Genomic DNA, 72,089 nt, shown 5'->3' on the forward strand with positions numbered 1-72,089 from the left:
GCCCATGGACTTAAAGGGCTTAATATTATTAAAATGGTGTTACTTCCCAGATTAATGCACAGAATCATTGAAATCCCCATAAAATTCCTAGCTGGTATGTTTTTAGAAATTCATAAGGCATCCTGAAATGTATATGGAAATATAAGAGAACCAGAATATTCAAAGCAATCCAGGCATGGTGGTGTAGACCTGTAATCCCAGTACTTGGGAGACTGAGACAGGAGTATGCAGGTTCTAGGCCAGCCCCAGAAACTTACTGAGACCTTGTTTCAAAATTTAAAAATAGAGGCTGAAGGTATAGCGCAGAGGTAGAATATCCTTAGATTCAAACTCCAGCAGGAAAAAACAAAAACATTAGCAAAAGCAATCTTGATAGAGTGGAACAAATTTCAAGACTCATACTTCCCTATTTCAAGTCTCTTGTGATCAAGATTGTAGTACTGGCAAATGAGTAGATGTATAGATCGAGGGAAACAAATTGAGAATCTAGAAATAAATGAATACCCTTATGGTCAATTGATTTTGTCTATCTTATTTTTATATTTAAAGTTTTATTGATGCAATATGATTTATTTGCATTGTAGTGAAATTCAAAGTGATGCATTCATATATGTGTACAGTATCTCTTGGTTTGGTTTCCTCCTAAGATAATTTAGCGAGGTATCGTTTCTTATTCTATAGTATAGATGATGCTGGGTCAATTGCCATTTAATGCAAAAGGTACCTGTCTCATACTATATAGAAAATTAACCTGAAATGTGTCAAAAACCTATAAGTCAGAGCTGAATTTATAAAACTCTTAGACAAAAACTTAGGGGCACCTAAGTGTGACCTTGTGTTTAGAAATGAATTCTTAGATAGGATATCAAAGACACGTGGATAAACTAGATTTCAGCAATATTAAACTTTTTTGTGTTTCACAAGATACAGAGAAAGCGAAAAGATAACCCACAGAGTGGAATAAAATATTTGAAACAATATATCTGATAAATATCCAGTATCCAGGACATGTGAATGTCTACCTATGAACAATAAAAAGTAAATATTTTAAAAATGGGTAAAATTTTGAGAGACTTCCTGCAAAAGTTATACAAATGGTCCATAGCACATTAAAAGATGTTTGTCATTAGTCAGTAGAGAAGTACAAATCAAAACCACTCTAATTAACATAGGTTCCCTTATTTGTCATCTGTGCTTTCTTCTTCCTCGTCTAGAGTTCCTCCTATGACTCTTTTTCTCCCTAGCTTCTTCGTATTAGGGAGAGCATCACTTAGCATAATGTTCTCCACTTCCATCCATTTCCCTGCATATGACATAATTTTGTTCTTTATGGCTGAGGTGACCTAACTGAGGGAGATAGGAGGGGAGAAGAGGAAAATTCCCTAGTGTGCATGAGTACATTCACAAACATCAAAGTTAATCACTAAGCGAAACATGAGAAGGAGGGAGGGGGAGGAAATGAGGTGAGAATTGGGTCAGGGAAAATTGGGTGACATGTGCATGTATGCCTCCGCCATCTTGCACTCCATTAAGATGTATGACTACCATGCACCGATAAAAAATATCTTGTAAAGAAATTAAAGAAATAAAAAGTGTAAAAAATAAAAAATAAAAAAACAGGGGCTGGGAATGTAGCTCAGAGGTAGAAAGCCCCTGGGTTCAATCCACAAAAAGATTAACATCTTCAAAAATGAGACAAATTGTCATTTTGGACCCTCTGAAATGTTGCACTGAGTAGGGCATATTATCCTATTGTGATTCTTCTTGCCCACAACATACATCACATCAATGTAATCAAGAGAAAACCTCAGAAAAATTAAAATTGATGGCTATTTTATAAATAACTGAGCAATACTTGTCAAAAGTATCAATGTCATGAAAGGCAAGTTAAGATTAAGGATCTTTCACAGATTGAAGCAGGTTAAGGACACATGAGAACTAAATGCAGCCATGCATCTTGGATTGGCTACTGTAAAACAGAAAAGAGACAATCAGTGGAAACTGGTGACATTTATTTTTTATTGAACATAAATAGTATACATTTAAACTATATTTGGTGCCCTCTCCCCCCGCCCCCGTTTTCCCTTCCCCCCTCCCACCAGTGGTTGTCCAGGGTAACCACCTCATATTCATACTTTTGCACATATTCAGATGTAGACCCTCATTAATCAAGGTCAGCCTTCCTCCTCTCCTATCTTTCCATTCAAACTTTGCTGATATTTCCCCTCCATTATCTTGAGTCCCACTGGTATCCTCTGTGTTTCCTAGTTTGGGTATATTAGAGGAAACATGTACCTTCTCCTTCTGTGCTTGGCTGATCTGGCTTAACATAATGTTCTCCAGGGCTTTCCATCTTCTTGCAAATGATATAATTTTGTTTATCTTTATGGCTGAATAGAATTCCATTGTGTGTATTTCCCAAAGTTTTGCTATCCATTCATCTGTTGATGGTGATCTGGGTTGGTTCCATATTTAGGCTATTACAAATTGTGCTGCTATGAACATGGGTATGCATATATTGCTGTATTTCTCTGAATTCAACCCCTTTGGAAAGATACCCAGGAGTGGTATAGCTGGATCATATAGTGGATCTATTCCCACCTTTCTTAGGAATCTCCACACAGATCTCCATAGTGGCTGAACTAGTTTGCATTCCCCAAACTGGTGACATTTAAATGAAGTCCTTAGATGAAATTAATGCACTAAAGTTTTCAGTTTTGATAATGATACAATGGTTATGTAAGAGGTACTATTCTTGCAACTTTTGTGTAAGTCTAAAATTCCAGAATACATTACAAACCATGTGACACAGTATGATGTAATTAAACTATGACTTTGTACTTTTTTGAGGTAAGAGCCGTGTAAAAAAATTCACCATTTTAAGCAGTTTATACTGTAAATTTCAGTGGATTTTAGTATACTTACATTGCTGTAAGACCATTGCTAGTTTTAGAACATTTTCATCACCCAAAAAGGAATTCTGTACCCATTGAGCAGTCACTGTCTGTTCCCCACTCCCTCTAGCCATTGCAAACCACTAATCTGTTCTATTGATTGACCTGCTCTCTTAATTTCATATGAATGAAGTCATACATTATGCAGCCTTTTGTGTCTGGTGGCTTTCCCTTAACTCTTAGTTATACACTCAAGAGAATTAAAAATAGATGTTCAAACAAAAAAAGATTGTGCACGAATTGTCCGTTAGCAGCTTTGTTTACACTACTCAAAAATTGGAATCTGGGCTCATGCTTGTAATCCCAGCATTTGGGAGGCTGAGACAGGAGGATCACGGTTCAAAGACAGCCTCGGCTACTTAGCGAGGCCCTTCACAACTGGGTTCCATCCCCAGTACCGTAAAATAAATAAATAAATAAATAAATAAATAAATAAATAAATAAATAAAATCCAGATGTTAATCAACTGATGAATTGAGTAAAAAATGTGCAATAATCATAAAATGGGATACCAGTAAGTCATGATAATGTGTAAAGTACATGCTATAATGTAAAAGAACCCTGAAACATTATGCCAAGTTGACCTGTGTTTTTAAAAGTATTATAGCAGGGCACAAGGTACAGCCCTGTAATCCCAGTACTTGGGAGGCTGAAAACAGGAGGATCATAGATTCCACTCAGTAATTTAGGAAGCCTCTCAGCAATATAGGGAGACACTGTTTCAAAATTAAAAAAAAAAAAACAAAATAGTGCTGGAGGTGTAGCTAAGAGGCAGAACACCCCTAAATTCAATCCCCAGTACCACAACAAATAAATAATCCAAGGATTATACATGCACATTCCCCAAGGCTTTGTGTAGTGTGAAAAATTAAGTGAAAATCTGAATGGGAACTTAATTTATTCCTGCAGTTGGCTGGATTTTTGTAGATGGGAGAAATGAAATAAAAATAAAAATAATGTAGTGTGTGTATGTATATTTGTGTATCTTGAAGAAGCACTAATATAATAGTGTGAGTAGAAGGTATATATAAAATATAAGACAGGCATGGTGGCACATGCTTGCAATCTCAGTACTTGGGAGGCTGAGACAGGAGGAACACAGGTTTGCAGCTAGCCTCAGCAACTTGTGAGGCCCCGGTAACTTATTGAGACCCTGTTTCAAAATAAGAAATAAAAATAAGACTGGGACATTTGGGAGGCTGATACAGGAGGATTGCGGTTTGAGGACAGCCTCAGCTACTACTTACTGAGGCCCTTTGAAACTCAGTGAGACCCTGTTTCAAAAAATAAAAAATAAAAAATAGGGCTGGGGGTGTAGCTTGGAGGTAGAATGCCCCTGGGTTCCATCCCCAATACTGAAAAAAAAAAAGGACTGGGAGTGTAGCTCGGAGGTAGAATGTCCCTGGGTTCTATCCCTGGTACCACAAAAAATAAACAAATAAAAATAGGGCTGAGGGTGTAGTTCAGAGGTAGACTACCACCGTGTTCAATCTTAGTACCAAAAAAGTACATCTAAAACATAACCTCTAATGCTTTAAAACTTAAGGTTTTAAATTCAATGCCACTACCAGGAGAATTCTCTACTATATGAGAATTAACACAAGCAGAGAAAGACATGATACTATACAAAACATTACACTATTTACTTAATTTTATATCTGTTTTTGCATATGCATTTTTATGTTTATTCTTTTAAAATACAAAAGATTACACATATGTTCATATACACACAGAAAATATCCAAAAAAGCTATACACATATGTTAACACTACCTCTGGGTATTCAGAAAAGAGGTAGGGGTGGAGAGGGGAATTTTTATTTTATTTCTCTTTGTACTGTCTTTCTTTTTTATTATCATGCGAATTATTTATTTTCGCTTCTTTTCTTTCACCTTGCCACGGGTATCACTTGACTCCGTTTGGTTCAAAGGGCAAGGTCAGCTACTCTGAGTTTGTGTGACTCCTTTAATTTTACAGATTAGGAAATGGGTCAGGAAAGTGCAATAACTCGCTTAGGCAGAGCCATAGCAGAAGCCATGTGGGGAAGTAAATCTTCAAGATTCATGCAGTCCTTTTTTCCATTCCCCACACCTGTTCAGTTACATTGCCCATTCCTATGAAATATAATCACAAAACCATCAGTCATTCCAAATGTTCCAAGGATGTTTCCGGAGTACATGATTCAGAACAGCAATGGAAAGATTCTCACAGTACAATATTTGTCTGTTGCCATAATCCTAAAAAAGGCAATCACATTTCCAAGAATGAAAACAGATGCAAATGTATAAGCAGTTGGAACTGAAACATAAGCATGTGTTCAGAGGCCATGAATAGCTTCTTTTTTCCTCCCTAGACATAGTTTAACGATGTGATCTTTTCAGCTTTCAGAAGAGCAACGGCTGAGATTCCAGCTTAATCCTTAGGTAACAACTCCCATTGAGGCCAGTTGGGACTGTGCCTAGAATCGTCTGGAGGAAATTCTGTATTATGGAGTGGCTGTGTGGAGGGGAAGGGGCTTCAAATTAGCCTGCAGATCTAGAAACTACCTGAATGGGATTCCTGCCTGCTTGGGATTTGTGCTAAAATGTGATTCAATCCTTACCATACCAATTGGGGTGGGGGTACTGGGAATTGAACCCAGGGGCATTCTACCTCTGAACTGCACCCCCAGCCTTATTTTACTTTTTTATTTTGAAACAGGTCTCACTAAGTTGCTTAGGCTGGTCTCAACCTGTAAGCATCCTGTCTCAGCTGGTTTTTAAAGAATCTTAAACTTTCCATGCCCCAAGTTTCATCAGGGTTCATGCAGTTCAAACACTTTCTTTTACAGAGAGGGAAACTGAGGTACAGAAGGGGAAGAAAAAGATTAACCTAACGATATAGGTTGTTTGCTTTTGTGTGTTTCATATTTTAGAAGGTGAATATTGTCTTTCCAGATATGGGATAACAACCAAAATGGAAGTCCACCTGAGTTTTCACTGATACATTTTCTCAGAAGTGTTTTTTTTGTGTGTGTGTGTGTGTGTGACACTGGGCATTGAAACCAGGGATATTCTATCTCTGAGCTACACTCTTTGCCCTATTTTATTTTTTATTTGGAAACAGGATCTGGCTAAGTTGTTGAGGGCTTTGCTAAATTGCTGAGGTTGGCATTTGAACTTGTGATACTCTTGTCTCAGCCTTCAAATATTGGGACTATATGTGTGTGCCACAATGCCTGGCTCAGAGTTCTTAAAATATGATTCTCTGGACCATCAGCATTACTTGGAGCATATTAGAAGTGTAAATTATGAATCAGAAGCATGGGGTTGGGGAATCAAATAGGTATTTTAAGAAGACATTCAGAAAGAAACCAGCCAAGTCTGGGAATTTTCCCTATTTCTTATAACTAAATAATAACTCATTATTTATCTTCTGTAGGCCAAACCCTGTTCTAGATTTTTCAGTGTATATTATCTCATTTAATGCTCCTAGCTATGTGTGTGTTTGTGTGTGTGTGTGTGTGTGTGTGTGCGCACGTGTGCACGTTTTACCATTTTTTTGAAATGTACTTAGGGCCAAATAGCTTGTCTCGAAACTATGATGCAAGTAACCCCAGATTATTTTTCTACAGTCTTCTTCTAGCTGATCAACCCACTTCCTGTTACTGTTGCTTTCATAGTACTTCCAGTTTCCAAGTACTACATGAAATACCTGAATTCTAATCCTACCTCTTACTCTATTACTCTTAGGGTAACTCCCTTTCCTCTCTTTAGCCTTCAGTCTCTATAGGTAAAATAAGAGGACTGAACTTTGATATCCGCATCAGCAGATCCCCACATGTACACTTGGAAAGGTCCTAATACTGTTCATTTGTCCTTAATGTAAATTTGGTTACTCTTTTCTACGCCCAAGGCATCTGTGTCCTAAGACTGATCTCCCATGTCTAAGTAAAGACTTTCACAGTAGGGAAAATCATCAAGGACTTAACCCCATCTGGGAAAGGTGTTTTTATTGGACAAAAGCTTATGATGAGACCCTGGATCCTATTTCTGACAATAGTAAATAGCATGGAGATGAGGTTGACAGAAGAAAGAATACGACTCCTAAGTGTGTTGACTATTTGGTCAGATTCTCAGTGGGGGAAAAGTTGGGAGACTGCAATCCCCAGTGTGACCATATCTCTAAGGGGAGCAGTGTTTGCCTGGTTTTCTTTGGACCCGTGAATTGATATTTCAATATGATTTGATTTTTAACTCATCATGATATCAGAAAGGCCATGCAGTAATATGTGCCATAAGCAGTAGGAAGAACATTAACTTTGAAGTAGGGAGTTTTGATTTAAATTCCCAGCCCTGTCATTTACTAGCCACATGCTCCTGAGAATGACACTTACCTTCTTTGTGCCTTGGTGTGCCATTTGTTAAAGAGTTAAAAACATTTGCCTTGGTTATTTTCCAGAAAAGACAGGTGTCAAGAAAAAGGGAGAGAGCTCAATACCTGTCCAACCTGGAGTGTGGCCACAGTCGATCAAGTTAAGTTACTGATTTTTAGTATTGGAAACCCAGCCAAAATTTAGTTAGCTTCAGGAGAGGAACTAGTTGGAATTCTGACCCAAAATTAAAACATAACAACAACAACACCACCTGGTAGTGGTGTTTGGAATATATTACTACAAAGAACAAAATATTCTGGGTGATGGGACACAGAGAAACAGGCTGCTTAAAAGGTGTAGATAAACCAGGTGTGGTAGTGCACTCCTGTAATCTCAGTGCTTAGAGGCTGAGACAGGAGGATCACAGGTTTAAGGCCACCCTCAGCACCTTAACAAGACAACAACTCAGTGAGACCCTCGTTCAAAATAAAGACATTAAGTAGGGCTGGGGGTGTAGCTGGAAGGTAAAATGTCCCTGGGTTTAACCTTCAGTACCAAAAATAAATAAATAAATAAATAAATAAATAAATAAATGTAAAAATGTGGATGGGGAGGTTAGAGCGAATCTACAAGACACTGTTCCCTTGGTCACAGTGGCACTCTACCAAGATCAGGCTTCATTCTAGTCCCTTTGGGTTAGAGATAAATTAGGTCTATGGTTAAATCCAAAGTGGAACATCACTAATGAGTACTGTAAAGAGTCCAAAACCCTTTTGGAATGACCCCAATGTAAGCAAAATTAAAATTAAAAAACTCCAGCTAGGTCTAATTTGTCCTTGCCTTATCTTCTCCCCCACCCCAATTCCCATTTCCAGAAAAATGGCTTGGTCAAGGCTTAGAAAAGAAGCTTCAGCCTATACACCCAAGGATGTACTACAAATTGCCATCTGGATATATTTCTGCCTCTGAAATCGGTTCCTATCCTGAATGCTCAGTCCCTGGACTGCTTTTGGGAGGTTGGCTTTCAGAAGCTCCAGGAGAAAGAAGGAGCAGAGCACTGAGTTTTCTTTCCACTCCCATCTTCCTTTCTATCAAAAGTCAGGTAAACTAGACTGTGTTGGTGCTTTATGGCTCATCTTTACTTCCATAGCCAATGGGTAGAGGTGGCACGTCTTATACTCAAATGCCTCTCTGGATTCCACTGTGCACCCTGTCCTAGATAACAGCACCTCAAAGATAGCCTGTAGGGACTATGATTTCATGAAAGCCCTAACCTAGACAATAGAATTTCTTATGTATTTTCTTCTATGGGACAAACTCCGTGCTAAGTAGTTCGATACATATAATCTCTCTCTCTCTGTGTGTGTGTGTGTGGGGGGGGGGGGTCTGGGGATTGAAACTAGAGCATTCTACCTCCTAGCTATACCTCCAGTCCTATTTTTCATTCTTTATTTTGAAACAGGGTCTCACTATGTTGTTGAGGGCCTCATTAAGTAGCTGAGGCTGGCCGTGAACCTGCGATCTTCCTGTCTCAGCCTCCCAAGGACTGGAATTATAAGTGTGCACCACCATGCATGGCTCACATATAATCTTATTTAACCCTTATTTAATATGTGGTATCATGTTGCATTTTTTGGATATGAGAATTGGAGAAGGGCCAAATGAGTGATATGTGCATGTATGCCTCTACCATCCTGTACTCTATTAAGATGTATGACTGCAACGCACCAATAAAAAATCTTAAAAAAGAAGAATAAGAATAAACCTACCATATGACCCAGCTACACCACTCCTGGATATCTACCCCCCCCAAAAGAACTGAAACCAGACTACCAGAATAATGTATGCATATCTATGCTTATAGTTGCTTAATTCACAATAGCCAAAATATGGAACCAGCCAAGATGGCCATCGACAGATGAATGGATTACAACTCTATGAGTTATGTACCCAGTGGAATTTTACTCAGCCATAAAGAAGAATAAAATTATGTCATCTGCAGGGAAATGGATGGAACTGGAGAACATTACGCTGAGTGAGATTAGTCAGTCACAAAAAGTGAAAGGTCAGATGTTCTCCCTCATACAGAAGCTGGGGAGAAATTGGGATCCAGGGGGAATGCTAGACAAAGGAGAAGGAAACTTACTGGAGTGAAGGAGGGGACTTAACTGAGGGAGACAGGAGGGAGGAAGAGGAAAACACCTCAGAGGTCACGATGTACACAAACTTATCAAAGCCAATCACTATGCTTAGTGTACAAAGGAGGGAGGAGGAGAGAATAGGGAAGGACATGAGGGAGGGCTCAGTGAGTGCTGTGTGTGCTATTATCTTCCTGAACTTCAACAAGACGTGTGATTACAATGCACCAATAAAAAAAGAAGAAATAGGACACAAAGAAAGTAGCCCAGTATGGTGGCGCATGCTTGTAATCCCAGTACTTGGGAGGCTGAGACAGGAGGATTAAAGGTTCATGGCCAGCCTCAGTTACATAGTGAGGCCCTCTGCAATTCAGCGAGACCCTGTTTCAAAATGAAGAATAAAACATAGGGCTGGGAATATAGCTCGGAGGTAGAATGCCCCTGGTTTTGGTCTCCAGTCCTAAAAATTTTTTAAAAAGGGAAACATTTCTGGAAAATTTGATCTGCATAACAAAGAATGCTACCATGTATAACGAGGGACACTTAATAATGATAAAAGGCCAAACTCACCATGAAGAAATAACCTTAAGTGGGTCTACATTTAATAAAAGAGCTTCAAAGTGCAGGAAGTCAGAAAGGAGCAAGGATACATTACAAATTTTATTTGGAGATTTAAATAGCATTCTGTCAATAACTGAAAGAACAAGTAGATAGAAAAATCAATAGGACTGTGGAACACTTGAAGAATACTATCAAGCAAACTTATCTAATTTATATTTATGGAACATGCCACTAAACAACAGCACAATAAAATTGTTTTAAGTGCACACAAAATAGATAAATATACACCATAAAAGTCTCTATAAAGTTCAAAAGGACTAAAATCATATGGAGAGTGTACTCTTATGAAAAAGAAAGTGGAAGTCAATAACAGAGAAAATTGACAAATATTTGGGAATTAAATAGGACACTTTTACCTATGAGTCAAAGACATCATAAGGGACATTAAAATATTTTGGAATAAATGAAAATAAAATCACAATTTATCAAATTGTTAGATGTGGCTAAAGTAGTGCTTCGAGGGGAATATATGGCATTGAAATACTTATACTAAAAAAGGAAGAAAAGTCTCAAGTCGATGATGCATGAAAATCTACATTTGATCCCAACATAACCTATTTATTAGAGATTAATTGATAGAAAATGAAATTATTCCCAAAATTGAATGTGATTTATCAGTATTCTAACTCTTTATGATAAAAAGTGTTTCTATACTATGCTGAGATTCCATCTAACCCCAATCAGAGTGGCAAGCATAAAGAAATCAAATAACAACAAATGCTGGCGAGGATGTGGGGAAAGAGGAACTCTTTTACGCTGTTGGTGGGAGCGCAAAGTAGTTCAGCCACTATGGAGATCAGTGTAGAGATTCTTTAGAAAACTGGGAATAGATCCACCATATGATCCAGCTTTACCACTCATGGGTATCTTTCCAAAGGGGTTGAAATCAGAGAACTACAGCAACATATGCATACCTATGTTCATAGCAGCACAATTTATAATAGCCAAAATATGGAACCAACCAAGGTGTCCATCAACAGATGAATGGATTGCAAAATTATGGGAAGTACACACAAAAGAATTCTACTCAGCTATAAAGAAGAAAAAAATCATGTCATTCCCAAAAAAGATGGAAATACCTGGAGAACATTATGTTAAGTGAGATCAGCCAAGCACAGAAAGAGAAGGGACATATGTTTTCTCTAATATGCCCAAACTAGGGAGCACTGGGGATACCAGAGGGACTCCAGGTAATGGAAAGGAAACCTCAGCAAAGCTAGAAAGGAAGGGTAGGAGGGGAAGAAGGCTGAGGTTGATTAATGGAGGAGCTACATCCAAATATGTGTAAAAGTACAAATGTAGCGTGGTCAACTCATTGTTGGGAGGGTGAAAGGAGAAGTGCGGGGAAGAGGGCACCAAGCACAATCTGAATGTATGCCATTTTCAATATGATCCACATAAAAATTATAAAAAATAAAGTCCAAGGAAAAATAAAAAATAAACAAGAAATGGTAATAGAGAAATTTAAAAAATTGTATATACCTTAGCTGGGCATGGTGGTACATGTTTGCAATCCTAGTACTTGGGAGACTGAGACAGGAGGATCACAGGTTTGAAACCAGCCTCAGCAACTTACCAAGACTCTGAGCAACCTAGTGAGACCCTGTTTCAAAAAAATTTTTTTAAATACCTGGGGGTGTAGTTCAGAGGTAACAATGTCCCTAAGTTTAATCCTCAGTAAGAACATCAAAAACTATGGATCTCTCTTTAAAAAAAAAAAAAAAGATCTGTTGCATCAGTTTTCTGCATATTCCAGAGAAGTCATTATTTGGTTAGTTAATAGCTCCCTTGAAAAACAAGACATGTTTGGATAATATATATTTTCCCAGTTTGAACAGGGCAGATAAAACAGATGTAAGGCAGCTGTGCAAAGAAAACATCGCCCAGCTTCAGAATGAGAACATTATAGAAAAGTAGCACCTCAAACTCAATGTTTAGAACATGTCTCTACTATATTTTTTTAAACATGACTTAGTTGTACAGTCATCTTTCAATGATTTCTGTTGAGAGAGGTGAGCAAGGCGTTATCAATATATGTTTAATTTACTTTTGCAATTAAGTCAGAGACATCCTGCCTCAAACACATGGGCCATACACAAAAGGCTTGTGTACATGCACAGGCGCTTGAGCTGATTGTCAGAGACTCCTGGTGGTTTCAGTGTTAACTGACTTTTCGGACATGTCTGGTTAAATGTTGACAATTCAGTCATTGATCTAACGTGCGACTCTGGGCATCTCTGGTGGTGGATTTTCTCTGGTCTGTTTGTTATTTACTATCCCTTTGGATAAATATATCTTGATTCAATTATTAATTTCATAAATATGCATTAAATTTCTACTTTGTAGCCTGGCGTGGTGGTGGATGCCTGTAATCTCAGCATTTGTGTGGCTGAGACAGGAAGATCGCGGGTTCCGGGACAGTCTCATTTGGGGGGATGAGACAGGAGGATTGCAGTTCGAAGATAGCCTGAGCTACTTAGTGATGCCCTTTGCAACTCAGTGAGAACCTGTTTCAAAATAAAGAATAAAAAACAGGGCTGCAGGTATAGCTTGGATGTAGAATGCCCAGGGTTTCCCCAGTACCACACACAAAAAATCTATTATCTATCTATCAATCAATCAATCAATCAATCATGTACCTACACTTTTTATTACCCAGTGGATTTGGCCTTAAGAAAGCAAAGTGTAATAGGATATGTTAACATTCAAATAAACACTTAAATATATGGTGTAACAGGCAGATATGTGGTATATGTTTGTAATTTCAGCACTCGGGGAGGCTGAGACAGGAGAATCAGAGGTATGAAGACAGCCTCAGCAAGTAGTGAGACTCTCATCAACCTAGGGAGACTCTGTTTGAAAATAAAAATAAATAAATAAAATAGAGATGCAGGTGTAGCTCGGAGGTAGAATGCCCTGAGTTCCATCCCCTGTACTGCAAAAAAAATTATATATATATATATATATATATATATATATATACTTTGTATTACCCAGTGGATTTGGCCTTCAGAAAGAAAACTGTAATAGGATATGTTAACATGCAAATAAAAACTTAAAGTATGGTGTGATAGCTGGGTGTAGTGGTGCACTTGGAGAGGCTGACGTAGGAGAATCACAGGTGTGAGAACAGCCTCAGCAAGTGTGAGAGTCTCATCAACCTAGGGAGACTTTGTTTCAAAATAAAAAATAAAATAGGGCTCAGAGGTAGAATGCCCTTGGGTTCCATCCCCAGTACCACAAAACAACAAAACAAAAACAAAAACAAAAAAACTAAAGCAAAAAACCAGTACTATGCACTACTATTATCTCAGTTAGAAAGAAGTCAGAAATGAGAATTTGGAAAGTTGAGCAACTTTCTCCAAATAACGTAGTTGGTTTATGTACAGGGTGGACTGTATTTTGTTAAGGTTGATTTGCTAACCTTAGGTTTGCTAACTTAAGTTGTTTGGGCTTCCTCTTAAATGGACTGAACATTCATAGAGACTTTCTATCATTTAATTTTTTTTCCCACATCCAGTTTTTTATTTTTATCCAAAACTAAACATTGCTGACAGACTCTGGGATGTCCTCCCAGGCAATTTTAAGATAGACAGATAGACGGATAAGATATAATATAAAAATAGATATCTTTACATATAATATGTATTTAAATTACACAATATTCTGTGTACATTGTTCTTTTTTATTTTATTTTATTTTTTTTTTATTTCCTTCTTTTTTTTTATTGGTGCAATGTATTCATACATCATAGTAGGATACATACTTTTGTAGACATACATGCACACTTTTCCCAGTCAGCCCCCACCCGATCCCCACCCCATTCTCTCCCCATCCCTCCCTCCCATGCTTGGCTTAGTAGTTGACATCTAGTATTATGGCAATTTATCTAAAATTAAAAATGATAATCTCACATAACAGTTTCATTTGTCTGATACCAAGCTTTTGATGACTTAAAGATAACATTTCAATATTTCTTTTTGCTTTCTTTCTTACCAGAGAATATTTTTTTTCTATTTTTTAGGTGAAACTATCATATATTTATATATATATTTTTCAGAAAAAAATCTATCCTAATATGGGATATGGAGTCTAGGTACCCAAAACGATCTTGAAAAAGAACAAAGCTAGAAGATATATATTTTCTGATTTCAAACCATATAAAGCTACAATAATTGAAACAGTGTAGTACTATTCTAAAGGCAGATATATAAACCTTTGGAGTTAAATAAAAGCCTAGAGCTAAATTCTTCCCTATATTGTCAAGTTATTTTTGACAAGGTTTCCACGAACATTTGGTGGTGAAAATGATAATCTTTTAACTAAATATTGTTAAAAAATAATAATTACATGGAAAAGAATAAAATTGGACCCTTACCTAATCCCATATACAAATATTAACTCAAAATAGATAATAGACCTAAATATAAATCTTAAGACTATAAACTTTTAGGAGAAAATCTGGGTCATTAAACCTCACAACATTGAAATTGGCAGTGATTTCTTGGTTATGATTTCAATGGCACAGGGAACAGAGGAGTATACAAACTCCCTAAAAAATAAAAAAAAAATATTGTATATCCAAAGACAATGTAAACAGAGTTAACAGTTACTAATAGAATGGGATAAAATATTTCCAATTGCTATATCTGAAGGTATATTAATATTCCAACTAGAAATCCTAAAAATTAACAACAATAAAGGCAAACAATACCATTTAGAGATAGGTAAAAGACTAACATAAATAATGAATCTCCACAGATAACCAATCTTAGTTGTCTGTTGGATGGAAACTCTTGTTTCTCTGGTTCTGGTGTGTGTTACCTATTTCTTCTTTGTAGTTAATCTCTTTGAGTATTTTCTCTAGTGCTGGTTTTGAAGACATAAATTCCTTCAGTTTCTATCTGTCATGGAAGCTTCTTATTTTTCCATCTAATTTGATAGAAAGTTATGCTGGGTAGGAAATTTTTGGCTGGAAGTTGTTTTCTTTCAGAGTTTAGAATATGTTACTCCAAGCCCTTCTGGCTCTCATGACTTGGTTTGGGAAGTCTGGAGTGATTCTAATTGGTTTGCCTCTGAATGTCACTTGGCCCTTTGTTTTTGTTGCCTTTAAGATTCTCTGCTTGGCTTCCACATTGGTCATTTTGACAATTATGTGGCATGGAGATCCTCTTCTCCGATCCTGTCTAAAGGGAGTTCTATAAGTTTCCTGGACCTTTGTATCAACCTCTTGCTCTATGTTTGGAAAATTTTCTGCTATTACTTCTTTGAAGAGATTGTTGATCCCTTTGGTTTCACTTTCTTTTCCCTCCTCTATTCCAATTATTCTTAGGTTAGCTCTCTTAAAATGGGCCCATATTTCTTCAATATCAGATTCCTGCTGTCGGATATTTTTTTCTAGATTAGAAACTATGAGTTCATTTTTGGAATGATCATCTTCTAAGAGCGAGATTCTGTTCTCCATGTGGTCTAATCGGTTGTTTGTGCTTTGAATTGAGGCCTTTACTTCATTAATTGCATCCTTTATCTCTTTTTGGCTCTCTCTGAGTTCTTTTCGAAGCACCTCTATTATTTCTACAGTTATTTTCCTGATTTGATCTTCTAGAAATCTCTGATTTTCTGTTTTATCGGGTTCTGATGTTGTGGGGTTGTGGGCATTAATTGCTCCAGTATTATTCCTCTTTCCCATGATTTCCGATGTTTGTGCCTTCTCTGGGTTCTTCCCTTGGGTCACTATGACTTCACTTAAGGTGTTCTGGATCTCGAGTCAGTAGTATCTCGGACCCCACTACTCCTTTACTGGGTTTTATCACAGAGTCTCCGACCCAGAGAGTCGATAGAGGCTGCTTTAGACTGTGGGGGGTGCCAGGTTGCACGTTCTCCTATGGTGTGATATCTCTGCCACCGCCCCTCCCCCACTGGGTCAAGTCCCAGGGAGTACAGTACTGGGATTTCTCCTTTGTGGCCCGCAATTTGACTCACTGTTCTTGAGTACGCAGATGTAGCTGTACTGGCCTCGCTGAATTCGCTTCCGCTGCTGCAGGTGGCAATATGGCGCCGCTGCTGCTACGCCCTCGGCTATGGGGCTGGCGTTTTTCTTCTTGATTTTGATTTCTACTCTGAATCCCTGCAGCGTGTGCTGAGCTCGGCCACTGGGAGCTTTAGATGCTCTCTGCGCGGAGAAATCCCGCCTAGCTGTTCCACAGTGGCTCACCTCGGCTTGCTGTAGCCGTCCGGTGAATTCGCCGGTGCCTCCGGCAGTATGGCGCTGCTGCCGCGTCTGCAGCGTCCTCGGGCGCGAGGTTGGTGTATCTCCTCTGTGGCTCTGTTCTCAGTCCGCTTTCTCTCTGGAGCCTGGTGATTTTTTGTTTCACTGGTGATGGTGTTTTCTGGCTATGAAAGGCGCTGATTTTGTGGTAATGGAGATTTGTTGTTAGCGGGGCTCTTAAGCCCCGCTTTTCTCGGTCGCCATCTTCCCGGAAGTCACTTTCTATTATTTAAAATTCCTTTCCCTGAGAAATGAAATGGAGAAACCAAGCTAGAAGAGTTATCTTCAGAAGTTTGGATGAAGCTGCTGGGAGTAGTAGCACACACCTATATTTTAGGTACTTGGGAGGCTGAGACAGGAGGATTGCAAGTTTGAGGATTGTCACAGCAACTTGGCGAGGCCCTCAGCAACTAAGTGAGACCTCATTTCCAGATGAAAAAAAAAATAGGGCTGGGGGTATAGCTCAGAGGCAGAATGTCGCAGAATGTCCCTGGTTCAATCCTCAGTACTACACACACAGAGGGAAGAGGAGAAGGAGGAGGAAGAGGATTAGTTCTGGATAGAAACTGAGGAAGACATATGAAATCAAATCCAAAAGAAAAGGAGGGATTCTAGACATGAAGCTCAACAAAGGCTGAGGGGGAGTTGCTGATAGTAGGTTGAAACAGAGAACTAAATCAAACGAGAGATTTGGGAAGAGAGAGGAGGGGGAAAGAACTCCCTCTGAAATGGCTTCAGGAACTAGCCATTCATGGAGATGAGCTTATGAATATGAGAAATACAGGTGGAGAAAGAAGGTTTCATTTGGGGTTTGGTGAGTTTGTGGTATGCTTGGAATCAGTAGATCTGGATCCAAGCCCTGAGTTGATCAATTACTATTTACATGACTTTGGGAAAATCTCTTAATCTTGTGACTTGAACATATATTCTCATTATTAAGTGGAAAGACTCTCACCTTTAGGTAAAATTAAACTTTTCTGAATTTCAAGTGAGATAATGCACGTACCGTGCTTTGTGTCCTGCGAAGGATACACAATAGAGGTTATAATGAATATGGGTTGTGTAGATTCAGGTGAATAGCCAGATTTTCAGTAGCTAGAGACTTACATTACAACTTTCATCATAATTTTTTTTGTTATTTTGTTTTTGTTACTGGGGATGGAAGCTAGGGGTTGTTCATACCACGGAGCTATATCTCAGGCCTTCTTATTTTATTTTGAAACAGGGTTCACTAAGTCACTGCACACTGGCCTTGAACCTACAATCCACTCGTCTTAGCTTCCCAAGTACTAGTATCACAGTCATAAGCCACCATGCCCAGCCTGCAAACAGTGAAATTTTTATTTTCTCTTTGCAAATTTTCCTGATTGTTTTCTTTTTCTCTTGCCTGACTTGCTCTGGCTAAGACTTCCAGAAATTTGTTGAAAAAAATGATAAAAGTGAGCATCCTTGTCTTATTCTAGATCTTACAGAAAAAGTTTTCAGCCTGTCTTCTTTTAGTATAATATTAGGTGTTGGCTTTTTGTATATGGCATTTTATTGTGTTAAGCCTCATTTTTTCTGTACCTAATTTGTTCAGCATTTTTTTCATGAAGCTATGTGGAATTTTATCAAATGCCTTTTCTACATCTATTGAGATAATCATATGGTCTTGGTTATTCATTCTGTTGATGTGGTATGTCATATTTATTGATTTGTGTATGTTGAACCATCTTTTCATCCCTGGAATGAATCCAATCCACTTGCTCATGATAAATAATGCTTTTAATATGTTTTTTATTCAGTTTTCTAGTAGTTTGTTACGATTTTTTTGCATGTATGTTCATCAAGATAGTGGCGTGTAGTTTCCTCTTTGTCCTTCTCTGGTTTGGCATTTAAGAAGTGCTGGCCTTGTAGAGTGTATTTAGAAGATTTTTCCTCCTTTTTTTGGAATAACTTAAGGAGAATTAGAATTAGTTCTTTGAAAGATTGGTAGAACTCAGCAGAAGAACCATCTGCTCCTGGACTTTGCTATAGGGATTTAAAACAAATCATTGATTCAATTTCATTACAGATTTTCTATTTTTATGATTTAATCTTGGTAAGGTATATATGTCCAGGAATTTTTTTTAATGTCATCTAGCGGGTCAGATTTGTTGGCCTGCTGTTGTCCATTATAATCTCTAGTGACCCCTTTGTATTCTTAAACATTTTTATGCTTTTACAGGTACGTTTTAATTATACATCACATTGATGTTCGGAGTGATATAAGCACATATGCACACAGCACTTGGTGCGCTTGATGTGGTTCTCTTCACCTCCCACCGTGCTTCCCCTCTTCGCTCCAAATACATGTTAGAGGAATTGGTAGTGACACCTTCCTATGTGGATGTAGCATTATTCTTATGCTGTCACTTGTAATGTATCCTTGTCATTGTGTTTTAATTTCAGGTTTCCAATGTTCATTGTTAGTGCGTTGCAACATAATAGATCTTTGTGCATTGAACTTATATCCTATGACCTCGCTGAACTCACTTATTGGTGCTGGATGGTTTTTAAAAATAGATTCCCAGGAATTATTTGTATAGACAATTATGTCTGTAAATAGAGCGCTTCATTTCTTCCCTTCAAATTTGTATGGTTTTTATTTGTTTTCTTTGCCTTGTTACGGTGGCTAGAACTTCCGATATTATTCTGAATAAGATGGGTGTGAGTGGATATCCCCTTGTCTCTGATCTTAAAAGGAAAATCATATACCCTTCTACCACTAAGTTTAATGTGAACCTAAGTTTTTTTTGTGTGTGTGTGGTTGTTCTTTATCATGGTGAGGAAGTTCCTCTCCATTTCTGATCTTCTGAGAGTTTTTCTTCATGAATAGGTGTCACCTATATAATTTTAAATGAAATAAAGTGCAGTAATCTTAATATATTTTATTTAATCTCACATGTCAGAGTGTCATTCTTTTTTCACGTGATCAGTATAAAGCTATTAGTGAGATATTATACATCCTTTTGTAGCATGTCTTGGAAATCTGGTATGTATTTTACACTCATAGCACATCTCAATTCATAATAGTTCTTAGCAAGAACCTGTTTCAAAATAAAAATAAGCAATAAAAAGGATTAAAAGTGTAGCTCAGAGGAGGAACACCCCTGGGTTCAATCACTAGTACCACACAAAGCAAAGCAAAGCAGAACAAAAAAAAAAGAAAAAAACAAAAACAAATTATAATACCAAATAGTTTATATTACTTAGGATAAATCAATCCCTTTATCTCCTTCAGTCTCAGTTTACCCATCTGAATAATGAGGCATCTAAGCTCTCTTCCAGTACCTGAAATGAAATAAAGTCCTTTGATTCATGTTTTCTATGAACAATTATTTGTGAGGGTTTTATTTATGTGTCGGGCATGATTTTAGCACTTGTAGACAGCAAATTGTATTTTTTACTCTTAGCTTTTTTACAGCTTGCAGTTTCTAGACAGAGTTAGAATTAACAAATACTTTAAAAATATGTCATCGTGTTGAGAACTCTGCAGAGGATAAATTCAAGATTATCCAGACTACTTGGGTGTAGTGAGTAGGTCAGGGAAGGCTTCTCTGACTGACATTTCAGCAAAGCATGTCTGTCAATAGCGTTTTGTCCAATTGTTAAATTCACTTGTTCTAAAAGCTAAAACGTCAGCCTAAATTTAAACATATTTAGTGGCTATATTCTAAACACTCATAAGATAATCACAGGATTCTAAGAAGAATTTTCACCTTATAGACAGAAAGTATAATATTAATAACGATAGTAATTATTCTGAGAAAAGCAACAAGGTCTTTGAAAATACCACATATAACATAACAGTAAAAGGGGCTGCATTTGTTTAATTTGGAAGTGGTTTGTGTTGGGGTAGGGGATAAGGTAGCTTTATTCAGACTGTTGGAAGGTTGTCACAGGGCAGAAGTAACTTTGGGTTTGTGTGGTTCCAGGAGAAATCTGCATAACGAAAAATAGTAAAATCTCAGCTGGGGGTATAGCTCAGTGATGGAGTGCTTGCCTAGCATGCACACAGCCCCGGGGTTCAATCCCCAAACATACACAATAAACAAACACCAAAAACTAAACAAAATGCAGAAAAGAGATAATTTAATCTATAAAAGGACTTCTTAATAAAAGTCCACCATCTGAGTCAGGGTTTTGGGGGCTGGAGGGGAGATTAAAATTCTAGCAAGTGAGCTAGACTTGTTGAATGTCATACTTCCTTTCCATTTTGAAATTCCAGAAAATTCAACCTCTTTTTAGGGAGATGAAAAGCCCAAGAAATCCATTAGGTTGTTTTTCTAATTTTGAAAATGGAACATTGACAAAATGCAGACATTGGGTAGGAAAAAAAAACCTGGGAGGTAGAATTTAAAAAGTCAATAACTCAGAGAAAGCCTGGAAACTATCTAAAAACCCAGGGTACGTGTGGCTGGAGATCAAAAATACCAGGGACTTGGAAAAAACCGAACAACCACAGCATAACTACCTGGCAAAATCAAAGAAGCATTTGCAGGGAGAAAAGGCATCTTTCAAAGACTTGAAAGACAGTCCAAATACAGAGAACAGGGAAGCACACAACTTCTAGGGCTTGGGAGGGGGGTAGGAATTTCTAAGAACCCAGTTATAGGATTAGCAGTGGAAATGGAGAAACTTCCTGATAATGCCCAGCATTTAAGGGTATGAGGATGTATTTTAGGGTGGGAAAGATAAATGCTTGTTTCTACCCTTTGTTTTTATCATTCTAATTGTTTAGGATTTCATCACCTCTTGTGATAGTTTGGATTGTCAACTTGACTAGATTATGAAACACACAAAATTATGTGACTTTGCCTATTGCTGTGATGATTGGTTTATGTGATGGCAGATTATATGGGAAATCTTTCCCTGAATGTAGGCAACATGGTTCTAATAGGCATAAGACCTGGATAAAAAGAAGGAAAAAGCCATGTGAAGGAATGTGTGATTCTTTCTGAGAAAAGGGTGTCTGCTCTCATCTCAGATAATGGCCTTCAGCTCTTCAAATTGGACTTTTATCATTGTTTCTCTAGAAAGTTTCCAGGTCTTTCAACCATGAACTGGGTGCTATCTGACCTGCCAAGGAATAAAGTTTGACATGTGCAGCAGCAATCCATTATCAGATGGAAATGGTACATACATAATAGGCTCTGAGTGGGTCCTGAAGGCACAAGTAAGTTACATGAAGAAGTGGCCCAAATGCCTATGGGTCCTATTCTTAATAGAGTGCCTTCTGTCCCTCAGTGTGAACCTATGGCCTCATGGAGTGTACCATATGATAAGCTGACAGGGGAAGAGAAAACTTGGGCCTTATTTACAGATGGTTCTGCACAAATGCAGGTACCACCTGCAAATGGACAACTGCAGTGCTAGAGCCGCTCTCTGGGACATCCCTGAAGGATGATGGTGAGGGAAAATCTCAGTGGGCAGAACTTCATGCAGTGCATCTGGTTGTGCATTTTGCTTGGAAGGAAAAATGGCTGGCTGTATGATTATACACTCATGCATGAGCTGTAGCCAATGGTTTGTTGGGATTTTTAGGGACTTGGAAAGAACATGATTGGAAGATTGGTGACAGAGACATTTGGGGGAGAGGTATGTGGATAGATATCTCCGAATGGGCAAAGAATGTGAAGATAATGTCTCATGTTAATCACCAAAAGGTGACCTGAGGCTGAGCGTTGTGTTAGTGCATGCTTGTAATCCCAGTATTTGGGAGGCTGAGATAGGAGGCTCACAGGTTTGTGACTAGCCTCAGGTACTTAGTGAGGGCCTCTGTAACTAAGTGAGACCCTGTTTCAAAAAAATAAGGCTGGGGGGTGTAGCTTGGAGGTAGAATGCCCCTGAGTTCAATCCTCAGTACTGCAAAAAAAAAAAGTGACCTCAGCAGAGGAGGACATTGACAATCAAGGGGATAGAATGGCTCAGTCTGTGGATAGGACGCAACCCTTTCCCATTCTTCCCTGTTATTGGTCAATGGGCTCATTAACAAAGTGGCCATGGTGGCAGGGATGGAGGTTATGTCTGGCTCCAAAACATGGACGTCCACTCACCAAAGCTGATCTAGCTACAGCCACTGCTTAATGCTCAATCTGCCAGCAGTAGAGACCAGAGACCAAGCTGAGCCTCTGATATGGCAGCACTCATGGTGATCAGCTAGTTAACCTGGTGGCAGGTTAATCACACGAATAGGCACTTACTTTGGGTATGGATTTGCTTTCCTTGCACGTAAACCCTCTGCCCAAACTATCATCTGTGGACTTACAGCATGCCTTATCCACCACGATGGTATTCCACACAGCATTGCTCCTGACCAAGGAACTCACTTCACATCCAAAGAAGTGCAGCAATGGGTTCGTGCTCATGGGACTCACTGCTCTTACCGTGATCCCCACCATCCCGAAGCAGCTGGTTTGATAGAATGGTGAGATGGCCTTTTGAAGACAGTGCCAGCTAGGTGGCAGTACCTTGCAGGACTGGGGCAAGGTTCTCCAGAAGGCTGTGAATTCTCTAAATCAGTATCCACTATATGGTGCTGCTTCGCCTATAGTCAGAATTCATGCATCCAGGAATCAAGGGTTGGAAATGGGAATGACACCACTCACCATTAGCCCTAGTGACCCACTAGCAACCTTATGCTCTGCTGGCCTCCAGATCTTAGTTCCAGAGGGAGAAATGCTTCTACCAGGAGGCACAACAGTGATTCCACTGAACGAGAAGTTAAGACTCTCCCCTGGCCACTTTGAGATCCTCGTGCCTCTGAGTCAACAGGCTAAGAATGGAGTCTTGGTGTTGGCAGGGGTGACTGATGCAGATTACTAAGGGGGAAATTGGACTACTACTTTGCAATGGAGGTAATGGTAAGTATGCCTGGGAATCAGGAGATCCTTAAGGGCATCTCCTAGTATTGCCATGTCCTTTTATTAAAGCCAATGAATGCTACAACTTTATCCAGGCAGGATGACAAATGCCTCAGGCCCTCTAGGAATGAAGGTGTGAGGAATCCCTCTGGATAAAAAAAACAAGACCTGCTGAAGTGCTGGCTAAAGGTAGAGGGAATACAGAACAGGTAGTAGAAGAAGGTACTTATAAGTACCAACTATGGCCAGGAGACCAGTTACAGAAATAAGAAGTGTAATTGCCATAAATATTTATTTCCTGTCTTGTTAAGAATATATTTGTGTGTATATTTACATGTGTTAAGCAGATATCTCTGTTTTATCTCTTTATTTTTCTATCATGTAATAATGTGATGGACTTAATACCAGTATTTAAGTGTTGTTAAATCTACACTATAGTATCTAAGTATTGGGAGTAAGCATCACTCAGAAAACTTTGCTTCCTATTTAAGGAAAGTAACTGGTAGGGTTTTGGTTGTATATGGGATAGTTATATCATGTTAGGTGAGATTTTTAATATGTTATTTTATGTATTTGAAGATTAGTACAATTTAAAGAGACAGAGTTGACAAGAAGTGGAATTGTGATGGTTAGTCTGGATGGTCAACTCGACTGAATTATGAAAACCTAAGATTGTATCTCTTTGGGTGTGTTGATGAAATTATTGGTTTATGTACTGGCATATTCAAGGGAAAATTCTGCCCTGAATCTAGGCAGCATGGTTTTGCTAGGAGCAGGACCTGGATAAAAAGGAGAAAACAGTGTGAAGGTATGTGTGGTTCTTCCTGAGAGAAGCACATTTGTTCCTGTCGTGATATTGAACTTGAGCTCTTCAAACTGCACTTTCACCATCGTTTCTCCTGAGTTTTCTGGCCTTTCCATCTTTGGGAATGAGACTCTAGCTCCTAGACTGCTTCACCAGCTGCTGGTTCTTCCAGTTCTCCATGTGCAGTTAGCTACTGGGAGCTACACTGCTTCAGACTGTACGTTGATTAGATAGATTCCCTCTTTCCGTGTACGTGTCCTGTGAGTTTGGTTACTCTAGTGAACCCTGACACACCACCCAGTGCAGGTGCTCTGCTCTCTCAAAGTTGCTACCTTTCTCTTTCAAAGTATATTATTATTTCTGTGTTTATTTTTTAAAAAAAGGTTCATTTTCTGAGCTTAAAAATCAGAGAATTTAGCTTGGGCGTGGTGGTGCATGCATGTAATTCCAGTACTTGGTAGGCTGAGACAAGAGAATCATGGGTTTGAGACCAGCCTCAGCCATTTAGCAAGACCCTGTTTCAAAATGAGATAAGGCTGGAGGTAGAATGTCTCTGGGTTTAGTACTCAATAAAACACACATACCCACACACAGGACTCGAGCCTCTGCTCACTCTTCAAAGAAACTTGAAGTAGTAATGATGATTTTGACTTACTGACCTCTGAATAATTTTTCCCTCTTTCGAATCAGTAGCACTTGAGCACTTGGTAGATAAAGATTTCCTACTTCTGATTTTATTTTATTTTTTCGTGGTGCTGGGAATTGTTGTCATGGTACCTTAAATATTGTACCACTATTTATACCCCTATCTCCTCCTTTTTTTTTAAAATTTGGAACATGTTGTTGAGGCTGGCCTAGAACCTGTGATTCTTCTGCCTTGGCGTTCCAAATACTGGAATTACATGCATGTGCTGCCTGGCTTCCCTACTTCTTATTTTAGTATTATTGCTAGGTTGAGATTGTGTTCATAGGGAGTAGGAATGGGAAAGGAGAATGAGAAAGGGTTTCTATATAGCTGTCTTATTCATAGTGTCTATTACTTTCATAGTTCTTAAAATGAGAAGAAAGCCTAAGAAGGCAGAATTATCTGGTTTGGCATGACAGTAGATGTGAACAGGCATTTGAAGACAGACACCAATAAACTTGTTGCAAGCTGGGCATGGTGGCATATGCCTATAATTCCAGTACTAGGGAGGCGTAGTCAGGAGGATTGCTGGTTCAAGACCAGCCTTGGGAACTAAGCATAACCCTATTTCAAATGAAAAAGGGCTGGGGGTGTAGATCAGAGGTAGAATGTCCCTGGGTTCAATCTGTAGGGCCAAACTAAACCAAACAAACCAAAGAAACAACAATACTAACAACAACAACAACAACAACAACAACAACAACAACAACTTCATATGAACCACATGCTTTTATAATTAAGAATCAATGAAACCATTTTTAATTGAAGTTGAGCTATTAGCAACAAGTGTTCTCTATTAGTGGGATGTCTTACATACTATTCCCAGAAAATGGCAAGATTTTTGATACCAATAATTAAATTATGATTAGACATAGCTGGGTGACGTTCCCAAGTTCATTTGTCAAATCTCTTGCCGGTATGCTTGCTATTCCACTGATAAATGGCTCACCCAGATGTTGGCAACTTGTACCCCATTGGAAGAGTCCTGTCATTTGAGATTTCTCTACTTTTTGTGCCTTTTAGTAATGCATTCTTAGGGCAATATGGTGACTAACCAGTATCTATGTTGTTACCACTGGGCTTGTATATTCACAGGCAATCAAGGTCAAATAGAGGTCATCCCATATCATCCAGCTGGTGGCAGAAAGGAATGGGAACTATTCTACTCTTTCCAGCTATTTCAAGAGGTAAATATTCAGATTTTTCCCTGGGAAGGCTTAGAGAATTAGCTCTGGTAAAGTGTGGGAACATATTTCTCAGTAAATATGAAATGGCTTAATACAACAAACTTGGCACCCCTGTACCTGAACTAAGACACATTAAAACAATTTCTTCCCTTCCACCTGCCAACTGCGTGATGATTTTACCTGCCTTCTAATTATAAAAATGCCTTATATCTGGATGGTGCTTTGTAGATTCCAAAGTGTGTTCATAGTTTTTGGCCTTATTTTCTATTCTAAGCAGCCTCATGAGGGAGGTGTAGCTGTCCTCAATTGACAAATGAGGAAATAGGTTTGGAGAGATTAAGGGACTTTCTTGAGATTTCCCAGCTGTGAAAAGGCAAAGCTGGATCTCATTAAAACTCATGTTTTCTGGCTCCAAATCCAGTGTTCTTTTGCAGGTATTGCATTTCTTCTCAAGCCATGGCAAAGAAACTCTGAAACTGAAATAATCAGGTCATAGAATAAGTAAATGGTAGAACTGGGTTCCTGACAATTTAAAGCATAGGATGTTCTCTTTCCAGTTTCCCACTATCACCACCCATAACATTTGAATCCAGAGCACAAACAGACACATTCTTATTTCTCTGCCTGAAATTCTATCGTGAGTCCTTGCTGCACGTTCAAATTTAGTTCCAACTTCTATCCATAGTCTATAAATCCCTCTCTCACACCTGAGAAATGTGCTGTGGCCTCTATCTGGAGTATAGCTGCCTTCACTTATTTACTTTGGGTTACCCCCAAATTGAGCTAGAAGGGAAGACTTGAGCATCTGTAGACTGCTCTGGGAGGCTAACCGAAGAAGCAGAAATAAAGAAGGGATCCCGAGACACAGAAGAAAGACATTGATATTAAAGGGTATTATTAAAGATGTTTATAGAGGCAATAGGTGTTAGGTTTTGCCAAGATATCGCAGAAACAGACAAAGCCTCTCAGAATTGATATTGGTGTGGGACAAAACTAGATTATTTTCCCTCTGACTCCTTCATTAATTGAGGATGGAAACCCCCCAGAGACACTGACTCCCTTAAACTTTATTGAGCCTCTAATATTCCAGCACAGAGGAGACACTTTATAAATATCTGTCGAATGAATGAACAAACTAATACTCACAAAACCTAAAGGTGAAGTATTCTGTTGTTTATTTTGCTTTGTGAACTTTCTCTCCTATGTGTTCTCACTCTTGTTGCCCACAAAGCAGGCTCACAAATAGGTTTGTTTGACAAACAAAATGGGTGGCATATTTATCAACAAAACTGGAGCTTGGACGAAAGAAATGAAGTAACTTTCTTTCATAAGTGTACTGTGGGAAGACTAGGAACATATTGGGATGTCCTAGGACCCATACTGAATTATTGATACATAATTATAATAACTATGACTTATTAAAAAGCAACGTAACTGAGGGTTATGGGAGGGAAATAACAAAGTCAGTCAGTAAGCCAAACATGAGAAGGAGGGAATTGGGGAAGGAATAAATGAGTGATGTGTGCATGTACGCCTCCACCATCTTAACCTCCATTAAGATGTGTGATTACAATGCACCAAAAAAATTTCTGATTTATTGGGCATTTACTTTGTACCAGTCATGGTGCTTAGTACATTACATGCATCACCTCAATTAATTGTCACAACAATTCTAGGAATTTATTAGGCCAGTTTTATAGACAGTAAATGAAACTCAGGAAAATTAAGTAGCTTACCCAAAACACAGATAGTAAATGTTAAAACTAGGATAAACGCCATGAAATGCATTATCTGTGGTATGCATTCCCCCCAACTGTTTTCCTTCAGCATTATTGAGGCATTTTTGAGATACCATAAAATTCACTCATTTAAAGTATGTAGTTAAGCCGGGCATGGTGGCGCACACTTGTAATCCCCGTGCTTGGGAGGCAGAGACAGGAGGATCGCGCAGGTTCGAAGCCAGCCGTGCACGCTGGCTTAGGAGACCCTGTTTCCAAATAAAATATAAAATAGGTCTGGGAGTGTAGCCCAGAGGTAGAAGGGCTTCCAGGAACCCCAGTACCACCAAAAATAAAAAATAAATAAAGTATGTAGTTAAATGGTTTTTAGTATGTTCACAGAATTGTGTGCAATTGTAATCTATGTCTTATTTATTTTAGAACATTTTCAGTACTCCCAAAGTAAATTTCACATCCATTATACTACCTCTCTGTGTAACCTTCTTCCCAACCATTAGTGTATTTTAATATCTCTGTGAATTTGACTATTTTGGACATGTATCATCATTGGAATGATACAGTTTTTGGTCTTCTGTGACTGGCTACTTTCATTTAACATAGATTATTTCCAGGTTTATTCAAGTTAGATTGTGTACTAGCACTTCATCCCTTTTTAGGGGTAAATAATTTTTCATCATATGGACTGTGGGTTTTGTTTACCCATTCATCAGTTGATGGAAATTTGGATTGTTTCCATTTTGGGGCTATTATGAGTAATGCTGCCACAAACATTCGTGTATAAATGTGAACATATTTTAAGTTTTTGTAGACATAGTCCCAGGAATGGTATTGTTGGGTCATATGGTAACTCTATATTGAATTGAAGACCTGCCAAACTATTTCCACATCACATCACTGCACTATTTAGTATTTTCACTCTGTGCGTTATTTCATTTTCTTCATGGTGTCCCTTGAAGCACAGATGTTTTTAAGGTTGATGAAGACCATTTTTTCTTTTGTTTTCTTCTGTTTTGATGACATATCAAAGAAACTGTTGTCTAACACATGATCATAAAAATTTACTTCTATATTTTCTTTTATTTATATTGGAAATGGAACCCAGGGGCATCCAATTTCCCAGCTACACCCCAGACCTTTATTTTGAAACAGGGTCTTGCAACATGCTGAGGCTAGCCTTGAACATGCAATCCTTCTGACTCAGCCTCCCAAGTGCTGGAATTACAGGCATGTACTACTATGCCCAGCTGGTATGTGAAACTACAGCTGGATTTTATATGGTGATATATCTTTCAACGTAGTTTAACTCATTTATTAGTTTGGATATTTTTTTTGGTGGTACTGGGGATGGAACCCAGGGGCTTTCTACCTCTGGGCTATACTCCCAGACCTTTTAATATTTTATTTGGAAACAGGGTCTCACTAAGTTGCTGAGAGCCTCACTAAGTAGCTGAGGCTGGCTTCGAACCTGTGCGATCCTCCTGTCTCAGCCTCCCAAGCGCGGGGATTACAAGTGTGCGCCACCACGCCCGGCCTAGTATAGATATTTTAATTCCATATTTCCTGTTACACTTTAATAGTACAGTTCATTTATTCAAGTCTTCAATACATTTTGAGTTAATAGTTTATATGATTTGAAGTAGGACTTTAACTTCATTCCGTTTGATGTGGGGACCCAATTGTTCCAGTACCATTTGTTCAAAGGCTTTTCTTGAAAAAAGAAAAAGAAAAAGAAAAAAAAACCACAACTCTTTCTATAAACTAAAAAAGGCCCCTCTTTCCTCATTTAGTTGTCTTGATATCTTTGTTGGAAATTAATTGACCATGAATGTGAGGGGTTATTTCTGGATTTCCGGGCTTTCAACCTAATTCTGTTGATCTATGTTTATCCTCTGCCAGTGCCACATTGTTTTGGTTACTTTGATTCCCTTACATATCAATATACATTTTAGAATCAGCTTGTCAATTTCTGCAAAGAAGCCATCTGGGATATTTTTTTTCAAATAGGCCTGTGTTAGCTAAGCATGGTGGTACACGCTTGTAATCCCAGTACTTGGGAGGCTGAGACAGGAGGATCCGAATTTGCAGCCAGCCTCAGCTTAGTTGAGGCCTTCCATAACTTAGTGAGATACTGTTTCAAAATAAAGATTAAAAATACAGGGCTTGGGGTATAGCTCAGATGTAGAATGCCCCTGGGTTCAATCTCCAGTACCACAAAAAAGTAGTAAAACATGAGAGAGGAGTAAACCTTGTATGAACGTTTCTGTTTTGCATGACTTTAACTCGTACTACCATAGTAATATTAACAAAATATCTTGAGCCGGGCACACGCTTTATAATCCCCGCGCTTGGGAGGCAGAGACAGGAGGATCGCGCAGGTTCGAAGCCAGCCACGTGCAGTGGCTTAGGAGACCCTGTTTCCAAATAAAAATGTAAAAATACGTCTGGGAGTGTAGCCCGGAGGTAGAAGGGCTTCCAGGAACCCCGGTACCAACAAAAAAAAAATCTTGACTTTTATCATCAACAACTAATGCAATGTGGGACCTTGAAGTAGATAATGGAACAGAAAAAAAGACATTGAAAGAAATACTGACGAAACTGGGATAACATTAATAAAAGAACCAGTGAGGTGTGTGTATTGTGTGTGTGAATATTCCCAACTTATTAAAATGCATCTGTAAATATCACACTTTGTGGTGGAAGACTAAGTGCTTTCACTCTAAGATCAAGCAGAAGACAAAGATCTCTTATCAATTCTAGTCAACATGTAGGGAGATTCTTGGCAGAGATGAAAGAATGAGAGAGAGAGAGAGAGAGAGAGAGAGAGAGAGAGAGAGAGAGAGAGAAGAAGAAGAAGAAGAAGAAGAAGAAGAAGAAGAAGAAGAAGAAGAAGAAGAAGAAGGAAGAAGAAGAAGAAGAAGAAGAAGAAGAAGAAGAAGAAGAAGAAGAAGAAGAAGAAGAAGAAGAAAGGAGAGGGATATCTTATCAGTTCTATTCAACATTGTAGGGAGATTCTTGGCAGAGATGAAAGAATGAAAGAGAGAGAGAGAGAGAGAGAGAGAGAGAGAGAGAGAGAGAGAGAGAGAGAGAAAGAAGGGAAGGGAAGAGAAGAGAAGAGAGAAGAGAGAAGAGAAGAGGAGAGGGAGGCAGAGGCAGGCAGGCAGGCAGGAAGAAGGAAGGAGAAAAACTAACTGTATTTAGAAATGGATGTATATGTACAAAATCCTATGGAATAAAAATATCAGAACGAATAAGTTCAACAAGGTTGGAAGATACATCAATATACAAAAACCAACTGTAGTTTTACATACTAGCCATGAAAGTTTCTAAAGTCAAGCTAAGAAAGTAATCTCCTCTGGAAGAGCAGAAAAATAAAATACTAAGGTATATATGAAGAGTGTGTGTGTGTGTGTGTGTGTGTGTGTGTGTGTGTGTGTGTGTACTTGGGAATGATCCCAGGGCTGATCTTCTGAGCTATACTCCCAGCCCTATTTTATTTTCAAGCAGGGTCTTGTTAGGTTACTGCACACTGGCCTATTGCAAACCTATAATCCTCCTGTTTCAGCTTCTCAGGTACAGGGATTATAGGTGTATGCCAACACATTCAGCCAGAAATAAATTTAACAAGACAAATGCTAGAATTTTATACTGAAACCCACAAAACATTGCAGAAAGGAATTTAGAAAGACTTAAAAAAATGAAAAGACATCCCACATACATAGATGACAACACTTAATATTGGTAAATTGGAAATATTCTGTTTTGATCTGTAATCTCAACACAAGCTTGCTTGGTTCCTTCATTTATTTATTTATTTATTTATTTATTTATTTATTTATTTATTTACCTATCTTTTATTTATTTATTTGTAGGTACTGGGGATGGAACCCAGGGGCATTCTACCTCCGAGCTATACCACCAGCCCTATTTTTTCTTTATTTGAAACAGGGTCTCACTGAGTTGCAAAGGGCTTCACTAAGTAGCTGAGGCTGGCCGCGAACCTGTAATCCCCCTGTCTCAGGCTCCCAATTACTGGGATTACAAGTGTGTGCCACCACACCCAGATTTTGTATAGCTGATTTTTGACAAAGATACTGAAAGTCTGCATCAGAAAAAGGATAGTCTTTTCAAGAAATGTTACTGGGAAAATTGAGTGTCCACATGCAGAAGAATGAAACTAGACCTCCTATCTCTCATTCCTTGCAAAAATCAACTTAAAATGGATTAAACACTTAAATGTAAGTCCTAAAATTAAAAACATACTGGAAGAAAACATATCAGGAATGCTTCAGGATATTGGAATGAAAAAAATAAGAAATCAGATGCTTTCCCTAATATGTGAAAGCTAAGGAGAAATGGGTAATAGGAGGAACTCTAGATGAAAAAGGAAATCCTATAGAGGGGCAAACAAGGCAACCTAAAGGAGAAGAAAGGAGGGGGGAAGAGGAAAATCTCTAAAACACACAATGTACTTAAACTTATCGAAGTTAACCACTAAGCCAAGCAAGGGAGGGAGGGACGGGGAGGGAATGGGGTGGGAATTGGGTAGGGGTTAAATCGGTGATGTGTACAAGTATGTACACACAATTTTTTTACCCCAATATGATGTATGAATATAATGCACCAATAAAAAAATAAAAAATAAAAAAGGATATTGGAATGAGGAAGGATTTTTTGATAAGACCCCAAAAGCACAGGAAACAAAAGCAAAAAGAGACGGGATGTCATCAAACTAAAAAGCTTCTGCACAGCAATCAAAACAGTCAGAGTACAAAGACAACCTACAAAATAGATAAATACAATCCAGGCCTGGTGGTATATGCTTGTAATCCCAGTACTGGTGAAGCCGAGACAGGAGGACTATAGATTTGAAGCCAACCTCAGCAATTTAGCTAGACCCTCAGCAACTTAGCCGGATAAAAAATAGAATAGGGTTGGGAGTGTAGCTCACAGGTAGAATGCCCTGGAGTCGATTTCCAGTACCACAATAACGTGAAAAATATTTACAGTATATTCATCTGATAAAGGCTTAGTGCCCAGAAAATATAAGGAACTCCAAAACTCACTAGTAAAAACAGCAACAAGATGAAATAACCCGATTAAACAATGAACAAGAGACTGAAATAGACATTTCTCAAAAGAAGACATAAAATAGCCCATAGGTGTATGAAAAAATGCTCATCATCACTAATCATCTTGGAAATGCAAATTAAACCCATAGTGAGATAGTACCTCACTCCTGTAGGCTATTATTGAAAAGATAAAATCGAACACATGCTGTAGAGGATGCAGAAAAAGGGAACTCTTGCACACTGCTAGTAGGGATGTAAATTATTATAGCCACTGTGGAAAACAGTGTGGATATTCCTCAAAAATTAAAAAAACCAAGCCAACTTGTGATCCAGCAAACCTACTCCTGGATATACTGCCAAAGGAAATGAAATCAGTATGCTGAAGAGACATCTGCACTCCCATGTTAATTGCAGTACTATTTATGATAGCCAAGAAATGAAAACAACCTAAGTCTTTTGACTGATGAATACATAAAGAGAACATGATACATATACTCAATGGAATAATATTCAGCCATAAAAATGAATAAAATCTTGTCATCTGCAGCAACATGGATAGAACTGGAAATGATGATGTTAAGTGAAATTAGCCAGACATACAAAGCCAAGTACTGCATGATCTCAGGCATATGCAGAATCTAAAAAAATGTGATCTTATGGAAGTTGAGAGTAAAATGGCAGTTACCAGAGACTAGAGAGAGTAGAGGGATGGGGAAAGGGTTGGTCAATAGGTACCTGAATTAAAGTTAGATCAGAGCAAGGAATTTTGGTGTCTTACTGCACTATAAGATGTTTTATATATAATAACAATGTACTGTACATTTTCTAAAGTTAGAAAATTTTTATCGTAAGGAAATAATATTTGAGGAGATAAATATGTTTAACTTGATTTATAAATTACATAACACATGCATGTATAAAACACTGCATAATGGCCCAACATTGTGTACAATTTTATGCATTTGTGTATGTTAGAAATGAAATGAAAATTAAACTCACATGCACACAAACATTTTCTATCAAAATATTGTTAATTCTTATGTGTGTATTTATTTTGACCTGGCCCTGATTAGTCTATTTCCCTTTCTTTCAACACATGTCCAATTTTGTAGCAGAAGATGGCATTACAAATAGAAACTCTTGTACACTGTTGGTGGGACTGTTAATTAGTACAGTCACTTTGGAGATCAATATGGAGCTTTCTCAAAAGACTAAGAATGGAAACACCATGTGACCAAGCCATACCAATCATTGGTATCTTTCCAAAGAAACCGAAGTTAGAATACTAATAATACTAATTTAATATACAGGCATGCCCATGATCTTATTAGTACAATTCACAATAGCCAAAGTATGGCACTGACCTAGGCGTCCGTCAACCAGATGAATGGATGACAAAAATGTGGTATATACACACAATGGAATTTTATTCAGCCATAAAGAACAAAATGATGTAATTTGTAGGAAAATGGATGGTGCTGAAGAATATTTTGTTAAGTGAGATCAGCCAGTCTTGGAAAATCAAGGGTCATATATTTTCTCTCATATGTGGAAGCTAGAACCAAAATAGGAAGCAAAAGAAACTTTAGATAATTGAAGAGCGAGACCAGTAGGACTTTAGATAATTAAAGAGAGAGATCAGTACGACCAGAATTGGGGAAGGGACATGGGAAAAGGGGAAACAAAGAACGAGGAAGGGAAAAGTTCAAGTAGCGTTATGTCCATACAAGAAGGTTTCACTACCAATCTCACTAACATGTACAGGGAGGGAAGAAGAGAAAGTGTTTGGGGGAGGGCAAGTGTACGGAGGGAATACACCCTCTGTGTGTAGGTTTGGAAAAAAAAAAAAAGAAAATCAACCAATAAAATATCTCTATACATTATCTTTTTGGTTTTAAATGGAGGTTGAATTGGACATGGTGGTGCAAGTCTGTAGGGCCAGTACTTGGGAAGCTGAGACAGGAGGATCACAGGTTTGAGGCTAGCCTTGGCAATTAAGTGGAGGCCCTCGATGACTAAGCCAGACCCTGGTAGTTCAGAGGCAGGATGTCCCTGGGTTCTGTCCTCTTGTGTGTATGTGTGTGCCCCCCCACACAAGAAATTGAAACACAGAAATTCCCTTTGGTATTTGCATTTTGGGAATGCCTGTAATTTATTGACGTTTAGTCAGCTTTTCTTCTAATAATCAGCAGTGTTTCGCTGGCAACGCAGCTGGTTCACTTGCTGCCTATTATGTGGTATCTGTGGTGTAACTGACAGGAAGAAAGCAATGTGAAAGACCAAGAAAAACAGTGAGCTCAGCTATAGCATTTCAGACATTCTGTTCTGTGTGGTTGTAAAATTTCATGCTTTCTTTTTCTCATGCGAAATTGAGGTTGCCAGATGTCCTCTGCACATACGACTGTTCTGTGTTTCTGTGCCATATCCCATTTTCCTATGTATCAGAATACATAATGGTACCTCCACTTGAGCCAAGTCAGACACAGTTAGTTGACTACTGTTGGCATTTGTTCCTGCCCCCCTGCTCTCCCCGCCGACATTCTCTAAACTAAAACCCTTCACCAAACTTTCTCACGCATTTGAGTCACTGTAAGGCAGAATAACAGCTAAGGCAAGGACCTGTTAAATGGTGTGCGCAGCTTTTTCCTACTGACATTCTGACTCAACTCAGAGGTCAGGGCAGTTTCACCTTTTGACTCTCAATCATACAACTGGAGAATGAAAGAGATAACAGCCTTTGGGTTTTTAATTTGTTTTTTTTTGGTGGTGACATGAAGATCGGTCTATATTAATAGTTCTCTCTAGGTTGGGCTAAAAAGATGAAAAAAGCTCAAACAAATTATAGTTATTACCTAGTCAATATAGTACAGGAAGGAATTGGCATTTTAATTAACCTAGCATTCTAGTAAATAGAGCGCTGATACATATGGCAACAATTTGACTATAAGAGTACTTTAAAATATTACTTAGAGCCAGGCATAGCGTCGCATCCCTGTGAGGCTGAGATAAGGATTGCAGGTTAGTGGCCAGCCTCAGCAACTTATCAAGGCTTTTTAGCAACTTAGTGACACCCTATTTCAAAATAAAAATAAAATAGTGCCGGGGTCTAGCTCAGAGGTAGAATGCCCCTGGGTTCAATCACAAGTGCCATAAAATGCTTAAAACAATAATCATATCAGACCTAATTTAATCTTTCTTTGATCAATAATATGAAGTACCTGGCACATAAGATGCATTTATAAAAGGTAGAAGACTGTGAAAATGAAATAAATGAAAATAAGCATTTTAGTAGCTTGAAGATCCTTGTGTTCATTGCTACATATGTAAGTTATTTATTTATTTATTTTTTTGGTACTGGGGATGGAACCCAAGGGCATTGTACCTCCAAGCTATACCCCAGCCCTATTTTTTAGTCTTTTTTATTTTTGAAACAGGGTCTCACTGAGGTGTGAAGGGCCTCGCTAAGTAGCTGAGGCTGTCTGCAAACTGTTATCCTCTGGTCTCAGCCTTCCAAATGCTGGGATTACAAACGTGTACCACTATGCCTGACCCATATGTAAATTATTATGATATCTTTTATTTATACAGAGTTTTCTGCTTTCATAATGCCTTTGTAACATGAATTCTCATTTAATGCTTTCCCTAACTTCACTAAGTAGGTAAAGCAAGTATTAATATCTTCATTTTAATAAATAAAATAGGTCAGAAAGCCACTAAGTCACCGGCCTAGGAGTTGAAACTAATCTTCTGACCCCATTATTGCTCTTGTCACTTAATATTTGCTAAGTGGTCAATAGGTATCCAAGTTTACTGCAGTAAGAATTAAAAAATTACATATTCCTACAAAACCTTTCAAGACATTCTTTTAGAAATATACAGATAGTTTAAGAACTAGAACATAAATAAATCCTTCTATGGAGTGACCATGAATACTTGAGGAATACTTTAATATCATGAAACATAAAATATTTGTTTAATAAAACAGAACTGGGTGTGGTGGTGCATGATTGTAATCCCAGCATTCGGGAGGCTGAAACAGGTGGATCACGGTTCACGGCCAACCTCAGCTACTTAGTGAGGCCCTTTGCAACCCAGTGAGACCCTGTTTCAAAATAAAGAATAAAAAATAGGACTGGGGTGTAGATTGGAGGTAGAATGCCCCGGGGTTCTATCTCTGTTACAAAAAAATAGTGAGGGAGGCTGCAAAAATATATTGAGATCATTTTCTTGTTGAAGTTGAAACTTAGAAAAGTTAGCTAACGAGGGAACTGTTTTCTTTTCCTCTGTGCCAAATAGTGCAGAATATTTACTTCTTGAAAAGGCCTCTATATTTAGAGAGCCTTTAAAATTTAAAGCTGAGAAGGTCCAAAGAAAAGATAGTTTTACCATTCATATGCTTTTGTCCATTATTATATTATAAAACTTTTGATGGTAAGGTGTTGTCCTACATAGTTTTGTGTGTGCTTTGGTGACTTGTTCATAATACATCCTCATAAAAAATGAGGAAAATTGAGATTTATTTATTTTCAATCCTTTACCTTTGATGGTTTGAATACATCTCCATAAAATTTAAGAATGTAAAAGATGGGGGATACTTTATTACCTTTTGTCTTTTCCTTTTCCATGCCCCTATTAAATTGCTAAAAATATAAACTAAGCTGGGTGTGGTGGTGCATGCTTGTAATCCCAGTAATTGGGAGACTGAGACAGGAGGATCTGGGTTCGAGGCCAGCTTCAGCTACTTAGTGAAGCCCTCCGCAATTTAGTGAGACCTTGATTCAAAATAAAGAGTAATAAAATAGGCGTGTATGCCTCTACCACCTTGTGCTCCATAAGATTTATGACTACAGTACACCAATAAAAAGTTAAAAAAAAATAGGACCGGGAGTGTATCTCGTTGGTAGAATGCCCCTCAGTTCAATCCCCCGTACCAAACAAACAAACAAACAAACAAACAACTAATAAACTAAACCCATCTCTCTCCTACTTAAAATTCTCCTAACTTGTGAGATAGAGGACAAAGAGAAAATGAAAACTTTTAATTTTTATGTTATTAATCTCTGGTACATATGATTTTATTAAAGTAAGTTCCATTTTTTTTATAGAAGAGAGAAAATGCACCCAAATCTAAAACTGAAAAAAGAATGCAAAAGATTCCAATCAAGTTGCCCACAGAATAAGATTGGAGCTCCTTGGCCACATAGAGAAGGTCCTTAACCTGCGACTTCCCACTTTCTTGTTAAGATTTATCACCCACCTGCTGGGCATGGTGGTACATGCTTGGAATCCCTGCACTTGGGAGGCAGAGACAGGAGGATTGTGCAGGCCCGAAGACAGCCTAAGCAACTTATGGAGGCTGTCAGCAACCTTGTAAGACCCTGTTTCAAAACAAAAAATAAAGAGGGCTGAGGGTATATCTCAGAGGTAGAATGCCCCTGGATTTAATCCTCCTCAGTACTAGACAAACACACACACACACACACACACACACACACACACACACAAGATTTCTCATCCCAGCTATGCCCTACAACTTGCACAGACACACACACACACACATACACACACACACACACACACCCTTACTCTCCAATGATATAAAACTAACTTTTCTGATGAAACCATGCTTTTCCCCTTCACCTTGCTTTTTGTTTATTTCCTGCACACTACTCAACCTAGAGCTCCAAAGACTCTACAGCAGCAAAGCAAATAACCATCAAGAAATGGGCAACTGCATTGAATAGACACTTCACAAAAGAAGAGATACAAAGGGCCAATAGATACATGAAAAGATGTTCTTCATCACTGGCCATCAGGGAGATGCAAATCAAAACTACACTGAGATTCCATCTAACCCCAGAGTGGCAAGCATAAAGAAATCAAACAACAACAAATGCTGGCGAGGATGTGGGGAAAGAGGAACTCTTTTACACTGTTGGTGGGAATGCAAACTAGTTCAGCCGCTATGGAGATCTGTGTGGCGATTCCTAAGAAAGGTGGGAATAGATCCACCATATGATCCAGCTATACCACTCCTAGGTATCTTTCCAAAGGGGTTGAATTCAGAGAAATGCAGCAACATATGCATACCTATGTTCATAGCAGCACAATTTGTAATAGCCAAAATATGGAACCAACCCAGATCACCATCAACAGATGAATGGATAGCAAAACTTTGGGAAATACACACAGTGAAATTCTACTTAGCAATGAAGAACTAAATGATGTTATTCACAAGAAGATGGAAAGCCCTGGAGATCAACCTAGAAATCCCTACCCACCGTCTTGTTTCCAATCAGCTTCCTTCAAGACCAATCTCAACGTGCACTTCTTTGGTCCATAGCAGAATTCCCGCTCTCTACTCTGATGTCACAGTTCTGTGCTATGCAACAGCTTCCTCAGTTCAATTGCGGTCAAAGCAAGAGCCATGAGTCATGCTTTAGATTCAAATGAACTTCTTTTTATCTCCCTTTTCCTTCCATTTCCCCCTATGCCGGTGCCTTACAGTAGCAGGCATTTCATAATTTATTTATTTATTTATTTATTTATTTATTTATTTATTTATTGTACTGTGGGCTGAACCCAGGGACTTTTCTACCTCCGGGCTATACTCCCAGCCCTATTTTATACTTTATTTGGAAACAGGGTCCACTAAGTTGCTGAGAGCCTCACTAAGTAGCTGAGGCTGGCTTCGAACCCGTGCGATCCTCCTGTCTCAGCCTCCCAAGCGCAGGGATTACAAGTGTGCGCCACCACTCCTAGCTCTTTATAAATCATTTTAAAATGAACAAATTAGGCCAAGCATGGTAGTGCACGCTTGTAATCCCAGCATTCAGGGGCAGAGATTATAGGATCGCGGTTTGTAGACAGCCTCGCTACTTAGTGAGGCCCTTTACAACTCAGGGACATCCTGTTTCAAAAAAATTTTAAAAAGCCGGGCGTGGTGGCGCACGCTTGTAATCCCCGCGCTTGGGAGGCTGAGACAGGAGGATCGCACAGGTTCAAAGCCAGCCTCAGCTACTGAGTGAGGCTCTCAGCAACTTAGTGAGACCCTGTTTCCAAATAAAGTATAAAATTGGTCTGGGAGTATAGCCTGGAAGTAGAAAGCCTCTGAGTTCTACTCTCAGTACCAAAAAAAAAAAAAAAATTTAAAAAAGACTAAAAAGTAGGGCTTGGGGTATATCTCATAGGCACAATGGCCCTGGGTTCCATCCCTGGTACCTCCCCAAAAAAGAAATGAACAAATTAATAATAGTGTTAACAAAATAATATCCCTTTCTAGGTAATAAAACATTTATAGCGAATCAGTATTATTAATGTGTTTACTAAAGTCAAAGCTGGTCGTACATGGTGGTGTACACTTTTCATCCTAGTACTTGAGAGGCTGAGACAGGATTGTAGGTTTACATCCAGCCTCAGCTACTGAGTGAGGCCCTCCACAACTTAGTCAGTTTCAAAACAAAGAAAAATAATAGGGCTGGGGGTGTAGCTCAGAGGTAAAATGCCTCTGGGTTCAATCCCCAGTACTGCCAAAAAAAAAATAGGAGTGATGATCTTTCATCCTGAGAAGCAGTGTGGTACATTGAATAGAACCCCAGCTTTGGAGGGAAATAGATCAGGGTTTGTTTTTAAGGTACAACAATTCCTGGCAGCCCTGACAAGTAACCCTAATTTAGTGGACAGTAGTTCTTGGATTTGTATGATGGGGCTAATGATATTTACATCTCCCATCACAATGTCTGACAAAAGGTAAGAGGTCATTAAATGGAAGTTGTTAATTTTATCAGCTTGTATAGTTTTTTTTGTTTGTCATAAATGTTGCCATCAAAGAATTTAGCATACACCAAGTGACATTTTTGGGACCGAACCCAGGGGCGTTCTACTTCTGAGCTATACCCCCATCCCTATACATTTTTTTTATTTTGAAACAGTATCTCACTAAGTTGCTCAGGGCCTCAATAAGTTGCCTAGGTTGGCCTCAAACCTACAATCCTCCTGTGTCAGCCTCTCAAGTACTAAGATTACAGGCATGTACCATCCACTCGCTTTTTCATGTTATAATTTAAACACTATTCATAGCACCTAGCTCAGCGCTGCCAACAGACTCAGTTTTTAATTATTGCATTAGAATGTGGCTCAAAGTGAAAAGAGAGCACTGGGTCTGGAGTCAGGAGATCAGGTTACCATTGAACTATGTTAAGTAGAAGTATCTTGGTTCGCAGCCAGCCTCAGCTACTTAGTGAGGCCCTTTGCAAATCAGTGAGACACTGTTTCAAAATAAAGAATAAACAAATAATGCTGGGGGTATAGCTTGGAGGTAGAATGCCCCTGGGTTCCATCCCTAATATTGCAAAAACAAAGGCCTTCTTCGCTCCATCATCTGTAAAATTAAGGGTATGGCTGGGTGTGGTGGTGTACACTTTTAATCCCAGTCTTTGGGAGGCTGAGACAGGAGAATCCTGGGTTGCAGCCAGCCTCAGCTACTTAGTGAGGCCCTTTGCAACTCAGTGAGACCCTGTTTCAAAATAAAGAATAAATAATAGGGCTGGGGGTGGAGCTCAGAGGTAGAATGCCCCTGGGTTCCAGCCCCAGTATCACAAAATAAATAAATAAATAAAATCAAGGGTATGAGCCTCTTGAATTATTTCTAACTCACAAAGTTAGTCATTATATGATTCGATGATTTATCTTTATTGTGAAATAAACAATTGCACTAATTAAATAGCCAAGTGAAAAATGTAGGGTCCAGGTAGATAGACCAGCAATCTCAGTTTGCCCCATACTGTCCTTGTTTTAGCATAGGAAGCCCTGCATCTCATGAAGCATGAAAGTCTCTCAGTTCTGTGAAAGTCAAACAAGGGTGGTCTTGTCGGGCATGGTGGTGCATGCTTGTAATCCCCGTGCTTGGGAGGCAGAGACAGGAGGATCACGCAGGTTCGAAGCCAGCCTCGCTGGCTTAAGAGACCCTGTTTCCAAATAAAAAATATAAAAATAGGTGTTTGGGAGTGTAGCCCAGAGGTAGAAGGGTTTCCAGGAACCTGAGTACCACACACACACACACACACACACACACACACACACAAAAAAAAAAAAAAAAAAAAAAAAAGCAAGTTTGGTCTCTTTAGTTCTAGGGCACTTTGATAAAAGGCAATAAAAAGCAAAAAGCATCCCTCCCCTTTGCAGCTACTTGTTATTTTTTTCTCTTGAATTCTACATTGGCAAGTAGTGTTAGTGTTTGGGCGTGGGAGTAGAGGTGAACAAGTGAGTAGGAATAAAAGCAGCAGAACCCACTGAGGAGAGAAGAGCCCCTTTCTCTGTTTACTGACAATGAAATGTCATCAAATCTCACTATAAAGAAACCTTTGAGCTGGGCGTGGTGGTGCATGCTTGTAGTCCTAGCATTGGGAGGCTGAGGCAGGAGGATCGCAGCTTACAGACAGCCTCAGCTACTTAGTGAGGCCCTTTGCAACTCAGTGAGACCCTGTTTCAAAATAAGGAATAAAAAATAGGGCTGGGGGTGTACATCAGAAGTAGAATGCCCCTGGGTTCCATCCCCATTACCACCAAAAAAATCCTTTGTTTGCCAGGCACTATATTAGGTTATGTTTGCCAGGCACTATATTAGGTTATGTTGTCAAGATTAGATGATTATGTCTCTGTAATTAAGCCTAAATATGTGTGGGGGGAAGTGGGGAGGGAAATGTAGGGTGTCCATCTGGGGAAAGGCATCATATACCACAAGACTGTTAACTATTTATTAATTTATGTTAAACTATTTAAGAAAGAAAGAGAAGGAAGAAAGAAAAAAGAAAGAAGGGAAGGAAGAAAAAAGAAAGAAAAGAAAGAAAGAGAAGATCGGGTATGGGCTAATTGGGTGATATGTGCATGTATGTCTCCACAGTCTTTTATCCCATTAAGATGTATGACTACAATGCACCAATACATTTTTTTTAAAGAGAGGGAAGAAGGAAGGAAGGAAGGAAAGAAGGGAGTGCCAGCTAGAATTAGGAGGTGAAATTTGACCTGTGTGGATGTTTGTTTATACAACATTGACCCTCATTAAAAGGTATAATTACAAAGAACCAATTAAAGCATTTAAAAATAAAGTGCTGAAAGAAAAAATAAAAAACAACAACAGAACAACAACAATGGTGGAATTAAAGGCTGCACACGATTTGGATTGCTCGTGTTAGTAGCTAGGTAGAAAATCTGAGAGTGGCTCTGCTCAGTAAGAAAGGCACTGGTCCTATAGGTAAACGGTTCCTGCCTCCCCAACCAGGAAAACCACCATGGAATCTGAAAGGGGCTTGTGCCATTAGTTAAAGAAAAGGAAATTCCTAAGAGCTGATGAAGGAGCTGACTGCAACAGCACACACTTGAAATCCTAGTACCTGGGAGGCTGGGAAAGGGGTTCAAGGTCAGTCTCAGCAGCTTAGTGAGGCCCTGAGCAACTTAGTGACACCCAAGGAAGTTCAGAGGATGATGAGTGGGGAGATCAAGGAAACCTGGGACATGGAACTACCATCCAGTGGTCTCTTCGGTTTTCCCTTCTTCTGGGGTTTGTTCCTCTTGGCTTCCTGCTATTAAGGTCTTTTTCGGCTCTGACTTTAGGGAGATTGGTCTGTGTAGGAGAAATGGTATAGGCCTTGGGGGTTGAACAAACTTCTAACCACTTCCTAGCTGTGTGATTTTGGACAAGTGTATTAGCCTTGCTGGGACTCTGCTTGCTCCTTGGTAAAACAGGAACAAACATCTCTACTTCACCAAATTAGTCTGAGAAGTGACTATTATTAATGTGTGTAAAATGCCTGGACATAGAGCTAGAACGTACAAAGGGATTGATGGGAAAGGATTAAAGTCCACTTGGGGCACTCTTGGCACCTCACCTGGACATCCTATCCTCTTTATCCCTTGCATCGTGGAGTGTGTGTGTGTGTGTGTGTGTGTGTGTGTGTGTGTGTGTGCATGCACATGTTTTGAGTCAGGACACTAGCCCAGCTCACGTGTGTTCCTGTCCCTGGCTTTGCTTTCTGTGCATCTTGCAGGCAGCATCGACAAGCTGTAAGTATAGGAGTGGCTAATAACAAGCTGCATGTGTTGAAAGCTCATGCCTGTGTCACTCTGATGTCTAATTATGATGCATCAGTAAAAGTAGAAAAACATTCAAATACAAAAAGGAGAGGAGGGAAGGTTGATTTCTGCCACCATGCTCCTGCGCTCTGGTAAGAGCAGGTTTGTAGGCATGAATTGTTTTTTTTTTTTTCAGTTTTGGAAGTTTGTAATTTGAGCCATCAACAGACATAAGAGAGAAAATATGCTGTGCTCACTGAATAATACAGCCTGCACGAGAGGGTAGGGATATTTCCATTTTAATTTTAAATAAAACATTGATGAAAATAGTAAGAATTCATCTTGGATCCTGGGTATCTTTCCAACACATCTGAAAAACTAAAGGGACCTGGGTTTTTATTAATTTGTTTATTTATTCTCAGACACATGAATTCTATTCTGAATTTAACAATGCCTCTTTTATGTATGTGCTTTGTCAGGGCACTGTTAGCAGTATCTCCCGATTGCTTCCCTATTCTAGGGAATAAGAGCTCATCAATTTACAGGGAAGGCTGGGTCACCAAGGGGCTCCCATTACCTGTGCCAGCGCTCTTTGGTTAACTTGCAAAGTTCAAGAAGTTTGTCTTCTGGGCTGCTCAATGTCTCTGCCGATGCTTTTGTTTTGCTTTTCATCCTCCCCTCCCCTCCCCTCCCCTCCTCTCCTCTTAGTATCTGGAAGCCTCCCCCTGCACTGACTCCTACATCCTCCCAATACTCCCCATCCCTCTTTTCTACCTATTTTCCTCCTAATTCCCCCATACCTCACCCCATCCCAGCCTCAACCCTCCTCTCCTCCCCCCCCCACACACTTTATCACTCCCGGAATGTCTAGGATCCCACCCCAACCTTGATCCTTTTCCAATTCCCTCCTGCTCCCTCCCAAAGCACTAGTCCCTTATCCCCCTCTCCCAGCTAAGCCAAGAAATAATTCAAACCTGAGTTGACATCGCCAATGTTTATTGATTCTTTTGAAAAACTATCACTTGCAAATTGATTTTTATTGAAAAATTGTGTGATAAAATCTTGATAAGGTAAAAAAGGTCAAGTCAGTCTAATCACTACACTTTTCAGTATTAGTATCTAATATCTATTCGCATGCAATATTGTTAGTATAAATTGTAATTAAAATGGCCCTGAATAATGCAGGGTTTGGGGTGGGGGGCATGCAGGGCGGGTGAGGAAAAGCAGCTCAATGTCGTCAGGTTCAGTCCATGATCCAAGAGGCAGGGTCGTTGTACAGGTAGCCTTAGTTCATCGCCAGAGATTCAGTGGAAGATTCAGAGAGCAGCAAATGCTGATGTCAGCTGAGGTAAGAGAAGACAGATTTCCAGAAGTCCCTAGGACCTGGGATCTACCCAGCAATGATTTCATCACGACGTCTTCTATTCCACCGGTGCCGGAAGCAATTATAGTGACAATAACGTGATGGGAAGGACACGGTGCGCGTGCTCCACTCGATGTTTGGGTCATGTGTCTCGAGCCAGTGGATTCCAAGAATGAGAGGGTACCGTGGAGCGTGAATGATGTCAAACTGGAGCTCTTCGACGTGGTTTCCGATTTTGACTTCAACAGGTGGCGTTTCCTTGGTTACCGGTCCATTAATCAGTGGACGGCCATCAACTGTTTCGAGCATCAGAGGGAAGATGTTATTGCGGATGGGCAGCTTCTCTCGCATGACCACCGAATGGTCGATGCTGTTTCTGTAGGAGCCTGAATCCACCATCGCTTGCTCGAAGAACTGTCGTCTTCCCAGTCGTATTTCAACAGTCAGCCATAGGGTACGAGACATGGATATTGGAAGAGAGGGGGACGCATATTTGTAGATTGGCCCGCCCGGGGTCCCCCTTACCGCCGGGCCTCGATGTTTCCCGCCTGCTGAGCACGATGTGGCTTGACAGGGCAATCTCGGGCGAAATGACCGGGATGCCCACAATAGAGACACAAGTGGCCTTCCCGGCGACGGGCCCGTTCAGCTTCGCTGAGGTGAGGACGGTTGTTTGCAGCTTGCACGGGTTGGTTATCAGCCGGTGGACTCTCAGGCTCTTCTCTCTCTTCAGAGAGGCTCGCCCCTGGTAGACTGGAACCTGCCTTACCACTTAGCTTCCCTTCCAGGCTGAAACACTGAGTGATCAGGTTAGATAGTGCGGCAGCTGAACTGAGACAAGGCAGTACATTTCGGATAGAACTGGCAAGCCCTTCTTGAAATTGGATGCAGAGAGTGCTTTCATCCCAGCTCAGCAATTGGGCGATGAGGTGGAAGTGGGTTGTATACTGATGGATAGTTCCTTCCCCTTGGCACAGCCGACGAAGGTGGTGGGTGGCATCTTCCAGGTCTTCCGGATTGTCAAAAGTATCCTGGAGCAATTGTATGAAACTTTCAAATTGCTCCAGCAGGGGGCTTTGGATATCTAGCAAGGGCTGGAACCACCTTCCTGCCTCACCTGAGAAGCGATTGCCAACAAAGCTCACTAGGGCCGCTTCGGTGGGGTACAGATGCCCTCTGACTCTCATGTAACTGCTCAGCTGAACCAGGAACTCAGGAAGCTTCTGAGCATCCCCGTTGAAGGCTAAAGGGTATTCTAGGGGTAAAGTAGCCACCTCTAACCCACTGGGGGGCTGGGGGATCTCTGAAGCTGCTGATGTCTCTATAACTATTAGGCCTTCCAGGGACTCCTGAAGTGCATAGAGCCCTAAGAACTCCTGGGCATCTGAGGGATCCAGGGGCTCCTTGGGCACCCGAGGCTCCAGAGACTCCTGGGAAGTAGGAAGCTCCAGGGGCTCCAGGTGTGCTGAGATCTCCTGGAATTCTGGAGTCTCGGGCGGCTCCTCAGCATTTGGGGGACACCAGGGCTCTGAACTCTGGGGCTTCTGGGCCGCTGGGGCATCCTGGGTGTCTGGGGGCTCCTGGGGCTCTGGGGGCTCCTCGATCTCTGAGGGGTCCTGGACTGGCCAGGCTGCTGGGAGAGCCAGGGACTTTGGGGCCTCCTGGGCTCCCTCATTCTCTGTGGGCTCCTCGATCTCTGGGGGCTCCTCGACCTCTGTGGGCTGTTCGATCTCTGGGGGCTCCTTGATCTCTGGGGGCTTCTGGGCTCCCTTGATCTCTGGGGGTTCCTGGGATTCCTTGTTCTTTGCAGGTTCCTGGGGCTCCTTGATCTCTGGGGGACCCCAGGCTGCTGGGAGATCCAGGACCCCTGGGAGCTCCTGTGGCTCCTGGGCCTCTGGGAGCTTTGGGACTGATTCATCCTCTTTGGCTGCTCGGGTTTTCTGGAACTCTGGGATCTGGGCCTGGAGGGCAGCATTTTCTTCCATCAGACGCTGCACTTGGGCCTGCAGAATTTCATTCTCCAATTTCAGTGCAATATAGGAGGCTGCTAAGTCCTCTACCATCTTTTGAGGGAATGGGCTCGTTTTGGCAATTTGCTACCAAGAGAGATTGAGTGGATGCTCCTTAGGTCTTTCCTGCAAGCTGCTCACAGGCAGACGTCAGGCTCCACAATTTTCCCAAGGGCAAGGGATCTGGGCCCGGCCAAGGCTGATTACCAAGAGGTCACTCGGAGCCTCCGGAGCTCAGCAAGAGGAAGTGTCAGACACACTGTGGAGAGAGGGGGAGCCGAGGATCAGAAACCGTGGGAAACACTCATTCAACATAAATCAGAACAAAATCTGTCCAAACTCTGTGCTGGCTTTCTCTTACCACGAGCGCACATTCACCAACTGGGGCATACGTGCTGGCTCTGGCCCTGTGACGTTTGAAGAACACCTGAGCCAGACTGTACATGTCATTTTGCATTCTCCTTTTGAAATAACATCATATTGAAACAACATTATTATCAGAATCGATTTCTCCATATTCTTTTGTTTCACCTGGCCTTGGATTCATAGTGTCGGCCATAAATCCCAATGCTACGCCTGGATTTTAACAGCTGCTTTCAGCGATGAAATCAAATGTTTGAGAAATACGGGGATTTTCAGCTCTGTGGCAGTCCAAGCCAAGATATATTTTTGGGGTCACTAGGGTAGGAGATAGGGGACAGCTCCTTCTGATACCCCAGAAATCATATCATATAAGTGACCACACTTGACCAAGCTTCAGAAGAAAAAAAGCAAAAGTTGAATCCATCAATCAATATATCTATCTACACTCAGCAGACGCATGCATATTATTTACCAAACGCCTCAAAATAGTTAAGAAAAGAATCTTTATAAATGTACGTTACCATTTAGAGACAGTGCAGGAGCTCGGCCGTCTGACTCCCCATCGCTGAGGAGGGAAGTGTGTGAATGGCTCTGCAGGCTTTGCCTTTTCTGCACACACTGAACTCAAACAAACACACCCACTCCCAGAACACGTTCCAACTCTCCTCTGTAACGTAGCTATTTCGAGTGTGTGGAAGAGGTTTTTTTTTTTTTTTTTTTTTTTTTTTGACAGTATCTCACAGTTCAGAGCCGCAGGAAAGTAGGATGCTGCGCTGATGTGAGACAGCCTCGTGTCCCCGGTCCTTGGTTACTTTAATAAATATTTGGCCAGGAAATTGGGAGGAATACCGCTGCCCCCGTGAAAAGTTGCAAACATTTCTGAATGACCACAGCGGTTTGGGACTTATTTTTTTTTTTTTAATGTCTGTCTCACATAACTTACCCTTACTCTATCCACACCGGGCCGTTTGTTTAATTTTCGTTCAGCCGCCTGGAGCCCCTCAAAGCCCCTTCCCCTAACCCACCTCCTCATTCCCCGGGGGGAGGGTCCCTCCTTGCAGTGTTTTCTTGGGAACTTGACCATGAACAGATCTAGGCAAGGCATAATAGGGTAAGAATGTGAGGGATGTCAGCTTTGTTGATGGATGCTTGCAGGAGTTTGTCGGGGCCACCTGGCTGCTTCTAAATGTCCTGGCCTGGGCTTCTCACACTTCCTTGAGCTGCTCAGGAGCCCCAGGAAGCACACAGGGATCCCACCAAGGACTGGCCTCTTGCAAAGTGCCCCCCTGTTCAGTCTCTCACTTTCTTTTCTCATGGCAGATCACAGCGAAACCCTGGGCATAAGCCACGTGGCTGTTTTAGGTAGGGCTCAGGGGCAGTTATTTTCATCTTAGCAAGGAGTAAGCTTGGGGGTTGTATTTGGCCACTTTGAATCACACATCCAGTCAGCCATGGTCTTGGTCTCCTTTACAAATGGTCAATTCCACATTCGTCAGCATAATGGGATAAGCTCCGGTGATGGAAGAGGTCCAAACCACAGTGAAGCGACAGCCTGTGCTAGCTGAACCTGAATGTGAGGGCCTGGAAAGGAAAAGTAAAATCTTTTGCAGATTGAGTTTATTCCCTCCCTACCTTTTAATGTTTTAAAGGTAAATCATGCAAAATCACGCAAAATCAGCACCACTGGCAGGAAATGGTGTGTTCAATTTGTGTGAATTGTTCAGGTATCTGAAGACTGCCTTCCCTCTTAGAAGCCAAAACACACAGTTAAACTTTACAAAAGAAAAAGAAAAACAATCAGAGAGATAGTTATAGCATATGCTAAATTTTCTTATCCGTCGTGAAGTAGAGAATTGTGAACACTATTTAACCTTGGTTTAATGATTCCAGGTCATACTTGTACAAATCAGCTAACTTCACTGTTAAAACTTGGTGTTGCTCTCTGAAGCGACAGAGGTGTATAGTGGCCTGTCTCCAAACTCAAAACTTCTAAATTGCTCTGCTTTCCAACTTCTTTTCTCTCTCTCTCTCTCTCTCTCTCTCTCTCTCTCTCTCTCTCTCTCTCCCTCCCTCCCTCCCTCCCTCCCTCCCTCCCTCTCTCCCTCTCTCTCTCTGTAGTTGTCTGCTCTCTTGCTGTTAAATAGCCCTTCCTGGCATTAACCATATGCCAGTCTACGCTAAGTATAAAAAATCTGGTAAATTACTTAGTTCTTCTAAAATTTAGAGGCTAAACCTCAGTTTATCAAACTGTGAAATGGAGCTATTGAAAATATTTAACTTTACAGTGCTGTCATAAAGAAACAGTAAAATACTGTATGTAAAAGGCTTAGCACAGCATTTGGGTAGCTATTAACATCCAATAAGATTTAATAATAACAGTAATAAGCCGGACATGGTGGTACATACCTGTAACACCAGTACTTAGGAAACTGAGACATGAGGATTGCAGGTTTGAGGCCAGCCTCAGCAACTTAGAGATCTCTACCCACTTATTTTTCAACTTAGAGACCCCTTAGTATTCAACTTAGCGACCCCCTTAGTTTTCAACTGAGAGATCCCTACCCACTTACTTTCAAAGCAAAAAAATAAAAAGAGCTAGGATGTAGCTTGGAGGTAGGATGTCCCTGGCTTCAATCCCAGTCCCACCAAAAAAATAATGATAACAGCGATGAACAGAAATTAACGACAACAGTAATGATAATAACTATAGCAACCGTAACTTTATTTCCAATTATTCTTCTCTGTGAATTGGGAACCTGGATAGGTAAACTTGCTAGAATTGTATAAGGGCCGAGTGAGAGCCCTTTTCGGAAGACAAAACCAACTACAGTGCTTGGAATTTATGGCATTGACTGACTAATTGATTGATTTCACCACTCAGGAGTTATATTTTCTTCCCAGCTGTCTATGGATAGGTTAGCTAACCCAACGATCCTCTAGAGTCCGAACTGCAGGCACCTATGCAGGAAGATGAGGTGATTAATGTGGGGATTGTGCAACGGCCGAGATAGATGTTTAAAAAGTCCATGGAGCAGTGCCTTGCCTACAGGCATATTTATTCAGTGGGTAAACACAGGGAACTTTCTTCTCCCTCTCCCCTCCACTAAAGAGCAAAGACCAAATTCAAGGTCCTTAAGTACAAGTTCCAAACTGCCTAAACACTCTCTTGAGTGGAAAAAAAAGAGCTACGCTGACTTTTGTCAAAATGCCTAAAGCGGTTTTAATATCCTGAATTAGTCAAGTAAGAATAGGAAAGTAATCACATCCAAACTCTCGTCATGTTTCTCCTGCACTTTAAGCCTTCTTCTTCCACTTACCACGCGATGGAATTTAGGGAGCCTTTAGAATGGTTATGAAAACATTTTAAGTAAATGAGGTTTTGTTAACTGGGCAAATGAGTATTTCAGGCAAGAGAGAAGCCAAATACATCAAGAAAAAAGATAAATACATTCATTTAGCAGATAGAAAAAGGCTGCAAAATAAGACATATTCATGTTTAGTTATGTTAATAAGTTGCATATGTCGATTGTTAGCTTAGGAAGTAAGAGAAGGGAAAGGTTGAATGAAATGAAATTCTACTTTGTACATTCCACGAAAAAGCATGATTTTATTATGTCGGTAAATGTACAATCGGAAACATTTTAGGTCTCTGCTGGGGTCCTCATCCCCAAAGTTGGCAGGAATGCACCTTTAAGCAACTCAAGCTCCTACCCTTCCCTCTCCTCCCCAGGACAGGTTACCACACTGGTCTCTGGCAAGCTGCCCGGCTATTCCTTGGGGGCAGTCCCACCCCGGTGTCTGTTTTGTTCAACATGTTATTCCTACGGTTGCGTTAGAGCATGCAGCCCTTTTTCAATTTTAACCCATCATGTGCTCGGAACAGACTGAAACCTCATTATGAACAACACACTATAATACAGCAAGGGGACAGTGGGAGTTCCTAGTTCCTTCTGATGCTGGAGAGCCGACCAACTTCTCTTTACTCATGTAACTGGGATCCAGAGCACCTGGGAATGGCATGGAAAGAGGGTCTTTCCCAGGACAACTTTTGAAGAAGTCAAAGTCCATCATGTGTGCATGTCCCTTTATGACACTAGTCACCTCTTTTTATTTCTTATTTCAAACTTAGAGGTTCTTTCACCTTGATCAGCTATCACTTTGGAAAAGTTAATCCCGAATAAGTTATTGTATCTCATAGGGCTTTAAGGGAACTTCCTTGGACATATTTGCTTTGTCTTTCTTTTTCTTTTTCTTTTTAACTGGGGGGGGTGAATTCAGGGGCATTCTACTTCCAAGCTACGTTCCCAGCCCTCTTTATATTTCTACTTTGAAACAGGGTCTAAGTTGCTAAGGGTCTCATTGAGTTGCTGAGGCTGAGTGAAGTTGCGTGTCTTGGCCTCCCAAATTCTGGGATTACAGGATTTGTTTTTATTTTATTTTGTTTTTTTTTTTTGTTTTATTTATTTTTTATTTTTAATTATTTTTAATTATTTTAATTTATTTTTTATTGTTGCACTGTATTCATACATCATAATGGGATAAAAAAAAGCTTTTGTAGACATACATGCACACATCGCCCAATTAGCCCCTACCCGATCCCCACCCCATTCCCTCCCCATCCCTTCTTCCCATGCTTGGCTTAGTGGTTGACATCTAGTATTATATTATCATTGTTAATTTTGGATAAATTGTTTTATTTTATTTTTGTGGTACTGGGGTTGTAACCCAGGAGCATTCTACCTTCGAGCTACACACCCAGACCTATTTTTTATTCTTTCTTTCTTTCTTTCTTTCTTTCTTTCTTTCTTTCTTTCTTTCTCATTATTTTGGTGGTACTGGGATTCCTGGAAACCTTTCTATCTCCCAGTCCTATTTTATATTTTTATTTGGAAACAGGGTCTCTTAAGCCAGTGCGGCTGGCTTCAAACCTGCACGATCCTCCTGTCTCCGCCTCTCAAGCGCAGGGATTACAAGCATGCGCCACCACGCCCGGCTTATTCTTTATTTTGATACAGGGTCTCACTGAGTTGTAAAGGGCCTCACTGTGTAGCTGAGGCTGTCCACAAATCAGAGTCCTCCTGTCTCAGACTCTCAAATGCTGGGATTACAAGCGCACACCACCATGCCCGGCTGATGTTTGCTTTTTCATAGGGTATTTTGGTCATTGTGTGTGTGTGTGTGTGTGTGTGTGTGTGTGTGTGTGTGTGTGTGTATCTTTTTGGCACTGGGTCTCCAACCCAGGGCATTGCGCTTGCAAAGCAAGTGCTTTGCCACTGAGCTACATCCCAGCCCTTTATAAGGTATTTTTGCGAGACTCAACCCCTTCGAGATCCTTCTGTTAGAAGAGCTATCTTGGAGCAGATAGATCATCTTGTCGTCCTTCAAATCACAACATGTAAGTGGCCTTATATTTGGTTTCCTTATAAGGCTGATATGGTATGGCATCTAGTGTTTGCATATTTGTTTTATGATTTTAATGTTTTGATTCATTGAATCCTGGTGGTGTGCTAACCAGGGTGCCTTAGTGAAAAGCTGAGGCAACCATCATTGAATCCTAACAGTAGTATAGGAGGCCTCTGCTGTAACCCCACTCCTGCGGAGTCATATACTATAGGGATCCGACTTTCTCCTTTATTTCCTGAATCCTGCTTTCTGGAATTTGCCAATATTAATTCACAGGAGAAGCAAACTAAATCTGGGCAGGTGTGAGGAAGAAGTGGGTGGAGGAGGAGAAAGAGAGCAAAGAGGAGGGGAAAGGAGAAGAAAAGAGAAAGAAAGATAACAGAAAGTCCAGAAAGAAGCTTCAAAAATCAGCATGTGTACATTTTAGCCAAAGATAAAATTTAAATTTCAGGCTGTGCATTGAAAATATTCACATACAAGGAGACTTTATCTTTGTGATGCTTAGGCTTACCTCTGAAGGTCATAGTCAGGTCATGGTGATGACATGGCCTTTGTATGGTTGCAGAATACTGATGAAGTGGTGAGAAACCCTCAGTGAGACCTAGGAGGAAGGCGGGAGTGGAAGGGTGGAAGATACCACAGGAGACAAAATACCCAACTCTGCAAAAGGTGCAAACTTACTGTGTGGTGTAAATGAGATAATAGTTGTGAAATTGCTGTGAAGATTAGAAATAACGTTAGACCCTAAAAATAGACAATTACTGAGTTATAGAAGATGATAAAAATCATACTGATAGACAAGGGATTGTCATTGATTTTCATGTCAGTTTATCTACTGGCTTAACTTTTTTTTTTATCAAACCCAACATAGTATAATTACTCCAATATATTTACCTTTTAATTTTTAATTTTTATTTTTTTTTGTGTGTGTGGCACTAGAGATGGAACCCAGGGACATTCTACCTCTGAGCTACACCTCCAGCCCTATTTTTTAGTCTTTTTATTTTTTTTGAAACAGAGTCTCACTGAATTGCAAAGGGCCTCGCTAAGTAGCTGAGGCTGTCCGAACCTGGATCCTCCTGTCTCCGCCTCCTGAATGCTGGGATTACAAGCGTGCACCACCACTCTCAGCTTTTTTTCTTTTTATAAAGTAAACCCACATTCCTTCCTTCTCCTCTTTCCACAGTGGTTATTGAGTATCCAGGTAGTAAAAGGCACCATGCTGCAGTTGCTGTGTGTGTGTGTGTGTGTGTGTGTGTGTGTGTGTGTAACTAGAGATTGAACCCAGGGTTATTCTACTTCTGAGCTACACCCCCAGACCTTTTTTATTTTTTGTTCTGAAATATAGTTTCACTAGTTTGCTGAGCATCTCGCTGCATGGCTAGGATGTCTTTGAACCTATAATCTCAAGTATTGAGATAACAGGCGTGCACTGCACCATCATGGCAGGCTGCAAGAGGTGATTTGTGAGCTGAGCGTGGTGGTGCACGCTTATAATCCCAGTACTTGGGAGGCTTAGATAGGAGGACTGCAGGTTCGAGGACAGCCAGAGCAAGGAGTGAGACACTCCTCAATCTAGTGTGACCATGTTGCAAAATAAAACTAAAAGGACTGGAAGTATAGCTCAGAAATAGAATGCCCCTGGGTTCAATCCCTAGTAAATAAATAAATAAATAAATAAATAGGTGGATTTTGAGCTGGACTTTTGAGTTGGACCTTGGGAGAAGAAGAAGATTTCATTCTCCCAATATGCAAATAAAATTAGAATGGATGAAATTGGGAATTGTAGCCAATTCCCAATACAAAGAAGGAATAGTTAAGTTTGGATGAAGTTTAAGGTATGTGAAGAAAGTGTGTAAATTCTTAGATAGTTGATACAGAGCTACTCAAAGAGAAAGCTGACATTTGGACATTACTATGCAGATGTTTTAAATATGCCTGATCAGGAAATTTGTGATCCTAACAATTTCTAACTGCTCTAACTAAACCACTAGAGCCCTTAATATTCCCTCAATGATGACTGAGATATTTTTCATCTGCTTTATGAGCTGATCTCTCTCTTCATATATACATATTTTCTAATGTATGTTATCTTACCCTGCTTGCACACACAAATCACCCTATATTACTGGCTATGATTTCCTTCATCCTACCCTTAGTCTGGGCCTCTTGGTTTAGTTATTTCATCTCAATCACTACCTTTAGGACCATATTTACATAACTAAATTCCATTTTCCAATTTCCTGCCATTCCATTTCTGCCATTGTTTTCTTCTTGTCACTGCTTTATTTGATTTTTCAAGCACAGCTGGATCATCTAAACCTGAGTTTCTGTTCTTTGTGTATACCCCGGACAGAAAGATAGGCCCCTCTTTTTTTCCGATTATTTCTTGGCTGAAAGACTGAAGCAGAAAATATCATTAACGAGAAGTCACATCAGATTCCTGGAACATTTGTATTTTCTTCATGCATGCCAGCAGAGCAGACTCTACCAGTATGTGCAAATGGGAAAGATTACACTGATGAAGTATTTGTCACGAACTGAAAAGGCATTTTGATTTTCTTAATTTTTAAGAGAGCATAACATTTCTCTTTTCATTTGCCTTTAAGCAGGCCATGTGGTCCTTATGGGGAATTTTTTGTTTTCAGCATCTCTGTAATCTACGTATGGTGCAGCACAGTCACTGTATTGTGTCAGGGGGACTGCAGGAGATAACACAGTTTGAGGAATAAAGAGTGTTCAAAAAGGACTCCGTGGGAGACATTTCTGGAAAGTGTCTTCTGTAAGACATTGTTAATCATGGTGACTGTTTCAGTTAGCGTACTCACCACTGTGATTGAACACCTGACACACACGACGTAGAGGGGAAAAGATTTATTTGCTTATAGATCTGGAGAGGTTCAGAGGTCATAGTCCAAGTGCCACAGCTGCACTTCCTCAGGGCAACCTGGCAGGAAGCAGAGAAAGCTAGGGAAGGGGCAAGAGATGTATATAGTCTCCAAAGACACGCCCCCAGGGGCCTCTCCCCGGCAACTGAGTCTCCTCCAATATGGCTGCCCTCATCTATCACAGGAGGTCTGGGTGACATGCTAAATCCAAGGCATAACTGTGACTCTATATAGGGGGCGGGAATCGGGGGACTTTTAGGTTCTATTACTTTGTTTTTTCTGTAGCACTTGATTTATATTAGAAATATAAACATAGCCAGGTTTGATGGCACATGCTTGAATTCCCAGCATTTGGGAGGCTGAGACAGGAGTATCACAGTTTGCGGCCAGCCTCAGCTAGTTAGTGAGGCTCTTTGCAACCCGGTGAGACCCTGTTTCAAAATAAAGAATAAAAGAGCTGGGCGTGGTGGTGCATGCTTGTAATCCCAGCATTTGGGAGGCTGAGACAGGAGGATCCCTGTTTGTGGCCAGCCTCAGCTATATAGTGAGGCCCTTTGCAACTCAGTGAGACCCAGTTTCAAAATGAAGAATAAAAAAATAGGGCTGGGGGTGTAGCTGGTAGGTATAGAATGCCCCTGGGTTCCATCCCCAGTACGGCAAAATAAATAAATAAATAAATAAAATTTAAAAATAAAACATACATTTTTCATTGAGGAAAAGGAGCTTTATCTCTTGACTGTGTCTTCCCATTCTAAGTTTCTGAATTCAGTATTCAATATCTATCTATTTATTTATTTATTTATTTATTATTTTGTAGTACTGGGGATTGAACCCAGGGGCATTCTACCACTGAGCTACACCCCCAGCCCTATTTTTTTATTTTTTTATTTTGAAACAGGGTCTCACTGAGTTGTAAAGGGCCTCACCAAGTAGCTGAGGCTGGCCCCGAACCGCTGTCTTCCTGTCTCTGCCTCCCAAAAGCTGGGATTACAAGCGTGCGCCACCAAGCCCGGCTGTTCAATTCCTCCTCCTCCTCCTCCTCCTCCTCCTCCTCCTCCTCCTCCTCCTCCTCCTCCCCTCCTCCTCCTTCTTCTGTTCAATACCGTCTAAGATGCAGTCCCATCCTCCCTCTCCAGCATAGCTTTCTTCCCTTCGCCTTTTCATACATACTGGCCAGCCCTGTTAGTCTCTCCATTGTGCCACCCACACAGCACCTTCCCCTTAATTTTCCTTCATGTGGCTTTTTCTCCTGCCTGGCTTTCTATCCTTAGAAATGGAATTGGTTTCTTCTAGGTTCGGCTCACAAGATTCCTCCTCCTAATAGCATTACACGATTTCCCTATCCACAGCCCCTCTCCCTTTCTCCATTCTGTGCTAATGTTGCAAATGCAGCCATGCTAATTATAGTTGTCAGGTTCAAATGATTTCCTCTCTTAGTATCTTCTGACCATTTAGAAGAGCCGTATGATTTGGGGAGCATGTAGCAATCTCTTGGGTATGTTTCATCATCTAGAAAATGGATGGTGTTGGAGGATTTCCTAAGTGTCTTCCACTTCCAATGATCGAGAATTCTAATATTTGTGAAAGAGCTTCTAAAAACTCTAAAGTAAGCCAGGCGTGGTGGCGCATGTTTGTAATCCCAGCATTTGGGAGGCAGAGACAGGAGGATCATGGTTTGCGGACAGCCTCAGCTACTTAGTGAGGCCTTGTGCAATTCAGTGAGACCATGTTTTAAAAAATCAAGAATAAATAATAGGGCTGGGGTGTAGCTCGGAGGTAGAATGCCCCTGGGTTCCATCCTCAGTACTGCAAAAAGAGAAAAAAAAAACTCTAAAGTAGTATATCATAGAAAATGATGTTAGGATTATGCCTTTTTAATTCCTCATAGCCTTACCAGCTAAAATACTTGCATTTCTGACAAGCTCTTTGTACAAATTTCTTAAAGTTTAATTGAAACTCTACTTCCGTGGTTTGAACTAAAGTCAAATTTTCCACAAAAGGGAAACCCATTTTTCACAGACTAATAGATTTGAATGGTTTTCTTCTACTGGCAGCTGTGCCTTTCATTCTTGAGCTAAAAATCACTTGAACATATTTTGATTTAAGTCAGAATTAGCAGTGGTAACTCATTTAAATGCTCAGTTTTATCGAGCCTGATAATTTAGAAATGCCTTATTTTAATAACCTTCCATAAAGAAACCAATGCTTCAAACATGACAAATATTACAACTTTCATACATATCCATTGGAATACCAACAGCAGAAATAGCAACAGAACTAACACTTCTGTAGCACTTACTATACACTAGGAGCTATATTAAGCTCATTACATATATTAACTCATTCAGTTCCTATAACCCTATAAAGAAAGCATTTCCCCTTTCCATTTCACAGATGAGAAAACTGAGGCCCAGAAAGGCTAGAACATGCACCAGTGAGTCCTGTAGATGGTAATGAGGGAGACGAAACTTCATTTGGGGCATTCTTTCTTCATGCTTTGTGCTCTCTAAATTATTCTCCTAGTAACAGGGATAACACAGCTCTGCCTCCAACATTCTGCGTGATCATGAATAAGTCCTTTTCTTTCTGAGCCTTATTTCCTACTCTGAAAGTAAGGAGGTTTGACTAGTCAAAGCTTGCAAACCGGCTGCCCATGGACCCAGTGTGGCCTATGGATATTGATTGGTATGCACATGTTTTAAGCTTGATTAGAAATCAGGAGATTCTGCAAAAACAAGATTTATAATTTCTCTGAAAACATTAGGAAATCTGCATATACTAGGTTTACATTCCCAGACAGCAAGAACCACCAGGAGCTGAGTAAATACAGGCAACTTTTTTCGCTGTGGAATGCACTCTCATATTGTATTTAGAATGTGATGCTCAAAAAGAAATCCTATCCTGTGAATCTCAAATGCTAATGTCCAAAGAGGGGCACCCAAAAATTTGAGATGGTTCCTTAAAAAGAAGGTTCCCAGGTTGCAGGGAGAATCTACTGTTCCAGAGAATCTAGAGATGGACCTTTGAGTTCTGTATTTTCACACTGAGTACTGATGTACTGAGAACATCAGGAAAGAGTCAGATATGGGGACTCCTGCTCCTTCTTTTCTTTGGGTCACTGTTCTATCCAGTTCTGAAATGATGGACAGGTGGGGTCAAGAGAAAAATGGTAATTCAAACATATTAAAACAATTATGAGCCAGGTTTTATTTTATGATTTGTTTAGAAGTATGTAGTATGTGGTTAGTGGTGTGTGTGTGTGTGTGTGTGTGTGTGTGTGTGTGTGTGTGTGTGAATGGTGAGAGGGGATTGGCTGGTAAGAGATTGATGGTATTATTATTATTATTAATATTGTTATTAATTATTTGGTGGTACTGGGGTTTCTGGAAGCCCTTCAACCTCCGGGCTACACTCCCAGATCTATTTTTATATTTTTGTTTGGAAACAGGGTCTCTTAAGCCAGCGCTGCTGACTTCGAACTTGCGCAATCCTCCTGTCTCCGCCTCCCAAGAGCGGGGATGACAAGCGTGCGCCACCACGCCCAGCAAGATCGATAGTTTTAAAGAAAAGTTAATTCTAATGCTTTTCCAGAGATTCTCTAGAAGGTATGGGCAAGTGTCATAAAATTAGGTGGAATATTTAGGCTAGTAGAGTGTGCATTAATGGTTAAAATAGTTCTCATTCCGGCCAGGCATGGTGGCGCACGCTTGTAATCCCCGCTTGGGAGGCGGAGACAGGAGGATCACGCAGGTTCGAAGCCAGCCTCAGCTACTTAGTGAGGCTCTCAGCTACTTAGTGAGACCCTATTTCCAAATAAAATATAAAATAGGTCTGGGGAGTATAGCCCGGAGGTAGAAAGGCTCTGGGTTCCACCTCCAGTACCACACACACACAAAATAAATAATTAAATAAATAAAACAGGTTCTCGTTAAGTCGCTGAGGGCCTTGCTACATGGTTGAGGCTAGCCTTGAACCTGCAATTCTCCGGCCTCAGCTTCCCGAATATTGTGATTACAGTTAAGGACTACCATGCCTGGTTTCCTTGTGTCTCATTTTACGAGTCAAGTATCTTGACAGATGCTGAATCAACTGATGTATTGATGAGGCTGCTTCCTCCCACCTGATTTGTTTTTGCTTTTGATGATATGTGGAAATCATACCAGCAGCTATTACTTGATGCCTCTTATGTGATGCTCATTGTGTTAGTCAGATTCACTTTTCCACCACAGTAGTTAAAAGCCCATAGTAGAGAGTCACAGAGCCCAAAGTTCCAGGCTGTGCTGCACTGTGTGATGGGAAGCTTTGTGTTCTTGGAAAAATAGTTTTCTGAATCCCACTGATGCAGGGCTAAGGACGTAGGAACAGGAAGGACTAAAAGAGACCATTTATAGGAAGAACAGAAATAAAGAGGGTTAATAGATACAGGGATAACAGTGTAAGTTAATACAAGACTTCAGCCCCGAGAGCAATTAAAGGGGAAAGGATGGGGGAAGTAAGTGGGGCCATGAGAAGAGTCCACCAACCTTTAAGATAAAGATTCAAACTAAGGATTGAAACTGGGCCACAGACATTGGGTTCCCAAGATGGAATTGTGACCAATCCCAAAAGAGAAGATGGCGAACCACAAAGAAAAGTTCACTTCCCAATAATTTTAGTTGTTACTCTCTTTTGGGATAGCTCTCTTCGTGATAGCTTTTTGGTTCTCTTTCTTCCATTGCCTTAATATCAGTCTCTGTACCTGTATACCCGCCTTTCTATAACCTGTTGACATTATTCTTAAAAATTTGCAAGCCAGAGCATTTGGGAGGCTGAGACAGGAGGATCACAGTTCTCGGACAGCCTCAGCTACCTAGTGAGGCCCTTTGCCACTCAGCGAGACCCTGATTCAATATAAAGAATAAAAAATAGGGCAGAGGGTGTAGCTCGGAGGTAGAATGCCTCTTGGTGCCATCCCCAGACCTGCATAAATAAATAAATAAATAAATAAATAAATAAATAAATAAAATAAATTGTGTGTGTGTGTATATATATAATCAGAAGCCAGGCATGGTGGCTCATGGTTGCAATCCCATTGTAATCCCAGCTTTTGGGAGGCGGAGACCGGAGGATAGTGGTTCGCGGCCAGCCTCAGCTACTTAGTGAGCCCCTTTGCAATACTGTGAGATCCTTTTTCAAAATAAAGAATAAAAAATAGGGCTGGGGGTGTAGCTCAGAGGTAGAATGCCCCCGGGTTCCATCCACAGTCTACAAAAATAAAAAAATAAAAATAAATAAATAAATAAATTAAATACTCAGAGAAAAATAGAGAATGTAAAAATTAGAAAATATCAGAGGATTTTAGGTCATTAAAATTGCCTTAAAAGTTAAGTGTAAGGTAAATGCTTAAGATGAGTCATGTTTAATGAAAAAAGTGCATTGTGCTAGTGTGTAGATTCTTTTATAACTAGTGTCAACTTTTTTGTGGTACTGGAAATAGAACCCAGGGGCATTCCACCACTGAGCTATACTTCCCGAACTTTTTATTTTTTATTGTATCTATTTTATTTTAAATTTTGTATTGGGAATTAAACCCAAAGGGATTCTATGATTGAGCTACACCCCAACATTTTTTAACTATTTTTTTGCGGGTTTGGGGATGGAGCCCAGGGGCATTTGACCTCAAATCTACACTCCCACTCTATTTTTTATTCTTTACTTTGAAATAGGGTCTCACTAAGTTACAGAGGGCCTCACTGTGTAGCTGAGGCTGGCCATGAACCACTATCATCTGGGTCTCAGCCTCCAAATGCTGACCTCCCAAATGCTATACCAACAAATTGATTTTGGTATAATTATATATGCACACACAGCTGATCGTAGTATTTTTTTTTTTTTGGTGGTACTGGGGTTCCTGGAAACCCTTCTACCTGTGGGCTACACTCCCAGACCTATTTTTATATTTTTGTTTGGAAACAGGGTCTCCTAAGCCAGTGCGCGCGTCTGGCTTCGAACCTGTGCGATCCTCCTGTCTCCGCCTCCCAAGCGCGGGGATTACAAGCGTGCGCCACCACGCCCGACCGGTAGTATTTTTTAAATTTTTCATGCATTTATTGGCCATTTGAATTTCTTCTTTTGTGAAGTGTCTATTTAGTTCCCTTACCCATTTTTTGATTGAGTTATTTGTTTTCTTAGTGCTGAGTTTCTTGAGTTCTCTGTATATTCTAGTATTAGTCCTCAATCGGAGTAGGTGGCAAAAATCTTCTCCTATTCTATTGGCTCTCAATTGAGGTTCTTGACAGTTTCCTTTATTGAACAGAAGCTCTTCAGTTTCATGTAATCCCACGTATTGACTTGCCTTTTAGTTTCTTGTGCCTTTGGGGTATTGTTTAGAAAGTTTTGATCTGTGCCTATGTGTTGCAGTGTTGGACCTATGCCCTCTTCAAGGAGCCTCAAGGTCTCTGCACTAATTTCCAAGTCTTTGAACCATCTTGATTTGACTCTTGTGCAGGGTGAGGAGGTGGGATTTATTTATATTTATTTGCATATGGTTAACCAGTTTTGCCAACACCATTTTTTGAACAGGCTATCTCTTTTCCAGTGTATGGTTTTTGGCCCCTTTGTCAAAAATCAATTGGCTGTAAGCATGTGGATTTGTTTCTGAGTCTTCTATTCTGCTCCATTGGTCTATGTATCTGTTTTTGTGCCAGTACCATGCTGTTTTTATCACTATGGCTTTGTAGTATACTTTAAAGTTAAGTATTGTGATCAATGGTAGTATTTCCATTAATGAACATCAGCCTTACCCCTCCCCTTTGCTTAGACCTTCTCCCTGACTCTAATAGGGATAAAACTAAATTTCTTATCATGGTAACAATTACCCTGTATCAAGGACTGATTTTATGTTTTTGAAGTACTAGCATGGGTACTTTACATGAATTAATCAATTTATTATTCATAACAAATTAATCAGGCCGGAATGACAGTCAGACTGTTTATTAAGGAGGCAACTACATATACAAGTTCAACTATAGAAATGTTTGCAAGTCAAATTTTAGGTGATCTAAAAGGTCCAGGGGTAGTATAAAAAATGGATACCTTTAAGTACATAAAAAGCCAATTTAAACATACGTTATAGATCATCCTAGAGTTGTACAAACATGTGGGGCCACATATATATATCTAAAGTCCTGGGAGGTCAGGATTTGTACAAGGACACATGACTAATGAGTGGCAAAGATGGAATTGACATGCCCAATTTTTGATATAACAATACTACCAACATGTTCGAAAGAATGATTTCCCATTCAGGGTCCCCAAACATTTAGGTCTCCACCAAGGCAATTTCAAAATTTCAAAAATCTTAGCCAAGTGTCATGGCACATGCCTGAAATCCTAATACGTATGAGGCTGAGACAGGAAAATTGCAGGTTCAAGGCCAGTCTCAGCAACGTAGCAAGATCTTCAGCAACTTAACATGACCTTGTTTCAACAGTAAATAAATAAATAAATGAATAAATAAATAAATAATAAATATGCTTGGAGTGTAGTTCTAAGGTGAAATGCCCTTTGGCTTAATGCAAAGTACCCCAAAAGTTCTCCCAATATTTACAGAATAACAATGACTTCAATTTTTTTGTTCAAAAATACAAGTAGCTGGGCATGGTAACACATACCTCTAATCCCAGTACTTGGGATGCTGAGATGGGAGGGTCACAGGTTCAAGAGGACAGCCTCAGCAATTTAGTGAGGCCCTCAGCAATTTAGATCCTCTGTCTTTTTTCTTTCTTTCTTTTTTTTTTTTTAGTAGGTAGTGGGAATTGAACCCAGGGGCATTCTACCTCCAAGCTATATCCCCAGCCCTATTTCATTTTATCATTTGAAAACAGGGCCTCACTAAGTTGCTGACGGCCTCACGAAGTTGTTAAGTCTGGCTTTGAACCTACAATCTTCCTGTCTCAGCCTCCCAGGCACTGGGATTACAATGTGTGCCATCATGCCCAGCTTTACCCTGTTTCAAAATGAAAAATAAAAAATAAAATAGGACTGGGGGTGTAGCTCAGTAGTAGAAGGCCTCTGAGTTCAATCCCAAGTACTCCCACACACTAACTAAAATAAAATAAAATAAAATAAAAACCTAAGATGGTGTGTTTGCCTGCTTCAGAAGGCACCTGTAGGACTTCAAATAGTTATCTTGTCTCTCAAATTGTCTCTTACCTCAGTTCCTTTGTGTGGGAGTTCTCATTTTACATCTCTCTTTCACTAAGAAAAATACATTGTTGTGCATTAAACCTCACCTCTGAGTTGAGTAGTGTCATCCCCAAATTCATGCTTTACGTAGAAATAGGAACTTTGGAAATATAAGTAGTGACTAGAAGGTTATACTAGATTAAAGTGGGCCCTAAATCAAATGGCTGGTGTCTTTATAATATAGTTATTTGGTCAGATGAGGTGTTATACGCCTATAATCCCAGATATTCAGGAGACTGATGCAGGAGGATCTCAAGTTGGAGGCCAGCCTACAGTGGCTTAGCAAGACCCTGTCTCAAAATAAAAACACAAATAAATAAAAAGGGCTGAGGATGTGGCTAAGTGGTACTTGGGTCAGATACCTAGTACCTTCCCCAAAAAAGAAGGTAATGTGAAGACAGACAAAGAGACATACACAAGGACGATTGCCAAAAGGAACTAGAAGAGGTCTAGACAAATTCTTCCCCAGAGTCGTCACAGGGAGCATGACCCTTCAAATGCCTTAATTTTTAATTTCAGGCTTCCAGAACTTTTCTTTCTTTCTTTCTTTCTTTCTTTCTTTCTTTCTTTCTTTCTTTCTTTCTTTCTTTCTCTTTCTTTTCTTTTCTTTTCTTTTCTTTTCTTTTCTTTCTTGGTGGTACTGGGGGTACAACTCAGAGGCTTTCTACCTGTGGTCTATACTCCCAGACCTTTTTTATATTTTATTTGGAAACAGGGCCTCACTAAGTTCCTGAGAGCCTCACTAAGTAGCTGAGGCTGACTTCGAACTTGTACCATCCTCCTGTCCCAGCCTCCCAAGCTCTGGGATCACAAGCGTGTGCCACCACGCCCGGTGGTTTCTGGAACTTTACAAAAAAATGTTTTAATTGGTGCATTGTAGTTGTTCATCTTAATGGAGTACAAGATGGAGGAGGCATACACGCACACATCACTCAATTAGCCCTTCCCCAATTCTCACCCCATTCTTTCCCCCTCCCTCCTTCTCCTGTTTGGCTTACTTGTTGACTTTGATATGTTTGTGAATGCACAACATGTACATTAGGGAATTCCTCCCCCTCCCCCCCGACATCCCCCTCAGTTAGGTTGGAACTTTAAGAGAATGATATCTTTTTGTAGGTCTGGAGATGGAACCCAGGGACATCGAACCTTAGAGCTATACCCTCTGCCCTATTTTCTAGTCTTTATTTTGATACAGGGTCTCACCAAGTTGCAGAGGGCCTCACTAAGTACCTGAGGCTGTCCACAAACTGCAGTACTCTGGTCTCAGCCTCACAAATGCTGGGATTACAAGTGTGCGCCTGGCTGGGGTTTTTTTAAGTCACAATTTGTAAAGCTGGGCATGGTGGTGCACGCTTGCATTTGCATTTGAGAGGCTGAGACAGGAGGATCACGGTTCACGGACAGGCTCAGCTACTTAGGCCCTCTGCAACTCAGTGAGACCCTGTTTCAAAATAAAGAATAAAAAATAGGGCTGGGGGTGGAGCTCGGAGGTAGAATGCCTGGGTTCCATCCCCAGTACTGAAAAAAAAGAAAAGTCACAGTTCGTACTACTTTGCTATGGTAGCCCTAGGAAATAAGTAGAACTTCTTCCATCAAGTCCTGGCTGAGAGGCTTCTGGGGGAGAGGGAGTTCTGTGAAGACACTGACACTTTAGTGGGAGAGGACTGGGTTGAGAGGTAGGGACCACTGGAAAGGAGAAAAGGCCTTGGAACAGGGAACAGGGCAGGAGATAGGAAATACACCCCAGTTCTGATTACACTATCTAAAATGGCCCCTCTCAGAATAATCTCCAAAGACTCCTTCGCATACCCCTACTCAGGCCAGCTTTCTGTCTGGTACCAATGAGGAATCAACAGTGAGCAGCTGGCCCTAGCTAAGTGCTCAGGAACTAGGAGTCGAAAACAACTTCCACACTCTAGAGACATGAAGCCCTGGCCAGTCTTCTTTCTCCTCAGAAATCATCACTTGTAAGTGCCTGGCTGCAGGGTGATTTACAGAGTCCTAGGCTCCCTATATGGCCCGGATTCCTCTGTCTCCAGAGGAATTGGGAAATTTGCTATTAGCCTTTTGAATTATCTTTTGTATTTGTTTATTTGCTTTGGTCGTTTGCCTTTTTGAACCTTCATTTGGCTCTTTTAACCCCCACCCCCGTTTCTGGCATTGCCTTTCTTAGGCTTGACTAAACTTGGCCGTTTTTTCTGCATCAGGTGATGTTTCATTTTGAATCACCACCCAGGGGAGTGGGGATGACTGCGGGGGGGGGGGGGGGAGCGGTGCTTAGGCTCAGCTTTGCATTCCGTTACTGGGCCAGAACAGGGTGTCTGTTTCCAATTCGGTTTACAGTTTACTTTTGGTCTAATTTGCCTTCCCAGAGAAAAATCCTTCCATTTGTTTGCCTTTGCAGATCTCAAATATTTCTCTCTTGTCTGCACATTGGGGTGGGTAGCTGTCAAGAGTAGAGACATATATCTGATTGTATTATATCCAGTGACTCAGATCACAATTTTGCTACCCTTGTCTTCAGAGTGGACCTGCATTGACCGGAACGGAGTGTGTAAGGCAGATACATAAAAAAATGCAGAGATTTAGCTGGGCGTGGTGGTGCACAACTATAATCTCAGTACTTGGGAAGCTGAGACAGGAGGATCAAAGGTTCAAGGCCAGCCTCAGCTACTTAGTGAGACTCTCATTAAACTAGTGAGACCCTGTTTCGAAATAAGAAATAAAATCAGGCTGGGTCTGTAGTTCAAAGGTGGAATGCCTCTGAGTTCAATCCCCATACCACCAAAAAAAAAAAAAAAAAAAAAAACCAACAACAACAAAGCAGAGATTTGCCAATAGTTAATGGTATGTGAGGCAGAGTCTGGTAAAATTGACCTTTCATATCTCTTTACCAAGGGGAATAACAGCTGTTCACTTAATGATTTTGATTATGATTGGCCTAATAATAGCACCTAGTTGTGTGCTCAATAGGCCTCACATCTTTGTTGTTGTCGTCCCATACACTATTTTTGCTTTTGTCTTTTTTCTTTGGTACTGGGGATTAAACCCAGGGGCATTCAACCTCTGAGCTACACCCCCACCCCTTTTAAATTTTTTTTTAACAGTGTCTCACTAAGTTGTGGATGGTGTCAGTGAGTTGCTGAGTCTGATTTCGAACTTGCAATCCTTGTGTCCCAGCTTTCCAAATTCTGGGATTACAGGCCTGTGCTGTAATCACTCCTGGCTCCCATATAATGCCTTTGAAACAATATTTTTTGTGTGTGGTACTGGAGGTGGAACCCAGGGATGCTGGACTTCTGAGCTACACCCCAGCCCTATTTTTTATTTTTTATTTTGAAACAGGGTCTCACTGAGTTCCAAAGGGCTGAGGCTGGCTGAGAATTGCGATCCTCCTGTCTCAGCCTCCCGAATACCAGGAGTACAAGAGTTGTGCCACCACGCCCATCTTGAAACAAAAATCTGTAATGGTGATTGAAGAACAGAGCGTAAAGGCCCAAGCTTGCACTCCTCGCAACTCAGGAGGCTGAAGCAGGACTATTTCAAGCTTGAGAACAGCCTAGGCAATTTAGTGAGACCCTGTTTCAAAATAAAAGTAAAATGGGCTGGAGGTATAGCTCGGTGGTAGAGTGCCCCTGGATTCAATCTCAGTACCACAAAATAAAATAAAATAGAGCTGGGGATATAGCGCGATGGTAGAGTGCCCCTGGATCTGATCCTTAGTAACACACACACACACACACACACACACACACACACACACAAAATGGTGATTGAAAAGCATGAACTACCATACGTGGCTTCACTTATTTAATTATGGTTCCTTTTTGTGTGTAGTTTTGGGGAATCCAGCCTAGCTAATCTACCACTAGGGAGGTTCTACCACTAGGGAGGTTCTACCACTGAAACATACCCCCAATCCTTTTTTATTTTTTATTTTTATTTTTTATTTTGAAATAGGGCATCACTAAGTTACTGTGCACTGACCTCAAACCTGCTGCTGTCTCCTGAGCCCAACTTATTTACATTATGACTGTTAAAACTCTTCTTCAGGGAAGAGTAAGAAATTTATTGAGGTAGGAATAAGAAAAAAAACATGGCTTTCCCCTGACTATGCATTTCCAACTACTAATACAGCATTTTATGAGAAGCCCATAGTACACTTTGGTGAGAATCACCAATGTCATTTTCTTTCTTTCAATCTGGTCTGACATAGCTCAGCAACTGAGGACTTTGGTGAATTCAGTTTAATGGGTACAGTACTGATGCCTAAACCAAAAAGATTCTAGTTCCCTAGTTATAAGGAGAATGAGAACCAAAGATGCTATTTTCTTTCTAGCATTTTCACCATCTGACATCATATTAGATATCTACACTTTTTTATTCATTGCCTTTTTCATCCACTAGAATGTGATCTCATTAGGACAGGAAATTTGCCTCCATTGTTTCTCCAATCCCTTGAATGATGCCTGGCACTTAGTAGGGATTCAATAAAGAATTGTGTAAAGAGTGAGTGAATAAACTGGGCGTGGTGGCGCACGCTTGTAATCCCACCATCTGGGAGGCTGAGACAGGAGGATCCCTGTTCGCGGCCAGCCTCAGCTACATAGTGAGGCCCTTTGCAACTCAGTGAGACCCAGTTTCAAAATAAAGAATAAAAAATAGGGCAGCGGGTGTAGCTCAGAGGTAGAGTGTCCCTGGGGTCCATCCCTAGTACTGCAAAAAAATGAGTGAATAAATACATTACTTCAGGAAGCTTTAAAGGCCATCAAACTCACTTTTACAATTGATAGCATCCTTTCCAACATTCCTGACAAACAGTTATTCAGGACACCCTCGAGTTCTTCCAGGAACAAAGACCTCACTTTTTACCCAGAGAGCTCATTTTACTATTGCCACAGGGCTCTTCTTCACATTGAGTTCAAATATGTTCCACTACAGTTTTTACTCTTCAGTCTTTTTGATTTTTCTGATACTGGGAATTGAGCCCATGGACATTCTACCTCTGAGCTACAACCTCCAGCCCTTTCATTTTTTTTTTTTGATTTTTTTTTGTGGTACTGGGGGTGGAACCCAGAGGCTTTCTACCTCCAGGCTATACTCCAGACCATTTTTATATTTTATTTAGAAACAGGGTCTCACTAAGTTGCTGAGAGCCTCACTAAGTAGCTGAGGCTGGCTTCGAACCCGTGCGATCCTCCTGTCTCAGCCTCCCAAGCGCGGGGATTACAAGCGTGCACCACCACGCCCGGCTCAGCCCTTTCATTTTTTAAAAAAATATTTTGAAATAGTCTTGCTGAGATACCATGGACTGGCCCTGAATCTGTGATCCTCCTGTCTCAGCTTGGATCCTGTCCTTTGCAGTTACACCAACTACATTTGAATTTTGTTTTGTTTTGTTTTTCTTTTTGTGTGGTATTGGAGATGGAACTCAGGGGGTTTCCACCTCCGGGCTACACTCCCAGATTTCACTAAGTTTCTGAGAGCCTCACTAAGTAGCTGAGGCTGGCTTCGAACTCACGAGATCCTCCTGTCTCAGCCTCCCAAGTGCTGGGATGACAAGCGTGCGCCACCACGCCCAGGTACATTTGAATTTTTCGATACAATGCACCTTCAAATTTGTGAGGATGGCACCTATATTCCATTTAAATCTTCTTCAGGTGAACTTGCCTTTAGCTCTGGAGAAGCCCTCATCATCCTGGCATTCTTCTGTGAACACTGGTTTCTGTCCCACAGCTGTCATCTGTCTTGTGCTCAGAGTTACGAATAGCCTCTCCTTGGTAGATAGAAATCCATTCATCAGGAATTCATGGGTAATAGAAGGTAAGTATATCCATCTAACTTTCTTATGTTTCATCCCACATTTCATCATGTTGTCCATGGAGCATTATGAAAGACTTTGGAAATTATTTGTTAAATTTAGATATAGTCGGTCTTTTTCATTCCACTTATGTGCTAGGATATCAAGGCTATCCAGAAGTGAAATGAGCTCAGTCTGCTCAGTGCATCATGCCAGTTAGCACTTCACGTTTCCTTCCTTCCTTCCTTCCTTCCTTCCTTCCTTCCTTCCTTTCTTCCTTTCTTCCTTTCTTCCTTTCTTTCTATTTTGTGGTACTAGGGATTGAACCCAAGGGCATTCTACCTCTGAGCTATACCCCAGCCCTGTATTTTTATTCTTTACTTTGAAAAAGGGTCTCACTGAGTTGCAGAGATCCTTACTAAGTAGCTGAGGATGTCCGTGAACCACGATCCTCCTGTCTCAGCCTACAGAATGCTGAGATTATAAGCTTGCGCCACCATGCCCGACTACCTCCCTAATTTTGAATGATCATAAAGTACTTGCGATGACTGATGCAAACTATTTGGAAAATTAAACATTTGGAAAGCACTCAAGTATTTTTTTCTTTTTCTTTTTCTTTTTCTTTATCTTTTCTTTTTTTTTTTTTTTGGTGGTACTGAGGTTCCTGGAAACCCTTCTACCTCTGGGTTACACTCCCAGACCTATTTTTATATATATTTTTTATTTGGAAACAGGGTCTCTTAAGCCAGCAATACTGGCTTCGAACCAGCGCGATCCTCCTGTCTCTGCCTCCCAAGCGCGGGGATTACAAGCGTGCGCCACCACGCCCGGCCACTCAAGTATTTTGAAAGATCATCGTCATTGTTGCTAACTTTTCAGATATATTTATGTATTTGTATATCTCCATATGCATCTCTCTGTATATATAAATATTATGTATGCATATACTAAATACACATATATGTGTTCTCTATATTTCTGGCTGGAGAACCAGTGAGGGAATATTTAACACTGTACTGAAAGAAAATCCTTATAAGTAGACATCTGAGTGCTGTAGCAAGATGAGTAGAAAACTCAAATTATCATTGGTCTATTATTGTTTCATTATAGCAGGACACGGACTCAAAGATGTAAGAGTACATATGGTACTATTTAGAACCTTTGAAAAAAATGATGCAAAACACTTTTTTTCTGTCTTATTTTTTTTCCTCCAGTAAAACACATGTCATATCCAAGAGAATGTAGTCTGCAGGAAGTCTGGAGGAAGACCTTCTATGCTCAGGGTCTTTGTCCCCAAATTTCTATTGTTCCGGGTAACACTACATTCTTTTGTGTGTGAGTGAATAAAGCAGTGTATAGATCCACTTTGGATATTTCTGTCTTTCTGAGACGGAGATAAAGTCATTTTTGAATCTGAGACATGTATTAATTGGATATCACGTCAAGTCCCAAGCTAAAATCTGGGACACTGAAAAGAGGCCCTAATCAAATTAAATAAAACATTTGAACTCATGAAAAGCAAATGTATATTCTCTCTTTCTCTCTTTGAAATCAGGTACTGATCCTTGCTTCCAATCATGAAATTTCCCTTCCAATTCATTTGCCAATTTGGTTAGCAGGTATCTGCCATCTCAAAAACTCTGATTCATTAAGTAGTCTAATTATAACCGATATTTCATTATTGATCATAAAAACTCAGCAGATTCAGGTTATAATATGTATACTCTTTTCTTAATACTTGAATTTTATTGATAGTTTTCCATAAGCTTAATTTATCATTACTTAGTTTCACACCATATTTATTTGATCTTTTTACTTTTTAAAATATTTGTACTGTGCATTGTAATTGTACAGGAGAGAGATATTCATAATGATACATTCATATATATACATATACATATATATACATATATATATATACATATATATGTATGTATATATGTGTGTGTGTGTATATATATATATATATATATATATATATATATATAATTATTTGGTCTTTTTCCAAATCTCTCTTTTCCCTTCCCTCCTTCCTTTCCATACATGACAGTGAGATTCACAATGATATATTCATATATGCACATAGTATTTATTAAGATTAAATTTGGGTAATTTTCATACAACTTTTCTATATTCCTATCACTTATTTTTATAAATGGCTAACTACATTTATTTATTTATTTATTTATTTATTTATTTATTTATTTATGTGTGGTTCTGGGGATGGAACACAGGGGCCTTTTACCTCTGGGGTACACTCCCAA

The 72,089-nt window shown here is 40.2% G+C and overlaps 1 protein-coding gene across 1 annotated transcript; it reads right to left on the minus strand.

The window, feature by feature from the left end:
- Nucleotides 1-45,657: 45,657 nt before the first annotated feature.
- RTL3 (retrotransposon Gag like 3) lies at nt 45,658-47,199 on the minus strand (the record flags this gene model as incomplete). Its single annotated transcript, XM_080719009.1, has 1 exon — nt 45,658-47,199. One exon carries the CDS (start codon nt 47,197-47,199, stop codon nt 45,658-45,660), a length of 1,542 nt encoding a protein of 513 aa, XP_080575135.1.
- Nucleotides 47,200-72,089: the final 24,890 nt, after the last annotated feature.

The sequence above is a fragment of the Muscardinus avellanarius genome, assembly GCF_963383645.1.
Source record: "Muscardinus avellanarius genome assembly, chromosome: X".
Lineage (NCBI taxonomy): Eukaryota > Metazoa > Chordata > Mammalia > Rodentia > Gliridae > Muscardinus > Muscardinus avellanarius.